A 70,994-nucleotide genomic window follows, 5' to 3' on the forward strand; every position below is an offset into this window, starting at 1 on the left:
AGCTTCTGTACAGCAAATGACACCACCAATAGAACAAAATGGCATCCTGCAGTATGGGAGAATATATTCATAAATGACAGATCTGATAAAGGGTTGACATCCAAAATATATAAAGAGCTCACGCACCTCAACAAACAGAAAACAAATAATCCAATTAAAAAGTGGTCAGAGCTGCCCTTGTACTGTTCACCATGTAACTTATTCACTATGTAAGAATTTGTCCTCCACGTAAGAACTTGTTCATTATGCTTCAGAAGATTGGAGACTGATGAGAATTAGGCTTGGGGTGTATTAATGATTATACATTGAGCATTGAGTCCCCTATACAGAATTTTATTGTTGTTAACAACCATTTGATCAATAAATAGGAGAGATGCCCTCACAAAAAAAAAAGTACACACTTCCAATTGTAAAATAAATAAGTAACTGGGATGTAATGTATAGCATAAGGAATATAGTCAAAATATTGTAACAACTTGGTATGGTGATAGCTGGTACCTAGAATTATCATGTATATAAATGTTCAATCACTGTGTTGTACACCTGAAACTAATGTAATACTGTGTGTCAACTACCCTTCAATAAAAAATAATTATCTAAAAAATAAATAAATAAATAATAAAAATAAAATAAAATAAATAAATAAAAATAAAAATAAATAAAAAATAAAAAATAAAAAAATATTAAAAAGTGGTCAGAGGAGCTGAACAGTTATCCAAAGAAGAAGTTCAGATGGCCAGCAGACACATGAAAAGATGCTCCACATCGCTACTCATCAGAGAAATGCAAATTAAAACCACAATGAGATATCTCCTCACACCAGTAACAATTGCCACCATCCAAAAGACAAACAACATATGTTGGCGAGGTTGTGGAGAAAGGGGAACCCTCCTACGCTGCTGGGGGGAATGTAAATTAGTTCAACCATTGTGGAAAGTATTATGGAGGTTCCTCAAAAAACTCAAAATAGAAATACCATTTGACCCAGGATCCACTCCTAGGAATTTACCCTAAGAATGCAGCAGCCCAGTTTGAAAAAGACAGATGCACCCCTATGTTTATCACAGCACTATTTACAATAGCCAAGAAATGGAAGCAACCTAAGTGTCTATCAGTAGATGAATGGATAAAGAAGATGTGGTACATATGCACAATGGAATATTATTCAGCCATAAGAAGAAAACAAATGCTACCATTTGCAACAGCATGGATGGAGCTAGAGGGTATTATGCTCAGTGAAATAAGCCAGGCGGAGAAAGACAAGTATCAAATGATTTCACTCATCTGTGGAGTATAAGAACAAAGAAAACACTGAAGGAACAAAACAGCAGCAGAATCACAGAACCCAAGAAGGGAAAGCGACTGAGGAGGATGGGTGGGAAGGGAGGGATAAGGGGGGGAAAAAAGAAAGGGGGCCTTACGATTAGCTTGTATAAAGGGTGTGGGCATGGGGAGGGCTGAGCAACACAGAGAAGACAAGTAGTGATTCTACAGCATCTTACTACGCTGATGGACTGTGACTTTAATGGGGTATGTGGTGGGGACTTGATGATGGGGGAAGTCTAGTAACCATAATATTCCTCATGTAATTGCAGATTAATACCAAAAAAAAAGTGGTTTGGGGACACCCAGCTCTCCAGAAACATTGCATACTTCATACCACCCCCAGATTGCAAATCTTCATGTGCTAAAAATAAGCCATTCGTAGAATAAAGCATAAAACAAAATGGTGAAATTGTAATTTGGCTTTCCTAAACAATGCACAAAATCCAGAAATGTTACAAGATTGACAATTTTAACCATGGAAGTTGAAAAGGGGAAGGGAATGGGAATGAGCAGGCTGGCAAAGGAGAACTTGGATTATTTTCTAGTCTTTGTTATTCCTTACATCTGACAATAAGAATTTACCAGGGGACCAAATTGCTTACAAGACTGAGAAAAGTGGAAAATATGCATGAGTAGTTAACTCTGAGCCATGGCCTTTCATTGGTTGATCGCCAGGGAGTGAGCTCCCCTTAGTACTTGAACAGTAAGACAGCCCTTCTCTGGGGTTTAGAGTTGCTCCATGGGAGCAAGCACCACCCAGGGCCGCCCTCTGTGCGATGGTTGTCCACAGAAACATTCACTTGGGAACAGCTTTCTGGAGGTGGTGGGATTTGAGCGGGGCCTGCAGAGTGGGGAAAATTTCTGTGAGTGGAAGACAAGGAGCTTCCAGGTGAGGTAGGCTCAGGCCGGCAGCCCCATCTGTCCCAGGACTGTGCACCCACACCCAGCTGAGCCGCCTGGCAGTGGGGGTCAGCTCTGCACAGGCCCCCATCTGGGGCACCGAAGTGAAGGGACTGAGCAGATCTGTGTCAGGTTTGGAAATTGGTATTAGGCCTGAAAAGGTCAAAGGGTCGAGAATATAGTACTGGGGCTGGGAGCAGTGATGTGACTGGCCTGAAGGCTCTGCCTGTCTAGGCTCTCTGGTGTGGACAGGGTGACAGTTTGCCCAAGAGACCAATGGGTTTATGGCTGACACCACAGGATTAAACTAAGGTGCTCAATCAGGAACATGTGGGCATGCCAGGCCCCACAGAGGTGACCACAGCCTGCGGGCAGGGCCACATCTCGGTTCTCACCACCCCCTGGACAAGAGAACACTCTCCCCCGGCCTGTGGCTCTAACCCTAGAGCACCAAGCTACTCTTACCCCAGGTCCAAGCTCAGCACAGGGGAAGACAGGGCACAAAGCACTGTGATCACCCTCCCAGCTCATCCGACAGCATTTGGGTGGTTTGCCTTCTGTGAAGGAGCACAACAGGAAAGCAATTTGGAGCGAGGCTGTGTGGAAAGAACCAGGGAGATGGTAGTAGGAGTGGTTGGAAGGGGTCAGGTGAAGGTCAGGATGAGAAGCCCCCGGGATTTCCTGATGGGCTGGAGATGGAGAGCAGAACCACAGACAACTCTGCCTTTGGCCTCAGCAGCTGGAGGTCAGTTGCCGTTAATGTGCACTCGGGTGGGTGTGCACATGCGTGTGTGTGCATGTGAATGCTTTTGTGTGTGTGCACATGTGCTTCAGAATTCACTTTATACATATTTGTGATGTTAGGCATTCAACAGAAGATGCAAAGTGGGCAGCTGGACATACAGGGCTGGAGTTTAGGGAGGTTTCTAGGTCTGGGCTGTAGATTCTAACATGGGGCTTGCTTGTGAGGCAGAGGTGGCATGGAAGGTCACCTCAGGGACGGCAGCAGGTAAGGGATGGGTCACTCTGGGCCTGGCTCTCGGCCCCCTGCTGGCCTTCCTGCTCATGGGTCCTCTTCCCAACTTCAACTGCATTTCCCACCCCTCAGCTGGGGAAAGGGGCAGGGGTAAGAGCCTTCCTCCTAAGGAGTAACCAGGGCCCCCTGATCCTTCCCGGGGCCTGGCCTATGGAGCTGTTACCCACAGACAAGGCTGGGAAAGGATCACACTGAAGCACAGCCTTGCAGACGGGAAGACCTTGTCACTGTCACTTTTGGTGTCTTGAGGGAGGGGCCTGTTGCCCCATGTCACCCCGCAGAGGTAGGCTGGGAGGAGGAAGTGAGGCTGGGCAGCAGAGAGTCCCCAGCCCAGCTGCTCCTCAGCCTGCTCACATGTGAAGACTTCCTGTGATGAGAACAGAAACACAGGTGCTGTCCCTATCGCGACAGCCCCTGGAGCCTGGGCCAGGGGGGACCATGAACAGGCCCTGGGCCCTGGGCCTGCTCTGGGTGCTGCTGATGCTCTGCATCACTGCAGGTGAGTGGAGGGCCAGAGAGAAACAAAGGCCACAGGGCAGGGTGGGGGCCCAACCCAGGCCCCTCTGACGCCTCTCTCCCACAGGGACCCCCGAGGTGTGGGTGCAAGTTCACATGGAAGCCACCAAGTCCCCATCCCTCACCATCCGCTGTGGATTCCTGGGATCTGGCTCTATCTCCCTGGTGACCGTGAGCTCCGGGGGGCGTGATGGTGCTGGAGGGACCAGGCTGGCTGTGTTGCACCCAGAATTCGGCACCCAGCAGTGGCCACCTGCCCGCCAGGCCCACTGGGAGACCAGGAGCAGCATCTCTCTCTTGCTGGAGGGAGATCCTAACAGGGGGAGCCCCAGCCCCAACACCACCTTCTGCTGCAAGTTCGCCTCCTTCCCGGAGGGCTCCCAGGAGGCCTGTGGGTGCCACGGCCTCAACACAGACCAAGGTGGGGCTAATGAGGAGAGGCCAGGGAGGGCAGGGAGGGCTCCCAGGCACTGCCGCCCTCTGGTCTGCCTCTCTCTGTGCGCAGGGCTCCCCACCCCAACTGCGACTCCCATCATGCGGGCTGACCTGGCCGGGATCTTGGGGGTCTCCGGGTTCCTCCTCCTCGGCTGTGTCTACCTCCTCCACCTCCTGCATCGGCAGAGGCACTGGTGAGAGCCAGCCCCCCCAGCCCAGTCTAAATCCCCACCGGGCCAGCCACACGCTGTGCCCCTGACCCTCCCTCCTCTCCCAGGTCTGTCATGAAGCTTCAACCACTCCTCACCATCCCCCAGACACCAGGACAAGCAAGGGTGAGAATCGGGTGTGTTTGGAGTGAATGAAATTGGCTAGGGCTGGGGGGTGCCCAGTGGTGCAGCCTCACTTGGGCTGCCTTCCCTATCCCTCTACAGGGTGCCAGCCAAACCGCCAGGGACTCTCTCCACGTCCCCCATGTATCCGGCAACACTTACTTTGGCCCCACAGCTCTGGGCCCGGCCCCCCCGCCCCAGCCTCAGGCTCAGTGGGAGCTTCTCCCTGGCTCCACGGTGCCGGTGCCGGCTCGCTTGTCCCCGCTGCCGGCCTCTGTGCGCAGCAGCTTCATCTACGTGGAGAATGGACTCTATGCTCAGGCAGGAGAGAGGCCTCCTCACACTGGCCCCAATCTTATTGCTCCCCATGACCGTCTGCAGCCCAGAGCCAGAGAGGAGCCAGCAGGACTTTGATAAGAGGGACCCCCAAGACCCCCTGGCCTTTCTCTGTGCACAAGCCTCTGGCACCCCTCCTGTTAGGGGTCTGCTTCCAGGCCACCTGCAGTCTTTGCACATCTTGTTTAACTCTTAGGCTCCACACATACCCAGGCAGGGCCCACTCACTGCGGATGTGGTGTAGGTCCACGTGGGCACATGTGTGTGGCTGTGAAGTGACAAAATCCATCCTAGGTGGTTTCCTGTTTTCAAGCCCCCAGCCCTCCCAGGTGATGTTAATGATTAAGTCAACAAAAATGGTTTCTCTGCTGGGGCCACAGCTGGGCCTTTTCTTCTTTGGGGGTTAAGAGGTTAGAGGCAGTTTCAACCCCTGGGAGGCAGGTTAGAGCTGGAGGGGGATGGGGCCTCAGCCAGATCTCCCCTCACCCTGACTCCCAACAGGGGCTCCTGGGGCAGGGTGGGCTGTCAGTCAGGCGGACCTTGCTGAGGGACATCAGTGGTTGGGAAGACAGATTGGGGGTCTGGTGTCCCCCAGGCAGGGTGGCACACATTCAAAACTCATAACATCCCAGCCTGGCAGCAAGGGCTTCAGGGGCTTCAACCTGAGAAAAGGCCTCTGAGGTCTGACCTGGCATTGCTATGACAGCAGCTTCCTGAGATGGCCTGGGAGGACGGCCCTGATGCCCTCCTTCCACAGACTGACATCAGAGGAAGGAGACCCATCTCAAATCTGTCCACAGGCTTCCTCTGGCTCCTTTCCTAGGACCACACCCCACTGGCCAGCCCGGGCAGGTAGAGGCCTGCTGGACACAGGGAGCGAATGCACCCTCTGCCCCATCTTCCCATCCAGGAGCCAGCCCTCCTTCTGTAAAGAGGCCCAGCAGCCTGGGCCTCACCATGCCTTGGCCACATAAGAATATGGTGAGACCTCTGTAAGCTGCAAGGCCGCACAGGATGGTGGCAGCTTCTGGGTGGAAGGGGGTGGTGTGGGCCTGAAGTCAGGCCCAGGCTGCACCCTCAATCAGGGCAAGTACTAGTACAGCAGAGGGGACACCTGCCACTCACCCCCTTCCTTGGTTCTGCATGTGGGAAATCCCAGTCAGTGCCACCTGCTAAGCCAGGAACCACCCCATTCTGCCTCAGGAGGGCCTGTCCAGAGGTTGTGTCCAACCACAGAATCTTCTGGAAACCCAGTTTACTATTGCAGGCATGCTCTGATGTGGCCTTCTAAGGACCCAGCCCCATCCAGCCACCAGCTGTACACTGCACTGGGGAGAGGGCACCAAGGAGGTGAGGGGTGGGTGAGAGGTCATGGGGTCTGCCTTCCTCAGCCAGCAGGATCATCATCCTCTGAGAAGCCCTGGCCAGTCAGCTCAGCAGTCCCTGCAGGGGCTCAAGGGAGGGAGGAAGGGGGTGTGGCAGAGGTCCCCAAGGAGGGTCAGGGGCACTCAGTGAGGGAGGGAATAGATCAGGACTGCAGCTTTGGTACCGTGTTCAGGACCAGGGACAGGGGTATGGGGGCAATGGCCCTGCAGGGTCTCTTGGGAGGCTCCCTGGGAAGGAATGTCCTCCAGACAAGGAAGGGAGCTGTGAGCGGTCCCCAGCCCCAGCCCCGCTCCCAGCCAGGGCTACTTGCCCATCATGGAGTCAGAGAGAGCCCCCCTGGTCTCGACTTGTCTTCCACAGTCTAAGGAGGCCCCAGCCCACCTTGGTCCCCGTGGTACCTGAAACCACAGCCTCGGGACCCAGGAAGTCTCTGCAGTGGGCCTGCCCCTTAGTCCCCCACCGCCGAGTGCCAGAACCAGCAGCGTTGTAGGGACCAGCGAGGGTGCGGGGCTGTGGAGGCGTACGGGGGGCAGTAGTGGGGGGCCCTCTTCTCCGGTCCCAATCTTAGGCATCAGGCTCTACTGTTTTTTCATTCAACACGTGTGGAAATTGGGGCTCGAAAGAGATGATTTGCCCAAGGGGACGGGACTGAATGAGCTCCAGCACCTCCACCCGGCATCTGGGACATTCCCTCAGCCATCATCCTAGGTAAGACTTGAGCTCGAACTGACCGGAGTTTGCATCCCTGGGGCGGCTTCCGACTGTGGGACAGTGAGCGGCTCACTTAACCTCTTCGAGGCTCTCTTTGTTCATCGGTTACGTAAGGTGACAAGGCCGGAGGGGAGCGTGAAGATAGGAAATCAGGACCAAGTACTAAGCAGCTTTGCACGGAGTAGCTTCTTTAGGACTCGGGACAACCCCAGGGTGTCTTCAGTAAGGCTGTTTAGCAGACAGGCAGCCCGAGCTGGAGGCGGAGGCACTCTCAGTAGGGAGGACAGGAGGCTCAGGACCACCAGCCGGGGCTTGGCCTCCTTCGCTGCTCCGCGGCTCTGGCGCGGGCTTGCTGGGCGGAGGGAGCCCGGAGCCCAGGGACCTGCGGCCGCCACCAGGTGGCGCTGCAGCGGAGGGGCCCGATGGCGCGGCCGCCCGAGAGTCTCTGGAAGTCCCTCTGAGAATATGCGAGCCCTGCCGAAGATAAGACCGTCCGCGGAGGCGCTGCGGGGGTCGCGGGGGGAACGCAGAGTTGTGACCCACCTGCACCCGCCACCCCCAGGCTGCCTTCCCCAATCCCGCAGCCCTGTCCTCTCCCACCAGCCCACCTCGGGGCTGGGACTCGTGCTCACCCCTCCCCAGGTGGCCCTCAGGCCCCTCACCCCGTGACTACCTCCACCCGCGGTCAGCTGCTCCTCCTCCTAACCCCACCCCACTGCGTCCAGCACCCACCCTGACCGTCTGCCCCTCGGCGACCCCAGAGCCCTCCTTCCACAGTCCAGCCCCCACCACCTGCAGCTCTCCCCAGACCCCACGCCGGGATTGGTCCCCGCCCCCTTCCCAGGTTCCTGCGGCTGCCCATTGAACTGCAGCTCCCCCCAGCACCTCCATACTCCCTGTGGCCCACGACCCGTCCAGGCTGCCCTGCCTCTCTCAGCTGCCACCACCTCTATTGCTCCGTGCCACGCGTGGCCAAGGCGCCAGGCATCTGCCTTCCCCTCTTGCAGGCCCTTGGGGGCTGGCCAGGAAGAGCCACGTGCCTAATGGAGCACTGTAATCTGGGCACCACGACCACCCCTGGCCAGGTGTATGACCTCGGGCTGCCCAAGGAGCCTCAGACCCTTGCAAGGTTCCCTGCATGCCGAACGATATCATGGTCTTGCCCTGAGACCCGTGTGGCATCCATCCTTCTGCGGACCTCAACAGTAAATGACAGTAAAGGACTTAGAAGAAACCGAACCCAGGGGTGTCTGATGGCTTAGCCAGCAGGACGTGGGGAAAAGGGATGAGCTGGGGATTAAGAAGGAGCCAGAATTGAGCTAGGAGAATCTGCCTCCTTCCTGTGCTTTGGGCCTCTCCTTGGGGAAGCAGCTCCCAAGAGAGAAAACCACAAGCTGTGCCCCCATCCCCAACACAAGGACACACAAATGTAAGGACACCGTGTCCGCAGGCCCAGCCCTGGTGGGGGAGGCTCTCCAACTCAGGTTCCAGTCAAGCGCAGCTGAGGGGTGGGTACAGCTGCACTTCAGCATCTGTGAAATGGGTCAGAAGCTGTGCTGTTGTAGAAAAGTAAATAAACGACACCATTACAAATGTTAAGAGAAAAAATCAGGGTGATCTGAGAAGGACTAATGGGGTCTCTCTAAGTAGATGACATTTAAAATAAAACCTGAAGTTATATGGGAATTGTCCAGGCAAAGACTGTGGGGAGACCATTCCAGGCAGGGAAAGACGTAAGCAAAGGCCCTGAGGTTAAAAAGCTTGGCACTGTTAAGGGTCCAAAGCAGGTGGATGTGCTGGAAAACAGGCGAGTGAGCAGCAGGCAAAGCCTATAGAAGGGATCTGGATTTTAATTTAAAACCCTTGGTGGGTTTTAAGCAGAGCAGTAAAATAATCAGATTGGCATTATAAAAAGCACTCTGGGCTGGGAAGGGAACCCCTGTGAGGGAGGGAGTTAGTGTAGAAGGAAGAACAATCGGGAGGCTACTGAGATAGTCCAGGTGGGAGATGGGTGTCTGAGTCAAGGATGGTGGAATGCAGATGGAAAGTGGATGGATTAAGTGTTTTGGAGGCAGAGTTGTTCCTGGCAGTGGGATTGGGATGGACTCAAAGGGAGTGATGCCTAGTTTTCCAGCCTGAGTGGTTAGGAGGAGAAATGCCATTTGCTGAGGTGGAACACTGAGAGGTGGATGTTCCAGGGAAGAGGTGACAAAGGACCAATAAAGGCAGCTTAAGATGCGGAGACACAAGTGAGGTGCAGGCATATCAGTGCCTCCTCAGAGCCCAGGCAGCATCTGGAGTGAGAACTGTATGCAGAATATTGCTGAGCAAAATCAAAGCTCTAAATATATGGTGAGATATCCCATGTTTAGAGATCAGAAGGCTCATTGCTAAGAGGTTATTTCTCCACAAATTGATCTACAGAATCAAAACAGTCTTAATCTATACTCCAGCAGGCTTCTTTGTAGAAACTGACCAGCTTTTAAATTTTACTTGGAAAAACAAAAGTGCCTGGAAAAGCCAAAACAATTTTGAAAAAGAAAAACAAAGTTGGAGGATTTACACTGTTGGATTCAAAACTATGTAAAGCTAAGGTAAGCAAAGTGGTGACGTTTAGGGGAAAGAATAGACATAGATCCATGGAGCAGAGGAAAGTCCAGAAATAGACCTCCCCTCCCCGCATATATATAATCAGCTGTTTTTTAACAAAGGTGCCAAGATAATTCAATAAGGAAGAATAGTTTTTTTAACAATTGGTGCTAAAATAATTGAATATCCATTTGCAAAAAAATAAAAATGACCTTCTGACCATACTTTCCATTTTATGTTTTAAAAACTTAAAATAGATTATAGACCAAATATTAAACCTAAAGACTATAAAACTTCTGGAAGAAAAAATAAGAGAAAAATCTTTGTGACCTTGAGTTAGGCAAAGATTTCTTAGCTCCAACACCAAAACCATGACCCATGAAAGGAAAATTTATAAACTGGACTTCATCAAAATTAACAGCTTCTGCTCTTCAAAAGATACTATTAAGAAAATAAAAGGATTAACTACAGGGGGAGAAAGTACTTGCAAAACACACACCTGATAGAAGACCTATAAGTATATGTAAAGACTTCCCAGGGCTCAGTAATAAAAATCCCAAGTTTTAAAAATTGGACAAAAGATTTGAACGGATACTTCATCAAAGAAGAATTAACAGGTGACAAATAATTACATGAAACAAAGTTCAAAATCACCAGTCATTAGAAAAATGTTGATTAGAACCAGCAGGATACAACAGCAGGTGAGGATATAGAGCAACTGAAGCTCTCATACTTAGCTGATGGGGCTTCAAAGTGCTTGTACCATTTGTTTTGGTTGTACCGAAAACATTTTGGCTGTTTTTTATAAACATAAATACATATGTACCATATGACCCAACAACCTCTCACCCTGGAGAAATTAAAACGTGTTCTCACACAAATCTGCACACTTATGTTCATAGCAGCTTTATTCATAACCACCAACAAACTGGGAAACAAACAATCGTCCATCAACTGATCAACTGATGGGTGGATAAGCTAGCTGTGGTATTGCCTACATATCGCATCCACACAGTGTAATACCACTCAGTGGTCAAAAGAACTACCAATACAGTAATAATGTGGATGAAGCTCAAAAGTATTGTGCTAAGTGAAAGAAGCAAAACCCAATAGGCTATGATGTCATTTATACAATATTCGGGAAAAGGCAAAATTAAATGGACAGAACTCAGAGCAGATATTGCTAGGGATGGCGGATGGGGTTGACAGGATTGATACAAGGGGCATGGAGGGGCTTGAGGGGTAATGGAGATTCTGTATCTTGATTGTGGTGGTGGCTACACAACCTTAAACTTTTTAAAAACATTGAACTCTAACACCTAAAAATGATAAATACTGTATATAACGTATACCTCAATAGACCAGGATTAATACTTTTTATAAATTAAAATTATCTAAAACAGCAAACAATAAGGTAATAGGAACAAAATGAATAAATCTAACAAAAGATAGGTAAGATCTTTTGGGAAAAAATATGAAACTATTGAAATTCATTCAGTTATACACCATGGCCATGGATAGAGACTCAATATCATAAATATGTCAGTTCTTCTCAAATTAGTCCATAAATGCATGGCATTCCAGTAAAAATTCCAAGATTTTTTTTCACAAAAAATGGCAAAGACATTCTAAAATACAAATGGAAGAGCAAAACACCTAGAATAGATAAGCTTTTGAAGAACTGAAATTAGATGAGGGACTCACATGCCAAGTAGTGATACTAATTATAAAGTTATTGAAATTAATATAATGTCACTTTGGCACAGAGATAGACAAATAGAGCAATGAGAATATAGGGCCTGGATATCAGTCCTTCCATCTGTGGAACCTTTATGGTAGAGAGGTTGCATTACAGTTCTGTAGGGAAAGAAGGCCAGGACAATTGGCTTTCATTTGGAAAAAATTAAATTCCAACTTCACACCTTACACAAAACCAATTCTAACTGGATGAAAAACTTAAAGATGAAAAACAAACTTTAAGTATTTAACAGAAAATATAGGAGACTATCTTTATGATCTTTGGAATAGGACAGGATTTCTTAAATAAGACATAAAAAATGGTGAATATGAAGATGAGATTTAAAATTTCTATAGTTCAAAAGTATTGTAAAGCCAAATAACAAGCCATGGACAAGAAGATGTTTACAGTACATATAATTGATGAAGTATTAGAATTCATCTATGGAATGGCAAAACAATTTAAAAATAGAAAAATATGCTAAAAGATATAAATACAAAAAGGAAATCCATAGAAGAGCAACTCAAAATGGTCCAAAGCATGATAAATGTTTTTCTCCCTATTAATAAAGGACATGCCAATAAAAACAACCATTTCACACCCAACAGATTGGTAAAAATTTAAATGTGTGACTTACCAAATGTTGGCAATAATGTGAATGATGGTGGGAGTGTGTCTTGGTACTGCTTGCAGAGTAATTAGACACAATCTCAATAAGTCCAAATGCATGCACTCTGTGATCCATAAATTGCACTTTTCAGTATATACACTAAAGAAACTAGTATATCCATACAGATCCAAAGAAATATGCAAAAATGTTTATTGCAGCATTATTGAGAATACCCTAAATGTCCATCAGTAGAAGAATAGATAAATAAATGGTGGTAAATATTCACAATTAAATACTTAACAGCATTTAAAATGAATGAACTCAAGTTCACCTATCAAGGATAGGTGGATATCCATGGATAAACATCTCAACATCACAATGTACAGTTAAAAACGGTTCTGATAGAAATTCTAATGTGTATGTGTTGGGGGGATGGTTTCTCCATGTCACCAAGCAATGCCCCGACACTAGCTGGGTGTCCTGTAGTTCAACTCAATTTGAATGCTATCTACCTGCCAGATTCCACAGCTGACGCACTCAGTCCCACGAGACTCCACACAACTTCAGATGCCAACAGCAAGTTCAGGTTGTCGCCTGGGCTTTTAACCTACCAGCTATAGACTGGAGATTCCAACAATCCCTCCTTAGATCCAGTTAATTTGCCAGAAGTTCACAGAACTCAGAGAAACACTTTGCTTACTAGATCACTAGTTTTTTATAAGGATATAACTCAGGAACATCCAGGTGGAAAAGATGTACAGAACAAGGTATAGGAAAGGGGATCCGAGCTTCCATGCCCTTGAGTGACCACTCTCCCACACCTCCATGTGTTTACCAACCCAGAAGCTCTGCAAACTGTGGGTTTTTATGAAGCCTTCATTACATAGGCATGATGGATTCCATCACTGGCCATTGGTAACTGGTTCAACTGCAATCTGCTCTGTTCTCCCCAGAAATCAGGGGATGGGTTCACAAGTGGTTCCCCCTGCAACCAACCCCATCATCAGGTGCTTTGCAGAAGTCTCATCATTAGCATAGACCCTGTTTTGGTGGAAAAAGGCTTATTACAAACAACACAACACCAATTTCACCTCCTAGAATATGCAGGGATTTCAGAAACTGAGGACAAGAGATCAAATATCATAACAAGGGCTTTGGGAGCTGTGAGCCAAGAACTGTGGACAAAGACCAAATGTCCATGAGGAAAGCCCAAATATGTGTTTCTTATCAATCACAATATCACAAAGTAAAAGGCAAGTTGCAAATGAATGCAGCCTGGGAAATACCTCCCATCAATCATCCAATCCCCAGGAACCCAACATAAAGCCTCAGATTTAACCAGCCTCAGAATCCATAGGAGAGCAAGACAAGAGACAAGAGACAATGTTTAGGCTGGAGCAGGATGAAGATCAGATGAGACTTGTGCAGGGAAGCCAGGAGCCCTCACACACCAGGCCCTCAGATGGTGAGCTAGAAGAGAAAGGACTGCTATGAGGAGGGAGGCAGTGGACACTGAGTCTTCAGCCATGGCTTTTAAAGAAAGAATGAAAAATTCACCCAGAGCTTCCATAATCACTCATCCACACTCTCAAGGGTTTAGGCCAGAATTCATGGTGCCTGTGAGCCTTGAAAAATACAAAGCCAAAAATATTATTTAAAGTGACCGCTGATGGGTAGCACCCCTGCATCTGGTAGATGTAAATGCATATCCCCTATGGAGGGAGGTATTTACTATGCCTCAAGGAATCCCTGCAGATGAAGTTCCAAAGAAGAGGAAATATCCATTTTTAAAAGTAATTAAGCACACCAAAGCAGGTGGCCATGAACAGGAGAACCGCAGGAACAGGCACCTCAAAGCCTGCTGATACTAGAACTATCAGACACAGATCATAAAACAATGTGTTTAAAGAAATAAAAGAAGATATTAGAAGCATGATAAAACAAGAGGATGTAAAAATGATCAGACAGATTTAGAGGGAGAGGGGGAAACACAAATAGAAAATCTAGAAGTGTAAAATATAAATATTGAAATAAAAAAGTAAATGAATAAATTAAACAGAAAATTTATTTAGTTACATTTGTGGGAGATAAAATTAGTGAGTAGGCTTCAGATAGGTCCAAAGATATTGCCAGAATGCAGCATAGAAACAGAGAGATGAAAAATACGAAGAAAAAAGTCAAACATGAAAGACAGAACAAGACAATCTGCTGTGTTTGATAACATACACTTCCCAGAGAGCAACGAGAGAAACTGGGAAATAAGCAGTATTTGAAGAGACCATGGCTAAGAAGTTTCCAGTATTGGAAGCCCAGTAAATTTCAAGCATTCATAAATTTAAAAAAGTTCACCACCAGAAACATTCTTGTAAACCTGTAAAACACCGAAAACAACAAAAATGTGTTACTAGCAGGCAAATGTAGAAACAGTATCTACAGAATAGTCACAGGTAGACAGCCAACGTCTCAATGAAACCCAACAGGAGGCACATTGTCATTGTTGAATTGTGAAGAAAATGTCAGCCTAGAATTAAAAACCCAGATAAATTATTTTGAAGAACACTAGTAAAATAAAGACAGTTTCAGATAAAACAAAAGTAACAGAAAGATGTAAGGTCTGAGGAGCAAGAGGAAGTGGTGAGAAAAAAGAAGTAAGCACGAGGGTAAATCAAAACAAATATCGAGCTTATAAAACAATAACAGTGATGCCTCATTTGTGGGATTTTAAAATATCACAATAAGAGTTCCAGTTCCGGTCAAGATGAACTAAATACATGCTACCCTCTCTCTCCCACTGACTGCAACTAAAATTCTGGACAGAGTACATAGGCAACTATTGGGAAGTGACACAACTGGAAAGCCAACCATAGCAGACAGATTGGAGAGAGAAATAAAACCCAAGCAAAGACATGGCGGTGAGTTTACAGTTTGGTTTCGCTCTTCGTCATCTCACCTCTCCCAGCTCAGATTCAGAGCATCCTGAATCCCAGGACTGCATAGCAGGCGGAGAAGAAAAAGCCCCAAGAAAAACCCTGTTCTTCTGGCCAGAGAACAGAGATTAGGGGGAAACCTCTGGTTTTATTTTTAATCCCACCCAACCAGCCCTGAGGCAAGTCTCATCTCAAAGCCGCGCACTCATGACAGCAGTTGCAACACAGTAGCAGCGGATGTGACTACACTGAGAGGGAAACTGGGAGAGAGAAAAAAGTCCTTCTCCTTGACCACAGAAGCTGGCAAAGGGAACTGTTGTTGCCAAGAGTGTGGAGGGAATCCCCTTGATTTTTTCTCTCCTCTTCCTCTTGCTGCTTCTCCTAAGAGGCAGATGCATGACAAGAAGTGTGTGAGAAAACAAAACCCTTGACTTTCTATCTTTCACAGAAGGAAGCCTGAGAAAGGGACCCCCATGTGTATTCCATAAGCTACATATGCAGTTCCAAGCCTACCTCCAAGATACACATACATGGAACTAATCTGTAAAAACATACCAAAGGCTTTGAGAGCTAGACTGTGGTAGAGAACCCACACCCCAGTCTCAGAACAGCCATGGGCAGTGGAGGGAAGGTGGAAGAGGGCAGGGGACAGATCCAAACACCACAGCCAAGTTTTTGAAAGTGGGAATGGCATTTTGGAACCACATGAGATGCTTGGGTCTTGGGTCTGAATGTAGCTCAACTGTCTGCCAAAACAGAGAAATCAGCGTTCACCAAAGGATTTGAACAGGACCCAGCAACACATAGAATAATACTTAAAATGACCTCTCAACCACTCACAAGTGCAAAAAAAGCTACTTCTCAGATGACACAAATGCTGGAATCATTAGACAAAGACTTCAACACAGCTAGCGTCACTGTGCTCCACAAAATAAAGGTGAACAGTCTTGAAATGAATAGAACAATAGACATTCTCAACAGAAAATAAAAGACATACAAAAGAGCCAAATGGCAATTTTAAAGCTGACAAATATGATACATAGAAACAAAAAGTTAATTGGAAACGTTCAGTAACAGAATGGATATGAGAGAGGAAAGAGTCAGGGAACTTAAAAATAGATCCAAAGAAATTATCCAACCTGAATACCAGGTAAAATAAGATTTTTAAAGAAATGATTAGGATGGAAAATGTTATGAAATATTTTACCACAATTTTTTTAAAATTAAGGTGTAATATACCAAAAACCATTGAATTGTACATTTTAAATAAGTGAATTGTATGGTATATGAATTATATAGCTCAATAAAGCTGTTTTCTTTTAATAGGATAAAAAAACTTAACAAAATGAACTTGAAAATGAAGAGACATACTCTTAAAGAACTCTTGTATCAAAAAGAAATTAAAAGGGAAATAACACAACACTTAGCAGCAATAAGGAAAATATCATATCAGCACCCTGGAACACAATGAAAGGTGTATGCAGAGAAAAGTGCTGCCTTAGAGGCATTCGCTATGAAAGAAGAAAGATGAAAAATGGAATAAATAAAGGATGAAAAATAGAGTGTGGGGATTTGGCAGAGATGGCACCATGTTCCTCAAAACCCAGGTGCTTTTCCTACCAGATGCCCAAAAGTGTGGGCCCCTATGTACATATTTGCATGTATTTTTTTGGTGGGAATTTTTTAACAGAACATTAAACAGATGAAAATATTGAAAACCTGTAAAGGAATATAAATTATAAATTGTAAATTAAAACTCACAACAATATTTTTTAAAGTTTAAACATTTCATTTATACACAAGACAGAATTTATTAGAATTTTACCTTCCTGGGTTTAAGGGAAGAAAACTCATCAATAACACTTTCAAAATCTACTCAGTTTTTTGGAGTCCCTTTAAATCTTCAGTTTTAGGCAAGTGCCTCACCCTAATCCTAGCCCCACACCTAAATATATTTCCCAGCCATTCTTACAGCTAGGTGGCAGTTTTACAACTAATTTCTGGTCAATGCAGTCTGGGAAGAAGTGATATAATTTCATGAAAATTGGTGTCATTTATTATCATGATTTTTAAAGCAGCACTTTACAAGACCTAAAGGAGCTAGAGGAGATGAAGTTGCAAGACAGAAGGAGCCTGGGCCCCGAATCACCGACTGGAGGAGAGATGCCCAGGAGAGCCTGGACCAGGCGCATCCACACTGGAATGTTACAGGATCCAGAACTGGACTGCCATTGGGTTAAACCATGGGCATTTGGGGGCTGTTTTTTACAGCAACAGAGATCTGCTTTATCCTGTGCATGTCAGGTCCAAGGCTTAAAAAATATAATACGCAATTTCTTTGGTTGGCAAGACACCCCTGTTCTCCCTACTACATTTTCCAGTCTATACTGTGGCCCTGCTCTCCTGCACCAGGGGTTTTCAGAAGCAAATAGAAAAAGAGATGCTGAACACTTCACTCCTTAAATCTACCTCACAACTGGCCACAGCAAATTCAAACTCTGTGGTGCCTTGTCTGGTCATGGAGCAGGGTGGTTCTGGGTGGACACAGATGGTTGTCTCACTGGAAGAGAGCTTAAGAAAGGGAGTATTTATAGAGGAAGTGGACAGGTATAGCAACACTGTGAGCAACAATGAGGCAGCCCAAGGCCAGTCCAGCAGGTCTGCAGTTTCCAGGTCAGAGTCCAGAGAGGAAGGAAAGGGAGCAGTGCCCTTTATGCAGAGGGTGTGACTGCACCACCCCTAAATCCAGGCAAGACGGGTCCTCCCTGACTCCAGGTTCCAGACGTCTTGAACATAAACATACAAGTGAATTTATGAAAGATGTGTGAACATCTGGGTTACCTGGACTCCAACACCCAGTGCTGGCCCAGCACAATCTGTAACCTGTGAAGAGGGACCTCAGACATAACACCATTCCAGACCTGGAGAAAAGGGGTTTTGCATAACAAGTCATTATTGCCTTGGCGTGTCAAACATCCACTTTCTCTCTTCTCTTCCTGTGCCAATTCATGGTTCCAAAAATACAAATTACTATGCTATGCATAGCAGTTGCGAATGGCAGCTGCAGAACTTTAAACAATTCTTAGTAATATCCATATGTGTATATTAGATATATATGCATATATATATGGGTTCGACATATAAAGAATGAAGCAAGCTACCGATGTTGCTTTAAAAAGTAGTTAAAAGCACAATATTAAGCGATAACAATTTAGATCACCAAATTAAGACATTTTGTAATATTTTCTACCATAATGATAACTTCTGGTAGTGACTCCCACCACAACACATGAATGTGTTGTATAAAATGCATGATATTTCCAAATCTAAGTACTGCTTTAAGACCTCAGAACTACAGTGACTCAAGAAAGGTGGTCCAGCTGGACATTACTGTCAATAGAAAATGAATTATATGAAAATCATGATTATAACAGTGTGTTTGGAGATTTTACTGGGAAAAGGTAAAAAAAATAATTTTACAACAAAAATGTGTAATCATTTAAAAGTCCTGCAATATCACCAGCCCATTAACAGACCATCCAGACTTGTGCTATAATAATTAACACAGTTGTCTTTATTTTTCTAACTTTCATTCCCATAAAAACACATATTTATCAATTTTGTATTCTGAAGGTCTCCTTCTCTGGGCAGAGAGGTATTATTTAGCAGATTATGAGCTTGACTGATAAATTTTAAATATTGTGACATGAGGAGTGTGGGCCCCTGGTTGTGATCTAACCCAGGGTCCCACGGCCGTTAGGGACAACCAGAGTGTCCACAGGAAGGTGGCCCCCGGCAGTGACCCCACCAGGTGTGGACCGGGAGATGCCCCTTGGCAACCTCCTCCCCTCCTGACCTCTGACTATGATCCTGCCTCTGCTCCACTGACTTAGGAAGGAGGCGTCAGTGTATCACCCTAGGAGAGAGCAGGGGGACCAACCCATGGGAGAAAAAATGGGCCACATTATCTCCCCAGGTCCAACAGGAGGACTTGCACCCCACTTTGCGCAAGGAAGCCCCACTCTGAGTAACTCCTGGGTGATCTGGGGTCTTCTCTGCCTTTACAAGCAAAATTCACCAATTTGTACTGAGGAACACCACTTTTTGCTTGTGCTGAGTAATTAATTTCCTACAGAGATCACCGTTTAACAAAGTCCCTGACAGATTAGGTACAGAGACAAGGATCACGGGTGTTCAGACATCACCCGGCCTCCGGAGGAGCCTCTTTCTCCTTTAGTCCCTCCCATGAGGTCTCCAGCCTCACTCACTCACTTCACACACAAACTCCCTCCCTCCCTTCTCTCAGGGGTCTCATTCAGGGTTACATGCTGGTGTTGTCTGCCTTTCAGTGTTGACTGTTCCCATCATGATTTTTATTTACCCTTCAGGGAGCTGCCCTGGAGCCATGGACCCACTCTGCGAACTGGGAATCTAATAAAGCCAGTCAAGGTAGACAGGTGAGGTAGAGACTGAGTGATGCATCCACAAGCCCCAGATGCCCAGGATGCTGGAGGCCCCAAAAGCTGCAAGAGGCAGGAAGGATCCTGCCTGGAGCCTTCACAGAGTGGGACTCTGCTTCCCAGGTCTCAGCCCTCTGCTCACCTCCTAGCAGCTCAGTCAGCATCGGTCAGATTGAGACCAGGAGCTGACATGCAGCCCCGTGGCACCACAAGGAGGCTGACAGGTGAGGACATCACAGTCACGCGACCAATGAAACTTGTCGTTATAACAGAGGCAGAAACTACAGGTGGCGGCCCTGGGCTCAGACTGCTGGGACAAATGACATCCCTCCCTCACTTTTCTCATCTGTAGAGTGGGGCCATAACACACTCACCCCCTCCACTGCAGGGTGTGAGCGAGGACAGGAGGTGACACAGACACTGCACAGGCCTGGGAAGTTGTATGGATTGTCATCTTCTGACATGACCTGTACAACCCTCCCCATCTTCCCAGAACTCTGCTCAGCACGGAAGGCCCAGCTCTCTGCCGGTGACGGGGACCCGAAGCTCCCTGAGCCAGGGCCCAGTCAGTCCCCAGGCACCTCCCTGGGAGGCTGGAGGACAACACAGAGAGGGGCCCTTGGCTACTAAGGGCCCGGAGCAGCGCCAACTGCCGCCCCTGCTGGGACGTGGTCGGGAGCCCGTTCTCTGGGCTCAGACCCAACCGCAGGTTTACCGGCAACATGACCTCGGCGAAGTTATAACTCACTCAGGACCTCAGTTTCCTCTTGCTTAAAACGGCACTGTGACACACCCTGTCTACGACGTCCTGGGGATTGGGGGAGTCAAATGCTATTTAAAAATATCTCCTGCGTTTGCTTTAATCAGGTTTGGTAAGATGCAGACCAGAAATGACAGGCATGAAGGAAGCAGTTCCTACTCTCAGATCCTGAGAAATAGCAGGCCAGGTGCTCCACGCAAGGCCACATGGGGGGCCCAGGGCGGTCAGGAGGTGGAGTGAGGAGGCAGAAACATGGGCCGGGCCTTCAGTGTAGTTTCTGTGGGGAGGCAAGGTGGGGTGAGCTGTGGAGGACTGGCTAGCTGGGGAGAGTTCAGCAGGCTCTGGAGATGAGGGGCTGTGTAGCTGTCTGGTGCCTGCCCTGGATGAACAGGGCAGAAGAATATTGGCCTCTTGGAGCAGAAGAGACAGGTAGATGGGGTGGTGTGGAGTGTGGGCTCTCACTGGTTGTTTCCAAATGAAAGGCCTGCTCCTGGGCAGGGGGACTGCCATCTCTAAGAACTGATCAGCCCTGGAGGGCAGCCTCTCCCTGGTCAGCAAGGCCCTGAATGTCAGAGCACCGAGAATGGAGCCAGTAAGAAATCATGGTCAAAACAATAGCAAAGCTCCCAACACACAGTAAGTGGGAGGTGTCACCCCACGTGTTTCAGTGAATTTGGGGGGCCTGAGTGGGCTGGGCTCCAATTCCTAGAGGGCTCACTGCATGCCTGCCCCCAGCCAGGATAGGACCAACCCTCTCAGGGGCCCTCCTGCAAATGGAAAACAAGAGGAAGTGCAGAATGCTGAGGTCAGTGGAGGCACTCAGCAGGGGGCGGGGAGGGCTGACACCAAGACCTGGTCCCTCTTCCCTCGTCCCCTCCAGAGAACCGCCTGTCACCGTCCCCTGCCCCATGTGGCCTCTGCTCACATCCCTGCTGTCTTTGCTCCCCAGACCTTGATAAGTGGCCCCCTGAATGAGGCAGGATGAACGCCAGTCCAGGAAGCGCTTTGGGGAGGAGGTGGGGGGGACTGTTGGGAGGGGGATGGGCAGTCGTTTGGGTTAACCCCAAGCTTACAAGGCACACAGGCCTGAGCAGGGTCCAAACTCCAGACCCGCCAAGTGGAGGCCAGTCAGGGTGTGTGAGGGGACCTCTCTGAGCCTCAAACTCCTCTGTTATGCAGGAATAAAATCCTGATCTCACAGGACTGATGTGCAAAGTAAAGGAAGCCCAGCAGGCAGGCCCTCACTCAAAGTGATTGTCCTGCCCCCAGGGCACTGGTTCTCAAAGGCCAGCAGGGCTGGGTGGGCCCGAGAATTCACATGTTCACAAGTTCCCAGGTGACACAGACCCTGCTGGGAGTGCTATGACCAACTGTTTACAAATATTTTCTCCATGTTTGTAGCTTACCATTTTATTTTCCTGACAGGAGCTTTTGAAGACTGTAAGTTAATTCTGATGAACTCTAGTTTATCAGTATTTTCCTTTCACAGAGCGTGCATTTGGTGTTAAATCTCAGAAGTCTTCATGCAACCTTAGGTCACAAAGATTTTCTCCATGTTCTTTTCTAGACTCATACAATCATATTCTCAAAATCTGGTCCACAACACAGCCCTCACTGTCCCGCTCTGACCACAGTGCTCAGGCCCCTCGCTGGGCTCTGGGGCTGCAGGTAGGATCTGCCCGTCTCTGAATCACACAACTACAGGTCCTCCTCCTCCCAGAAGGCCCTCTGTGAGTAGGGCCTCAGCTAGAGGCTGATTCCCAGGCCTCTCATTCCTGTTGAGGGAGGAAGGATGAATTGGCCCCTAAGCAGAAATGATTCCCTACAATTCCTGGCCGCAGGGAGAGATCCCCCTGGGCCCAGGGGCCTGATGGTGCCTTGAAAAATGCAGGTTGCCCCCAGGGAGACACCTGGGGAAGCAGTGGGGCCTGGGGCACCTGGACAGCAGGGGCTCTGCTAAAGTCCCCCGAGCCCATTTCCTGGGGCCCAGCACCCTCCTCAGGGAAACTGGCAAGGAGACAGTCAGCCAGGTGCTGGGAGGCAAGGAACCCAGGTGTCACCCCTGAGCAGAGCAGGCCCCCCTCTTGAGGCCCTGGGAGATGTCAATGGGTTCCTTGTCCTCTCTTCTGCCCCCCTCTCCAGCTGTTACCAATCCTCTCCAGCACCTTTTACAGCCCATGACAATAGAGCCAATAAGAAACTGTGAGACATCTATCTGTGCCTCAGTTTGGCTGCCAGGCTGGCCCTGGAGAAGTGTGGAAACGCTGGATTGGAGCCAAAACTGACAAGAGGAGAAAGGAAGTCCAACAGCTTGCTTCCACCTCCAGACGCAGAGGCTGCTTCCTCTGATGAAGTCGCATCTGCCGCCCACACTGTCAGCTCAGTACACCCGGGCCCACCTCCCCCTGGGAGCAGCAGCCTCCTGCAGTCACCGAGGCCACGGCCCCCAGGCTCTCACCCCAAATGCCACCAGTTACCAGCTGGCAGTGCCCTCCACCGGGGTTAGCTCCGGGGACTAGTGCCTGCTCAGAATCTTCATTTTCCCCTCTGTCCAGGGAAGGTTCTGGAATAGGCAGGGCTCTCACAGCTGTGGAGGGAATCACCAAGGAGTATTATAAACACCCAGAGAATTGGTCACCCCCAGAACTCTGCACTTGGGAGCCAAGCCCGGAGACTGTGTGGTGCATCCAGGCAGAAGCATCCAGAAGGAGCAGAAGGCTGTGTGCACTCAGTGACTCTGAAGTCCCAGTCCTGGACCTGCCACTGGAGAGTATTGTGACACTGGCTTCTCCTCTGTGAGTGGAGGACAGAGGGCCCTGCGGATCCCATCCTGCATCCTGTGGAGCAGGCCTGGCCTCCAGGGCCCACTCTGGGTGGGTGGGATGAGCTCACCCTCACCTCCTAACCTCAGGGAGGGTGTAAGACTGCACAAGGGGGCCCCCCGGGTGGAAGGGGCCTTGTGGGCCTGGTTCTGCAGGGGAAGGACTGGGGGGCAGCCCCTGATGGGAGGGGAGGGGCCAAGAGCAGGCTGTGTGCCCCTGGGGCTGGGGCTGGGGGCTTCTGACCACCCACCCCCTCCTCCTTCTCTAAGGGGTTGTAGCTGGGCAGACACTGCCGGCCGCCTTTCCTCCTGAACGATCCTGAGCAGGTCCCGCTGCCACCCCTTCCCCTGGGAGGAGAGACACAGAGGCCAGGAGATACTCAGGAACCAGAGAGAAGGAGATGGGCGGACTCTGAGGCCTTGGAGACGTGGAGGGTGCTGGAGAGCTCCAGCCGGCCAAGGTCAGGACCACAGCCCTTGGTATGAGGTGGGGGCTGGGCCCCTGCTGATGCCGGTGGGGTTCTTGTTCACAAAGCCGAAGAATGAGCTTCACAAACACCCAAGGTAGGAGAGCAAGGTACAGGCTTTTATTTAGAGATAAAGTGAGAGGACAGAGCTCCCGGCTCGCGCCAGGAGGGGACAAGAGAGTCCACAGTGGTACATTATCTAGGGGGTTTTATAGGCAGTTGAGGACTTTTCGAGAACATGAAAAAAACTTAGGGGTGTGGACTTGCATCACCTGCCCTGCCCTCAAAGTGGGCTGCGCTATTGTCTGTCTGCTAGGGCTCTTTACAGTGAAGTCACGGGTCATGCTGAGATACCCTTCTTTATTTGCTGTTATTTGCTGAACACTCAAACATTCCAGGCCAAGTTGCTCCTGGCCTTTTGACCTTTAACTGATCTCACTGAAAACTTCTATATTCTTAGTCTGGTATCTTTCCCTCGAGAATTAGTATGACCTTGACTTTGCATAATGCTTAACACAGAGTTTCAGTAGGGACTTCTTTGCCCATTGTTACATTGCTCTTGACTGTAAATATTCTGCCCTGCATTTCCCAGAGGCCCTCGCCCTACTCTGACTACACCCACTGTCCCTGTCTCACTGCCAGGGCCCTCTGGGCCCTGACCACAAGGGAGGTCCTTTTGCAATACAGGGAAAGAAGAAGCAGATTAATAAAGGAAGTGCTGGTCACCCTGGGGGTGGGCGGGTTTGGGGAAGGCCCCCACCCTCCCTCTGTCCTCTGAAGGAGCCTGATCTTCACTCCCCTGGTCCCCCAGTAGCCCCAGGTGGCCCCTCCTACGCCCCCCGCCTGACAGCACTGCACGTCCTCTCAGCCCCTGGAGGACAACCAGGCCATGGGACGGCCCCAGCTGCTGCCCCAGCTGCTGCTGCTGGCGTCTCTGCAGGCTGGTGAGTCGGGGTCCAGCCTGGATCTGCCTGGGGCCTGGGGGAGCCCCGGGAGGGCTGTGACCTGCATCTGGAGCAGGGGGACTGCTGGGGAAGCCGGCCAGGCTCCCACCCCAACACTCAAAGGGCTGGGTCACCCCAACCCCTCACCCTCCTCCCACCCCAAGCCTGGAGAGGGCGACACCCAGGCCAGAGGGCCAGTCCTGCCGTGTGTCACACTAGTGCCCGTGGTGAGGGTGCCAGACAGGTTGGGGTTGTCATCTCGTCTCTCCAAGGCCTCAAAGTCTCTCTCTCCCTCCTCTAGGCAGCTCAGCCGGATCCAATAGACAGTTCTCCTATGGGGTCGACCAACCAGCGCACCTCTCAGCCCCTGAGGGCGGCTCTGTGGACATCCCCTTCTCCTTCTACTACCCCTGGGAGTTAGCCAAGTAGCCCAGGGTGGATATAGGCTGGAGACTGACACACTTCCACGGGGAGTACTTTTACAACAGGACGCTGTCTTTGACCCATAACAACTACAAGAACCGGATCGAGCTGACCTGGACCAAGGGGTCCAAGAATGGTTCCCTCAGGATCAGAAACCTGCGGAAAGAGGACGAGACTACATACTTCTGCCGGATCCGACTGGACACACGGACAGAGGGCAGCAAGGTGTGGCAATCCATCAACGGGACCAAACTGTCCATCATCCCCGGTGAGTCCAACTGCCCGGCAGCCACCGTGCCCACCGCTGGGGCTCGGAGGCCACTGGGGCCCTCTTCCCCAGGCCTGGCCCAGGCCCCACTCTTCCTGCCTTCTCTCAGACCCTCTCCGTGCCCCCGACTCCTCCCCAGGCCTCTGCCAACTTGACCCTTTCTCCTTAATCTTCCCCAAACCTGGAGTGCCCTCCCTGCCCATCGCCCTCTGCCCCCAGATCCAGCCCCCACCCTGCCCCCAGGCCTTAGCACCTCCTGGGACCCACTTATCCCCCCTTCCTGCCCCCAGCTGGGGCTCCAGCCCTGCCCCCTGCCCTCGCCCCATGTGGTCAGGTGGACTAGACTCCAGGATGTGGCCAGCCTCCCCTTTGCCATGTGTCAGTGTGTGCAGTCCCAGCCAGCCCTAAACTAGTCCCTGTTGGCAGCCGTGCTCAGAAAATAGCGCCCCATGCAGGGCAGCCGGAAGGCCCCGAACTTCCTAATGACAAATCATCCCACACCACTAAACTACATGCTAATTGCGCCTTGGCATAAGGACCAATGAGACCCACCAAATGGTTATGCTAATAAGGCATATGGAGCCGCACCAACCAGGTCAGAGCATGAGAACTATATAAGCAAGCCTCTCCTTCCCCTCTGGGTCCTGCCCAACTCATTTGTTTCACAAAGAGCTGAAGAATAAAGCTTTCTGCAGAAGAATCCTGCTGTTGTTGCGTGCTGTTCTTGCCGGCGAGGACGGGGTGCGCGACAAGTCCCCCTGAGACTATGACCTCAGCCTGGCACACAGGAGGTCCTCAGTGATGACCCTGGAGTCCCAGTCCCATGGCACTGGCTGTCACCAGTGTCCCAGCCTCCCTAGGGCCTTCTCCTGTCTGCTGCCTCAGTGCCCTGCTCAGTCCATCTCTCCTGTCCTTTCCCATCCCCCATTGCCTGCCTCCGTGCCCTTCACCAGCCTCAGCCTTTCCCTGGCCCAGTCCCCCCCGCCCCTGTAGACCCTGTACTATTGTCCCCACTGTCACCCTGATCTTCCTTCTCTGTCCTGCTCTTTCAAAAGCTCACCTTTAATAAGCAGGAAGGGCAGCCTCCCCCCCCCCCCCCCGTGTACTGTCCTGGCTGAACAGCTTGGGCAGTGTTGCTGGAGCGCTGTGTATTTTCCTTGGTCCTTGTCCCCGCCGCGACAAAGAATTGAAGGGCAGAGACACAGTAGTGAAGCAGAGTAAAAGTTCTATTTAAAGTTACTTAAAAGAGAGAAAAAATACAGGCCACCTCAGCAAGGAGAGGCGCCCTGAAACTTTTGGAGAGAGAAAGTTTAAGATTAAAAGGTTACACACTTAGAAAGTGCGGGTGACCTCAGGGAGAGGAAAGGCTTGGGATTCCCCCTTTTAAGGATTCTTCAGGAGTGTGATTAAGGGCTGGCGGTGCATACTTGTTAAGTGGTCCCTGAATACTTAGAATTAACTTAACACAAGGAACTTCCTGCTCTGATTTCTCCCTGTGATGCTGGCTTTCTTGGTCTGGGAGCAGGTCAAACAAGGCTGCCTCCCCAGTCCGCAAGGTGGGCTGAGTTATTGTCTGTTTGCTAAAGAGTAAGTTATGAATCTTACATTTTTAACTTCCTGGGTATTAAAATACTATCTTTAAGATGGAATCCTTCCTGTCTTTCACTATGTTGTTTACGGCTGGGCCTGCATGCTAAATTAGTTGCCTGGGTTACAAACTGCTTAATTAGGGCTGGAAGGAGAAAATAAACAGCATGTAGGTAAAGGTAAAAAAAATAAGCTGGGCCTGCATGATTAACACAATAAAGACATGGGCTCTGCTGAGATACCCTCCTTTCTCTGGGGAATATTCGAACATTCCAGGCCAAGTTGCTCCTGGGTTTTGAGCTTTAATTGATTGATTTTGGGTCTTTTTGGTGGACTTTCTGGCCTTGTTCTCTTTCCACCCCGCTCATATCTATTTTCCTGCTTAACAGAGGCATCACCCTAGATCACCTTCAGCACAACACCACAAGAACAGTAGGTACTGTTCTCACCTTCCCTTTAACAGGCAGGGAAACTGAGGCTCATGGAGCCTACCCCTGCCCTTAGTCATGCTAATGGTACAGGCGGGATCCCAACTCAGTTTGTTCCCACAGCCTCTGTCTGCTCTTAACCATAAGATGCTTGGCCTCACCTACGACTTGGTCATATTGTTGTCTTGACCTGTTTTTAACCTAATAATGGCATGTGTTGCATTTATAGATCTTCCTATACTACTCACTAGGGGCTTGGAACTTTAACCTGGTTTATCTGTCTCCAGAGCAGTGGGGGAAGGGGTCTCTCCCAGGCCCAGGAAATAGGAGGTACATGGTCTGCAGAAAATTATTCAGAAAATGAAAAATCAGTAAGCTAGTTTGATTTGTACAATCCCTTGTGCTGGCAATTCTAAACCTTGTCAGCGATGCATTGCTGTCCCCCAGCCTCTCCTGCCCACTGCTAGGCACAGCCCCATCCTGCCACCGAGCTGCTGTAACAGCAGATAGGAAGTGGTTCAATCCTGAATCCAGCAGGACAGCCTTGGATTTATATTTCCTGCACCACCTCCCTATTTCTTTAAATGGCATTTTTTGAGAGATTTCAGCTCTCCTGAGATCCCTCTTCCTCCTCCTGTATTCTTGTCATGTCTCTGTTTGAGTCACATTTGTTACGTGTTTTTTTCTTTCACAAATTAATTGTCACTTAATTCTGTTACGGAAAATACTGAATAAACCTGGACTGGATCACCGACGGAAAAACCAAGTGGCACTCGGAGGTCTTGGAGTGTTGAGGCTTTATTTCACACTGGCGGGCTCATAGGGGAGTGATCTTCCACAAAGTCTGAGCCCCGAACAAAGGCAAAGGGAGCAATATATATCTTTCTGCTTCATATCTGTAACATTCCTAGGTGCAGAGCAAGTGAGCAGGCAAGGGGTGCGGGGGGAGTTTAGGGAGTGAATCTTGGAACCAGTGCTCAAGTGAGCAGGAAAGCAAGGGAGTGTTTTTTTGTTCGTTTGTGTTGAGGAGGGGTCAAGACAGAGAGGAGCCATCCAGGCTAGATTGCTGTCTTCCCAAGTCTTTTCCTATCACTCCCCTCTCTGATGCCCCCTTTAAACACTTTGTTTTAGGGGGCATCATCTCCCTGGCTTATGACAGGGTCATAGTGGCTCCACATATACATGAGCTGTATGGAGGAAACATGTTCCTTGATAAAATTAATGAGCCAGTTAAATATGCAGGGTCCCACTAATAGTCTAAGGAACAGCAGAATCACTGGCCCAGCAAGGCCAGTTAGAAGAGTTGTTAGCCATGGATCCTACTCAAACCATCCCTGGAACTAAGACTTTTTATTTTCTAACATTTTATTCCTATGCTGGATGTTTTCTTTTACTTTGGCTAGAGAGCTCCTAACTATGCTAGACTTAATTTTGCATAGAAAAACAACAATCTTTTCCAAGGGCTACATATAAGCCTCCCTGTGACATGAACAGGAGGTCCAGTCTTCTATGATTCTGTAACACTACTTCAGCCAGGGAAACAATTTGATCTTGCAGCTGAATCATGGTGGTTTCAAGCCGCTCTAAATTTGATTAACTTTCTCTGTTTATTAGAGCCGCTGTGCCTGCTGCAGCTGATCCAGATACACTGAGCTCAACTAGAGCAGGGATCAGTAAAGGGGCAGCCTGTTTCACCTAGGAAATCTCACCAGGGGGAAAGGAGGTAGCTCCCCTCAGGCCCACTATACACTTTATTACTTTTGTACAGCTAAACTTTACAGAGAGGTACTTTGGAAATGCAGGCTGAGACTTGAGTCCAGCTAGCAGACAGGTAAGCCCAGCAAAACAGCTTAATGATGACCCAATAGACAATAGAAAGGACAACTTTTTGAGGAATAGTCCAGTCCAGGGGTGCAACAGCAGAGAGTCTAATGCCCAGAATAAAAGACACCACTCCGACAAGAGGATCTGGAGGTCTGGCTGGGCCTCCCACTGATGTGCCTCCTCATCAGGATGATGCGCCCTTTTCACTCTGGAATGACAGACCCTGGGAGTGATGCCTGCAACCTTGAAGGCACTAGGAGTAGTTAGAACAACAATGTGGGGGCCAGTCCACTGAGGTTGAGGGGGTCCTTTTTCCAATCTTTAACTCAGACTGAGTCCCCAGCCTGGAAGGAATGTACTGGGGTTCCTAGAGAGATTGGGGCTCTTTCTATGGTGTATTGTTGTAGTTTATTCAGGGCAGCTCCCAAGGCTTGAAGCTGTTCTCTTACCCCCTTAACTCCTATCTGGTGTAGGTTCCCTGGAACGCTTCCTAGACATGGGGGAGGGCGTCCATACACTAATTCAAAAGGGAAAAAACCTTGAGTTTCAGGTGTGCAGTGGGCACACAGGAGAGCCAGGGGCAGTAAATCTGGCCACAGGAGGCCAGTTTCTTGGCAAAATTTAGCTAGGTTCCTCTGAGGGTGCAATTCATTCACTCTACTTTCTCTGAACTCTGTGGCCTGTATGCAGTGTGGAGTTTCCAGGTAATATTGAGGGATTTAGTTAACTGTTGGCAGCCGTGCTCAGAAAATAGCGCCCCATGCAGGGCAGCCGGAAGGCCCCGAACTTCCTAATGACAAATCATCCCACACCACTAAACTACATGCTAATTGCGCCTTGGCATAAGGACCAATGAGACCCACCAAATGGTTATGCTAATAAGGCATATGGAGCCGCACCAACCAGGTCAGAGCATGAGAACTATATAAGCAAGCCTCTCCTTCCCCTCTGTGTCCTGCCCAACTCATTTGTTTCACAAAGAGCTGAAGAATAAAGCTTTCTGCAGAAGAATCCTGTTGTTGTTGCATGCTGTTCTTGCCGGCGAGGACAGGGCACGCGACAAGTGGTGCCGAAACCCGGGAACCAGAACATCACCGGCACAGGGAGGACCCTTCAGACATCTGGAGAGGATTCAGAACTGCAGGTCAGAAGAAAGCCCGGAGGGGTAAGTTCCGAGAGGCCCCTGCTTTTTAGGATGATGGTTGATGGTTCTCTGTAAATAAGGAGGCACCATGGGGAATGCACCGTCATTAGTCACGGCGCTGCAGACAGCTCTCAAAGAGCGAAACTTGAAGGTCTCCAGCAAAGTCTTAGGATCTTTTGTGAAGGAGATAGACCGTGTGGCCCCCTGGTTCATTTGTTCAGGGTCCCTCTCAATCCCGAGCTGGGACAAACTGGGGAAAGATCTTGATAGAGAGGAGGAGGAGGGTAGCCTGAGGGGAGGCACCAGGCCCCTCTGGAAACTGATTAGAGCTTGTCTGCAAGATGAGAGATGTGAAAAGGTAATAAAAGAAGGTCAGAGAGCATTGACAGATATCCAAGAGAGCATGTCAGAAACGGAACGGGAAACAGAGAGCGCGCGCGGCCGAAAAAAGGCCAAAAAAACGAAGGTAAAGAAACCTCAGAGTGAGGGAGAAAGCCCGCCTAGGGCAAAAGCGAAAGAGCCCCGAGAAGCGAGTGACAATCGCCTCGGAGAAAATAGTAAATACCCCTGGAAAGAGTTGAGGGACCTCCAACTCTCCAATAGGGAATCTGAGGAGGAATTAACGTCCGCAGAGGAAGGGGAAGAAAATAAAACCGCAGAGTGTAGAAGTAAGGGAACCAGCAAAGTTGAAAAGCGGACCAAGGAAAAAATGAAAGCAGGGTGTCCCCCGACACCCTTTGCCCCGCCACCTTACGTGAGTGGCGCACTCTCCTTTTGCCACCCAGATACTCTTCAGGCAATTAGACAAATGTTTCCTGTATTTGAGGATAACGGTGTACGCTCTCACCAGCCCCTGAGCCATAAACAAGTTAAGGAGTTAGCAGAATCCGTTCGGGCTTATGGAGTCAGTGCTAACTATACCATAGCACAAGTTGAGAGATTAACAGAGACAGCCATGACACCCGCAGACTGGCAATATGTAACTAAGGCATGCCTTTCTAGTATGGGGCAATACATAGAATGGAAGGCATTGTGGCATGATATCAGCATGACCCAGGCACGCGCAAACGCGGCCGAAGGACAGCCTGCATGGTCATATGATATGCTGACGGGCCAAGGACAGTGGGTAGCCGACCAGACCGCCTTCCCCTTACAGGTATATGCACAAATAAACACGTGCGCCGCCAAGGCATGGAAAGCCCTCACCAACAAAGGAGAAGTATCAGGCAATTTGACAAAAATTATTCAGGGGCTGAGCGAGCCATTTTCTGACTTTGTCGCTCGTATGATAGAGGCCGCAGGCAGAATATTTGGAGATCAGGAACAAGCAATGCCCCTAGTGGAGCAATTAGTGTTTGAACAATGTACCAAGGAATGCAGACAGGCGATAACACCCTGGAAACAAAAAGGGATACATGCCTGGTTGAAAGCCTGTAGAGAAATAGGAGGGCCACTCACCAATGCGGGCCTAGCCGCGGCCATATTACAGAGCCACAAACAAGCCAGGATCACTAACAGAAGTATCAAATGCTTTCAATGCGGGAAATTAGGACATATAAAGAGAGAGTGTAGGAGCCCAGCTTCAGAACAAACAACCCAAAAGACCCCTGAGTTGTGCCCTAAGTGTAAGAAAGGCAGGCATTGGGCTAATGAGTGCCGGTCTATTAAAGATATAGAAGGGAAACCCTTAGAGTTGCCAAAAAACGCCCAGAGGGGCCCCCGTCACCAGGGCCCGCAAATATATGGGGCAACCAGCACGCAAGTGTCATTCGGGAACAACCAGGCCCCCCAAGGAGAGCCACTTCAGGTTCCGCGGGATTGGACATCCGTGCCACCACCAGAATAGTGTTGACTCCACAGATGGGAGTTCAGCCTATCCCTTCAGACTTTAAAGGCCCCCTACCACCAAATACCATTGGGTTACTCCTAGGGCGCTCTTCTGCTGCATTGAAAGGCCTGGTAGTTCATCCCGGAGTCATAGATCAAGATTATGAAGGACAGGTAAAAATCATGTGTTCGGCTCCCAGAGGAATCTATCCTATATCCCCGGGAGACCGCATAGCCCAGCTCTTAGTTTTACCTAGTCTCCACGCCAATTATCCTGCTACCAACACGGAGAGGGGAGAAAGGGGCTTCGGCTCCTCTGACTGGGATTCAGCCTTCATAGTATTAGATTTAGCAGACAGACCAAAATTAACTCTTCAAATAGAGGGAAAGAGCTTTGAGGGAATCCTAGACACTGGAGCAGATAAAAGTATTATCTCTGCAACCTGGTGGCCCTCCAAGTGGCCTGTGACCCAATCCTCACATTCATTACAAGGTTTAGGATATGAGTCAAGCCCTTCAATTAGTGCCAAACCATTGAAATGGCGAGCCCCTGAAGGACAAGAGGGTACAGTCACCCCTTATGTACTCCCTCTACCGGTCAATTTATGGGGGAGGGATGTCATGAGAGACTTAGGCCTCAAACTCATTAATGAATACTCCACCCCCGCCCAAGGCATGATGATGGACATGGGATACATCCCTGGCAAGGGGCTGGGGAAACACCAACAGGGACACATAGAGCCCATCCTGCCCAAAGTAAAGAATGACCGTCACGGCCTGGGTTTTTCATAGGGGCCATTGAAGATGCCATGCCCATACCTTGGCTCACAGAGGAGGCCGTATGGGTTCCTCAGTGGCCCCTATCCTCTGAAAAATTAGAAGCAGCTCATTGCTTAGTGCAAGAGCAGCTCCAAGTGGGACACCTAGAACCCTCTGTGTCCCCATGGAACACACCCATATTTGTAATCAGGAAAAGGTCAGGATCATGGAGGTTGCTTCATGATCTGAGAGCAGTAAATGCTCAAATGAGAATGCTTGGACCCGTACAACGGGGACTGCCACTCCTCTCTGCCTTACCCAAAGAATGGAAAGTGCTCATAATAGATATTAAAGATTGTTTCTTTTCTATACCTCTAAGCTCCAAGGACAGGGAAAGATTTGCTTTTACTTTGCCAGCTATTAACCATGAACAACCCGATGCCAGATTTCAGTGGAAGGTCCTCCCTCAAGGAATGGCAAATAGCCCCACCATATGTCAACTGTACGTTCAGCGAGCGCTAGACCCAATTCGTAAGACCTATCCCACGCTAAAGATCATCCATTACATGGATGACATCCTTCTTTGCTCCCCACAACCAGCGGAAATAGAAGAAGCATATATAGATCTCACTAGATCCCTAGAAAATTGGAGACTGAATATAGCAAGCGAGAAGGTCCAAAAATCTAGTGTTAGCAAATTCCTAGGAGCAACCATTTACACAGATGTAATTTGCCCCCAAAAGCTTGAGATAAGACATAATCAATTGCGAAATTTGAATGACTTCCAAAAACTCCTAGGGGATATTAATTGGTTGCGCCCATACTTAAAGATACCCACCACTGAATTGACTCCACTATTTAAAACCCTAGAAGGAGACCCACAACTAACGTCACCGCGCTCCCTCACACCTGAGGCATTACAAGCCATTCGCAAAGTAGAACAGGCTTTGATGACAGCACAATTAAATAGAGTGCAATCGAATGAACCCTTTGAGTTGTGTGTCCTTCCCACCCCAGAGCTGCCAACAGCAGTCTTATGGCAGCACGGCCCACTGATCTGGATTCATCCCCAAGCCTCTCAGGCTAGGACAATAGAGTACTATCCAGCAGCCGTGGCCAAACTTGCTTTGAGAGGAGTAAAAACCTCCATGACACATTTCGGAGAGGCTCCAGCTAAAATTATAACCCCTTACAGCGTAGAACAGATACAAGTATTATGTGCTATGAATGATGATTGGGCCATACTTGCTTACAGTTTCTCAGGAACCTTTGATAATCATTTCCCTAAACATCCCCTCATCAACTTCGCCAAAAATCATCTCCTAGTATTTCCTCGGGTCACTAGCCTAACCCCGCTGCCTCATGGAAAAACAGTTTACACGGACGGGTCTAAGACAGGCACAGGTGCCTATGTCCATGATGGCAAAGTTGTGACAAAAGGCTACACGCCTGACACTCCACAAATAGTGGAATGTCGCATAGTCTTAGAGGTCCTACAAATCTTTCCTGAACCTTTAAATATTGTGTCTGACTCCTGTTATGTAGTTAATGCAGTCAAATCTCTAGAAGTGGCCGGGCTAATCAAAGCGTCCAGCCCAGTAGCCACTTTGTTCAAACAGATACAATCAGCACTACTTCATAGGCAATCTCCTTTGTATATAACTCATATCAGAGCACATTCAGGCCTTCCCGGGCCTATGACCCAAGGCAACCACCTGGCAGACCTCGCAACCAGAAATATAGCTTTTCCCCTGCTAGACCCTATCACCACAGCTTCAAAATTCCATACACAATTTCATGTCACTGCCGAAACACTGCGCAAGCGGTTTAGCATAACCAGGGCCGAAGCTAGGAACATTGTCCTTAGCTGCCAACATTGCTGCAGCTTCCTTCCCACACCTCATGTTGGGATCAACCCCAGAGGTATTAGGCCTTTACAAGTTTGGCAAATGGATGTGACGCATATTTCGTCTTTTGGGAAACTGAAATATGTACATGTATCCGTGGATACTTGTTCAGGAGTCATCTTTGCCTCCCCATTGTCAGGAGAGAAAGCTTCCCATGTCATCCAGCACTGCCTTGAAGCTTGGAGCGCATGGGGATTACCACAGATTCTGAAAACAGACAATGGCCCAGCCTATACCTCTACAAAATTTGCTCAATTTTGTCATCACATGGGGATAAAACATATCACTGGCCTTCCCTACAACCCACAGGGTCAAGGGATTGTGGAACGCGCGAACCGCACGCTCAAATCCTATTTACTTAAACAAAAAGGGGGAATTGAAGATATACCCCCCACACCAAAAACTGCCATAGCCCTAGCACTTTTCACTATAAATTTTTTGAATCTGGATGCTCAAAGCCATACAGCAGCGGATCGCCATAATCAGTGGCCAAAAGACCCACAAGAACTAGTAAAATGGAAGGACGTGTTATCTAACCAATGGAAGGGCCCGGATCCAATCATAATCAGATCCAGGGGAGCTGTGTGTGTTTTCCCCCAGGGTGAAGAAAATCCCTTCTGGATCCCGGAGCGCCTAACGAGGAAAGTCCTAAACAAAGGAGATGACTTCGCTGTACCTCCTGACCCTGCTCCTGACACTGGAGACCCCGACTCAGGGAGTATTGAGATAGGGAATCCTGTCTGCCTTTCCTAAGCCTATGCCTGTCCGTTTCAATGCAGCCGTTTTTCCGCGCTTTTTCACTACCAATACTAGTATGAACTTGCCCTACTTAGTTAAAGACACCCTAGTAGCTCCCCTGGGAGAAAACCGATCCTTCGTAACTAATGGGTCATTATGCTTCACCACTCAGAATCTAGCTGGCTGTATCTCCCTGAAACGGAGGAAATACGGATGGTTCAGTGACATAATTCTAGAGGCCAGTAGCCTCCCCGTTATGTCAGCTAAATTTGAAGGGCCTAATAAGGAAGGGAGCCCGTCCTATAAGAACATGACTATCCACCAGATGGTTCTCTGGATCAATGGCACATTTGTACACTCTCCCAAGAACAATTCCACCGACAGGCCTCGTCAACCCAAATATGCCTCCCATTGTGTGGGCGACTATGAGGGAGAGCTGTGGCCCTGGACTGACTGTCAGTCAACTGTAGTAACGTGGGCAACTGAGAGGCAGGAGTTTACCATCTCCCCAGATATGGAGGGACGGCCAGCCAATGAGGCTTGGTGGCCAGTAAAGGTGCTCGAAGGCGAGTTTCGTCAGCAGCTGAGCATGAACCCCTTCCATAAATGGATGCTGTGTGGAGTCAATGGCTCGTGTACCGACCTCTCCCCCTTTTCCGCCCTCCAGGGTGGGGGAATCGGTGTAAAAAATATCACCTTTTGGTGCGAGAATAACCACATGCGCGCACACTGGAACATGATCATGACCCATAACAACGAGAACTACACGTGTTCAGCAAAATCAGGTCCAGAGTCACCTAATTCCCTTTTTCCACCTTCTCCAGTATGCGTATACCCCCCATTTCTGTTTATCTTATCCAATAGTAGCTTTGACTCCTGCTCCAATGAAACCTGCTTTCTGTCTCAGTGTTGGGATGCGCGTAACTTTACCAATGCTTTGGTAGTCCGCATCCCCCGTTGGGTCCCTGTTCCCGTAGACGCCCCTAACACCATGACTCTGTTTCGAGAAAGGCGCGATTTCGGTGTTACAGCCGCCATAGTGCTCCTGATCTCCGCGACCGCGGTCGCAGCCACCGCCGCTGGTATAGCTTTAGACACCTCCATCAAATCGGCTACAGAGCTCAATAACCTTGCAGCCTCAGTAGCTTCTGCCCTGGACCAACAGTCCACACTTGATGGCAAACTGAAAGGAGGAATAATGATCCTCAATCAACGCATAGATCTCGTGGAGGAACAAATGGAGGTGCTCTGGCAAATGGCCCAATTGGGATGTGAGCGGAAATATCGTGCCCTCTGCATCACTAGCATTCAATATAAAAATTTTACACGGGCAGCTAATCTGTCACGAGACCTGTCCCAGTATCTTTCAGGAAACTGGTCCCAAGACTTCGATGGGACACTAGAAGAGCTGCGGCGAGAAATTATCCACATCAACTCCACCCGTCTAGATATCTCCGTAGCGGAAGGACTCTCTTCCTGGTTCCTCAGAGCTCTCTCCCACGTCAAGGAGTGGGCGGGCATGGCTGGGATGGGCGTGTTCCTGCTTGGAGGTCTCATGCTCTTACTCTGGTTGTTATGTAGACTCCGCAACCAACATAAGCAGGACAAGGTGATCCTTGCTCAAGCCCTAATGGCGATAGACGTTGGCGCCTCTCCCCAAGTGTGGCTCAACATGCTTAAGAAGGAAGCTCGGCTTTAGCTTGAGGTAGCTCTTGCACCCTGAGCCCATGTGGCACTGCACCAGGCCCGAGTACCTCAATGCTTAATCACAGCTTTCTTTAAGAAGCTCATGGTGCAAGAGGGTTGAGAAAAAGGGTCCAAACCCTTTGTACCAAGCGGTCCCAACGCCAGCCAGAGGATGCGAGGCAAAGCACTGCAAGAGGTCTTGGACCCCTCTGAGAGGCATGCCTGACTGCATAGGGGTAGATGCCCAGAACCCCTCTCCAAAAAGGGGGCATCAAGAAGTATGATGGAGGTCAGGCCTCTGTCTCCGCCTCTGCTGGCAAGTTCCGCCTTGAGCTTCTGTTAGACAAAAAAGGGGGAGATGTTGGCAGCCGTGCTCAGAAAATAGCGCCCCATGCAGGGCAGCCGGAAGGCCCCGAACTTCCTAATGACAAATCATCCCACACCACTAAACTACATGCTAATTGCGCCTTGGCATAAGGACCAATGAGACCCACCAAATGGTTATGCTAATAAGGCATATGGAGCCGCACCAACCAGGTCAGAGCATGAGAACTATATAAGCAAGCCTCTCCTTCCCCTCTGTGTCCTGCCCAACTCATTTGTTTCACAAAGAGCTGAAGAATAAAGCTTTCTGCAGAAGAATCCTGCTGTTGTTGCATGCTGTTCTTGCCGGCGAGGACAGGGCACGCGACAGTTAACATTTGCACTATATCTGCTACAAAGACAGGCCCATTGTCACTGTGGATTGTGGACGGCAGGCCAAACCAGGGCACAATTTCTCTCAGGAGGACTTTGGCTACCTCCCGGCTCCGTTCTGTTCTGGTTGGGAAGGCTTCGACCTAGCTAGAGTACATACACACTGTTACTGGGAGGTATCTGAGTCCCCTGCTTGGCTGGACATCCAAGTCTATCTCAAGATCTTCAAAGGGGGCAACTCCCATTCTTTGGACACCAGGTGGGAGTCGTGGTGCAGATCGAGCATTATTTCTGGCACAAGTTACACACTGTCAACTCACTGCTCGGCATAGTGCTGGCAACTGGCTGATGCAGTATTGCTTTATGCGGAGGGCCTCCAGTGCAGTTTTTCCCAGGTGGGCGAGCTGGTGGTATTCGCTGACTAGTCGCCTCCCAGTTGCAGTTGGGACAAAGATACGTCTGTCTGGCAACATCCACCATCTGTTTTCAGTTAAAGTGGCTCCTTCAGTTATGGCCCAATCTTTCTCCTTTTCAGTGGACCTGGGTGGAGGGGCCTCTACTGGGGGTGTTAGGGCCATTGTGAGGGAAGGATCTCTCCCTGCCTCCTTACTGGCTGCTGCTTTGGCAGCTTCATCTGCCATCCGATTCTGCTGTACTATAGGGTTGTTTCCCTTTTGATGTTCTTTGCAATGCAGAATTGCTACCTGTATTATGTATGAAGAGATTGAAGGGCCTTTTCATATCTGGCAGGCCTAGGGCTGATGCCTGTTCTGAAGCAGTTTTTATTTCCAGGAAGGTGGCTCTGGCCTCTTTTGTCCAGAAAGGGGCTTTCAATCTGGCCTCCCAAGGAGGTTGCAGAGGCACCTTGCCATTGCTGAGAATCTGGGAATCCAGATTTTTGCAGAACCCAGCGACCCCTAGGATTTCTCACATGCCCCCACTCGTCCTGGGCTGGGGCAAGGAGTTAACGACCTGTTTCTTCTCTGGCCTTAGTGCCCTTTCTCCCTGGGTGAGGAGGAAGCCTAAGTACCGGACTTGCTGTTGGCAGATTTGTGCTCTTTGTTTTTTTTATGAGGCTCAGTATCCTGAGTCTGACAGGAGTTGTAGGAGGGCCTTTGTGCCTTTTGCACAATTTTCCTGGTGTCACTGGCAAAGAGGAGGTCATCTACATACCTCAGGAGGGCGCAGCATGTGGCATTTCTCAGAAAGCTGGCAAGGTCTGCAGCCAATGCCTCTCCAAAGAGAGTGGGTGAGTTCTTGAACTCTTATGGAACCACATCCATGTTAACTGCATCTGCCGCCCGGTATCCAGTTCAGTCCATTCAAAGGCAAATAAGAACTGGCTTTGCGGGGCCAGCCAGAGGCAGAGAAAGGCATCTTTAAGTCTGGGCAAGTGAACTATTTGGCAGGCTCTGGGATCTGGCTGAGGAGGGTGTACGGGTTTGGAATCACTGGGTATAAAGAAACAGTCACTCTATTAATGGCTCACAGGTCTTGAACAGGCTGGTACCCTCCTCCTGGCCTTTTGACTGGTAGAAGCGGGGTGTTCCAGGGTGACTGACACTCGATTAGAATGCCTGCCTCTCAGTCTGATCAGGTGTTTCTAGATGCCTGCTCTTGCCTATTGTGAGAGGGAGTACTGCAGCTGTCTTTGTGGCTCTGAGAATAATTGCAGTCTTTTTAACTGAAGGAGGCTACAGGGAGAGTGACCACAGAGTGTTCTGCCCCTGTGTCTACTATAAAAGTCATGTTTTGGCCCCCCACTTTCATTTTTACTGTGGGTTCATGGGGGCCGAGTGCAAGAGAGCCCAGTCCTTGTCAATCTGAGTCTGTTTCTGCCAAGCTAATGAGCCTTTCCCGTGAGGCTCTTCTCAGCAGCGACTGGGCCTTGGAGCTTTGCCTTGGTTGGGGCATTAATTCTTCCAGTGCCCTTTTTCTTTACAGTAAGCACACTGGTCTTTGGCTAAGGGGGTCCTGGGCTTCCCCCTCTTGGTGGCTGGCTTCTCTCTGCCTTCTGCCCATCTCTCTCTTTCAGGTCAGCTGCCAGGAGACTGGCCTTTTTCTTCATTCTTTTTTTTCAGCATCCCTGTCAGCTTGAACCTCCCTATTCATGTATACTTTGTTGGCAATTTCAATCAGCTGAGTGATATTCATCCCAGCAAAGCCCTCAAGCTTTTGGAGCTTTGATCTGACGTCTGGGGCAGCTTGGGCTATGAATGATGTGTTAACCATCTGCTGGCTCCCTGGTGACTCAGGGTCGAAAGGGGTGTAGATGTGATAAGTTCCACACAGTCTCTCATAATAGTCCCCAGGAGATTCTTCTGGTTGTTGAGTAACTGAAGAAACTTCAGTCATGTTCATAGGCTTATTGGACCCAGCTTTGATCCTCTGGAGGAGGGCATCCTGATATTGGTGGATCTCGTGCTGTCCCTCAGGGGTGGTGAAGTCTGTCTTGGGGTGCTCCTGAGGGACAGCAATTTCAGCCTATGCAGCCCAACCAAGGACCCCAGCTGCCTCCTCTCTTCCATTGTGAACATGGTGCGTAGAGGCTGTTGATAGTTTTTCTTTAGGTTGGCTGATGAATTTGGAAGAGGGATTACATAAGATCAACCAGGGCTTGTGGCTTTTCTGACGAGGTGTCAGTTGTGGAGAAGGATTGATAGTAAAACATGGACTGGCTGAGCTGGATGGTCCCATACTTACTATGTCTTTCAGGCCCTGCATCTCTTGCACTGGCATCTGAAGGGCGCCTGCTCCCAGCTGAGGGTGCAGTCTGGCTGCTGGTCTGGGGGAGAGTGGGTTCACTGGTTCTGGAGTTGGCAGTGAGGCTGATGGCGGCAGGGCATTAGGGACTGAGGGGCTGGGTGCTGACGGCCTTGGAGGCACATAAGGCGGGGGCAATTATTAGCTCTTCCTCCAGGTCACCAGTAAAAATTTGCGGAGGCTCAGGCTTCTGTTGATTCTTTGCAGGCTTTTTTGTTGAGGCAACTAAGACCCTACTCTGTCCTTGGGTGTTGCAAGCGAATCGCACCCAAGGGGGAAGGGTCTGGGCAATTTCTAACCAGGAGTCTGGGAACTGATTAGGATGACCTGGATCTCTAGGGATGACCAGGCTCAGCGGATTGTTGGGACATCTAGGGTTCCTTCTGGAGGCCACCCTACACTAAAGGTGGGCAATACAGATTCACACAGGGTTTTCAACCTGCCAGGAGTTAATTTTACTCTGTAGATTTCTGAAAATACCTTCCTGAAATTCTTGATCATAGTGTCAAGGACTGTGGGTTTACTATGCCCTGACCCCATGACGTGTCCGTGGACGGTGCCACGACAACAGACAAGGGAGGGGTGCCTCGTCTAGAGAGGAGGCCAATCAGACACCCATCTGTTCACGCTCCTTGTGGAGACTTTGGCCAGCCTTGGCTAAGGTGCACCCGTATAAGTCCCGGGCCAGGTCAGCCGAAGCTGAATCACCGATGTGCCCTGACGGCTGACCACGAAAGCGGACGAGGGCCCACACAGATTCCATTGCTCAGGCCATGGAATCACAGATTCAGGGCAGACTGAATGACTTTAGCCGCCCTGCATACTCACTCACACACACAGACCAGAGTTTAAACATTCCCCCTGGGAATGTCTACCTGTGAGACTTCTAATAAGCCTCCGGGAGGTGATCAGGTTCTCCTTCCACCCCAACGGGTGGGACTGGCTGGGTCAGGTGCCCCGGCACCTTACTGGATTCGACGTTGGAACCAGGTCCTCACCTGCCAAGCCTCCTTGTGAATAAATGATACAAAAATTTGGAGAAATTAAAATATTTTCAACCCCTAATGGGATATGGGAGTTTGGCTTAGAAATTCAAGAAAAAATTCACAAAGGAGAATACAATTTGATTTGGTCACAAAACTAGAACATCTGTATGTAAGAAAAAAAAGCCAATCACAAACTTATCAGTTATATTTACTTCCAGTATTCCTTTAGTGTGATGTCTTTGCATGGTGGCACTGAGACAGGGACCATGGGGGTAGTCAGAGTAGGGTGTGAGGTAAGGAACTACATGGATCTTAATTCCAAGAACTAGCCAAATGTCCCCACCCCAGCTATGGAATATTTTCTCTTCTCTGCTGATTCATAGGCCTGGTCTCTGTGCACAGTGTCCATTCTGGTCTATCTGTCCTGTTCCAATGGCTCTTTCTTCCATCACTACCTCACTGTTTCAGTTATTGCAACTTTATCATCTTTCAGTGGCTCACAAGACTATTTCTATCTGCACCACATCACTTCCTCAAAAAACCTCATTATTGTATCCACCTTTTCTTTCATATAAATATTAGAACAAGTCTGCCAAGTTCTGAGAAAAACACCTATGGGGATTTTTTAAATCAGAACTGCATAAACCTATAAAGCAATTGACAGAAGTGGAAGTCAGTGTAACACGCGATCTTCCCTGCCAAGGAGGGGCTCTGTTTTATATCCCTCAGGAAACCTTGGGAGTGTTCTTCTAAAGATCATGTTACTGTTTCACAAGATGTTTTCCTCTATATCCTTTATTTTTATTATGAATAGGCAACATTATTATTTGAAGGTTCAATTCTTATAATTTTCACTGTGAAAATAATGTGTGAATTCAGGCCAAGATGGCAGGTTCTATGCACATATTTACATCTGATCCTCCCAAAATCTTCTAAATTGACAGCAAAGGGTTTTTGGTTTTTTTTTTTTGCTTCACCAAACATTTTTATAATAGCTACTGTAAAGTCCTTGTCAGATAATTCCAACATAGGTATCATCTCATCATTGGAGTCTGTTGATTGTGATTCCCCATGTGAGTTGAGAGTTTCATGGTTCTTTGTATGTCAAGGGATTTTATTTTATATCTTGGACATTTTAAGTATTATCTTATAAGACCCTATGTCTTCTTTACATTCATTCTTTCAGTGGTGCTTGGAATTCTAACATTCTTCTTCAACCACCTGCTAGTATTTATGATTCAGATTTTTCAAATAGGTGTCTACACATTCTGTCCGAGTCTCATAGTTGAGTTAGTGGGAGATAAAAGGAGGCTGGTCTTTACTCCATCTCATCATCATCATTACTCTTGTTTTTTTTTTTTTTTTTAGATAATTATTTTTTATTGAAGGGTAGTTGACACACAGTATTACATTAGTTTCAGGTGTACAACACAGTGATTCAACATTTATATGCATGATAATTCTAGGTACCAGCTATCACCATACCAAGTTGTTACAAATATTTTGACTACATTCCTTATGCTATACATTACATCCCGGTTACTTATTTATTTTACAATTGGAAGTGTGTACTTTTTTTGTGTGTCTGTGAGGGCATCTCTCCTATTTATTGATCAAATAGTTGTTAACAACAATAAAATTCTATATAGGGGACTCAATGCTCAATGTATAATCATTAATCCACCCCAAGCCTAATTTTCGTCAGTCTCCAATCTTCTGAAGCATAATGAACAAGTTCTTACATACAGAACAAATTCTTACATAGTGAATAAGTTACATGGTGAACAGTACAAGGGCAGTCATCACAGAAAGTTTCGGTTTTGATCATGCATTATGAACTTTAAACAGTCAGTTCAAATATGAATATTCATTTGATTTTTATACTTGATTTATATGTGGATCCCACATTTCTCTCTTTATTATTATTATTTTTAATAAAATGCTGAAGTGGTAGGTAGATGCGAGATAAAGGTAGAAAACATAGTTAAGTGTTGTAAGAGAGCAGATGAAGATGATCAGGTGTGTGCCTGTAGACTATGTGTTAATCCAAGCTAGACAAGGGCGATAAAACATCCACGGATGCAGCAGATTTCTCTCAGAACAGGGGGGGAGAGGTTTTAAGCCTCACCTCTGTTGATCCCCAATTTCTCACCTGATGGCCCCCCTGTGACTGTGCCTGTCTTAGGTTGTTCCTCCCTTGAGGAATCTTACCCGTCTCTGGCTAACCAGTCATCTTCCGGGGCCATACAGGGAAATGTAAAGTTGGTAAGTGAGAGAGAAGCCTTATTGTTTGAAAAGGTTAGTTTTTTACTTCTTTGGATATTTATGCCCTGTGGCTTCTATGCCCAGCATTTGTCTTGAGGTATCTTTACCACTTGGAAGAATTGTGATACACAGTAAATTCGATATGAGGCATGAATTCTATTTAGGGGTTGTAATTAGGAAGGAAGAAGAAAAGCTATAGAAGTAGCAGGCGGAAAAAAACATGGGAAGATTGATTATTTCTTTGACATATCTTCTTGTAGAGTAACTTCAGCATGTATAGGTTTTAAACTACTAATTAAATTGTGCACACACATTAACATAATAGGAGTACAGTTACATAACCAAAGCATACCTATACTTACCAGCCATCTCCAGTGAAACCAAGAAAACCAGTTAGGCACCTTAGTTATTTGTGAAAACTTATCTATGATACGGTGGATATTGTCCAACTGAACTTGAACAGTCTGAGAGAAATCAGACAAATTAAGACAGTCCATTCCTGGGGACTGTTCACATCCCATATGTTCTTTTAACAGTAAATAGTCTGTAGTTGTAAGATTTTGGAGCACTACAATTTGCACTTCTCCTAATTCTTGGTTGAGTTCCAACAGTATAGATCCAGTCAAATTTGTTGTTTTACTGTATGCACAGGCCAGTTTAGATATCTCCTTCTTCATTCCCATGGCAAGTCCAGGAACCGGTGGGATGAGTGCATCTAAACCTGTAGCAGCACATGGATCTTTGTTGGGGTTTTTTGATGATCATCTTCTGGCATGAGTCTTCCAGAGAGTGCTGATGTTGGAAGTTCTTTTTCATATGGTATCTTAGTTCATTTTCAGGGTAGCCAAATTAGGCTTTGATCCTCTGTATAAACACAAACAAACCACAAAGGGTATTTTTTAATACAAATATCCCCAGAACAAAAAATATGTGAGCTAGGTGGTGAAAAACAAAGTTGGGCGGCTGGACACAGACAGAGGAATGTGACTGGCTGTGCAGAGCAGAGGAGCTGAGCCCCAAGCCCAGCGTGGGGGAGGCCCAGGGACAGCGACTGACACCACAGTCCCCACTAAGGCTCAGCAGCAGCACCCCAGGCACCCCTGACAGTGGGAATGAGAGGGCGTCCCAACTAGAGGGTGAGCTGGAAATCTATTGAAGAAGCAGGGAAACCCCTGTGCCCACCATCCACCCAGCAGAAGGCTGCAGATTTGCTTCCGAGAAGTAGGAACCAGAGGGGCTCTGGGGGGAGGACCCCAGGCATTTCTGGGGCCATGGTTCACCCTTAGAACTTGGCAAACTGGTGAACTGATGAGACCCTAAACGCCTGGACCTCTTTATGCCTCCCAGGACTCAGACAGGCAAGCTGGTGGCCCACAGTCCATCTAGGGCAAGAGATGAGGAGATGGTTCTCTGGAAATCTATCCGATGCCCCAAAAGATCGTGAAATCCTGACAGATGCCCCTACAGCCCAGTAGCCGACAAGCACTTGCCTGCAGCCACCCACAGCTTCCAGTCAGCTTGGCTTTGTGCATGCTGAGAGCCAGGGGGCAGGGCGGGGGTGTTGGCCTGCACAGAATTCCCCAGCCCTGAGGATGGCGCCCTCCCCTCAGCTGTGCCTGGGATGCCAGGGGCTAGAAACACTATTTACAAATTCTGTGAAACTAAAAATTTGAGTAAGCCTTTCCCAAGACCGCAGAGAGCAAACCAAAGCTGGGGGCAGGGAGAGGGAGATGCAGAACCACCAGAAACCAGGGGGGTTGAAGGACACCTTCAAATAGTTAGAGATGGTCCACCTGTACCAGACAGGGGTTACCAAGGAGCTTTCCAAACAGAAAGGAGCTCTTAGAAATTAAAGATATAAGAGCAAAAGTGAAAAACTGTAAAAAGATAGAATGAAATATAAAGTTTGTAGGAGTCTCTTACAATGCAGAACAAAGGTCAAAGATTTGGAAGTTGGCAGGGGTTGCAGAGAGGCCCCCCGCAAAGGCATGTCCACATCCCAGTCTCCAGAACCTGTATTACCTTATATGGTGACACATGTGATTCAGTTCAGAATTTTGAGATGAGGAGGTCATCTTGGGGTTAGCTGGGCCCTAAATGCAGAACCAAGGTCCTTATAAGGAGGAGAGAAGACTTGACAGGTGATGTCAGGGTTCTTGTTTGCAAAGTCAAAGAATGAGTTTCACAAACACCCAAGGTAGGAGAGCCAGGGAGAGGCTTTTATTTAGAAATAAAGTGAGGGAAAGAGCTCCTGGCTCACTCTGGGATTGGGGACAAGAAAGCCCAGGGTGGTGTGTTGTCTAGGGGATTTATAGGCAGCTGAGGATTTTTGAGAATTGAGGGCTTACGGTGTGGACTTGTAACACTTGCCCTGCCCTCAAGATGGGCTGGGTTGTTGTCTGTTTGCTAGGGCTGTTTACAGTGAAGTCCAGGTTATGCTGAGATACCCTTGCGGAACACTCAAACATTCCAGGCCAAGTTGCCCCTGGCCTTTTGACCTTTAACTGATCTCACTGAAGATGTCTATATTCCTAGTCTAGTATCTTTACCCTAGAGAATTAGTGTGATCTTGACTTTGCATAATGCTGAACACAGACTTTCGATAGGGACTTTACATTGTTACATTGCTTTGACTGTAAATATCCTGCCTTGTTTTTTCTGGAGGCCCTCACCCTACTCTGTCTAAGCCCATGGTTCCTGTCTCACAGGGACCAAAGGCCATGTGACCATGGTGGCAGAGACTGGAGTGACACAGCCACCAGAAGCTGGAGGAAGCAGGGACAGACCCTCCCCTGAGGCTCTCTGGAGAGTGCTGCCCTGGTTAACTCCTTGATCAGTGGGATAGAATATGCAATGGAACCACTTCATGTCAATGGAGCGGGGAGGCCCCTGCACTCCCGTCAAGGTCCTGGCAGGAGCAGCGTTCAGATGATAACTGAGGGAGTGTGGGCAGGACACAGGACAGGGACTGTCAGGAAGGGTGGATCCTAAGGAGAAGGGCTGGGCCCCACAGAGGCCTGGAGAGCAGTAGCAGCCTGTGGGGAGATGGAGTCCCCAAACCCGAAATGGGCAGCTCATGTGCCAGCAGGCCTGGGCTGAGGAGCACCTGGGGACTGGTAAGACAATATGTCTGGGTGTCTTGTGGGTGTTTCTGGAGAGATTAGCAGTTGGTGGGCATCCTGCACCTCGCCCCACCACCCCAGAGTGCCCCAATAAGAGACAAAAGTTGAGGAAGGGCACGCACACTGATGCATCCCCCAAGTGGAGACATCTTCTCCTGCCTGTCTTGACTCCCCTCTGTCCCTTGTCTCCTGCTGTGGACTCCTGTGGCCACTGAACCAGTGGGAGAGCAAGCCCAGGAATGGGTTCCCAGGGCACAGAGCAGGTGCAGATGATGTCCAGGTTCTTGTTCACGAGGCTGAGGAATGAGCTTCACAAACACTCAAGATAGGAGAGCAAGGTAAGGCTTTTATTTAGAGATAAAGTGAAGGGGACGAGAGAGTCCAGGTGGTGCATTGTCTAGGGGTTTTATAGGCAGTTGAGGATTTTTAAGAACATGAAAAAAGGCTTAGGAGTGTGGACTTGTTAAGTGGTGCCTGAATATTTCGAATTAACTTAACACAAGCAACTTCCTGCTCTGATGATTTTTCCATGAGATACTACTGTCTTGGTCTGGGGGCATATTAAATAAGGCTGCCTGCCCAGCCCCCAAGGTGGGCTGAGGTATTGTTTGCTAAAGAGTTAGTTAAGAATTTCTAACTTCTTAACTTCTTGGGTATTAAAATGCAATCTTATCTTTAAGGTGGAATTCTTCTTGCCTTTTACTGTGTTGCTTGTGGCTGGGTTTGCATGCTAAATTAGTTGCCCAGTTTGCAAATCATCTCATCAGATCTGAAGGAGGAAAGAAAGCACACAGGCCTGGGCCTCTTAGCATGTTAAAGTGAATCTTACACATGATTATAAATGATTAGCATAATAAAAACATGTGCTACTCTTCTTTATCTGGGGAATATTAACGGATCTCACTGAAGAATGACTCTAGAACTGAATGTCTAATACAGAGTTTTGGTAGGGGGTTTCTTTGCATGTAGTTACATTGCTCTGACTGTAAATTTCTTGCTTGCTTTTTCCAGAGGCCCTCACCCTACTCTGACTACGCCCACGGTCTCTGTCTCAGAGAGGCAGGGAGCAGATCTAGAGGTGCTGCAGGAAGACCCAGCTGAGGCCAAACCTATAATTAGTGAGGGAGAGGTCTGGAGAAGGCTCCAGTCAGGAGGGGACAGCAGGATTGGAGGCTGGTGAGGGGATGGGTGTAGCTGGAGCAGAAGAACAGGTTGAGGGTGGCAGGAGGTGGGCCAGAACAGGCAGGGGCAGGACCTGTGTGGCTCTGAAGACCCTGAAAGAACCTGTACTCTGAGTGCTCAGGAGCTTGTGAGGGTTCCTGCAGGGCAGTGTCTTCCTAAATCATGTGGTATGAGTGTCCCTCCAGTTGTTGTAGGAGAATAACACGACACAGACTAGCAAGGTCACAAGCAGGGAGCCCAGGGAGAGATGATGTGGCTTTAACAGGCCGACAGCGATGACAAATGAGAAGTGGCCAGATGTCGGTTATATCTTGACCACAGAACAGACAGGACTAGGGAATGGAGGGATGATGGCATGAGAAAAAGAATCAGGGATGACTCTACAGCTCTTGGCCTGAGCACCTCAAATGAGGATTGCCATTTACGGGGAGGGGACGTGGCAGGGGGTCAGGCACAGGAGGAAATGCAGTAGTACTTTGGACATCTTAAATCTGCGATGTTCTGAGACAAACGGAGGTATGAGTAGGTGGTGAGACACAGGGAGTGCAGGGGAGAGAGGGCGGGATTGCAAATTTGGCCAGTGGTTAAGGCTGTGGGCTAGATGAGACGACTGGGAGTGAGCGGTGACTGGGAGGAGGGCCCAGGGCTGAGCTGGGGTGTTACAGGAGGGAGGAGGAAGGGGAACCAATGAGGAAACTGAGAGGATCTGCTAGGGAAGCAGGGAAGGAACCAGGAGAGATGGGGTCCCAGCAGCCATGTAGGAGCCTGGGGTTCATGGAGAAGTTCAAATGCTGAAGGCTGAGTAAAAGGGAGAAAATGGGGGAGTAAGAGATCTGAAGCCTCAAGTGAATAGCAGGAGTAAAGAGATGCTCCCTAAGACAGCAAACTCAAGCAGCAGCAGTACATGCATGAGTTAGATATGAGGTCAATGCCAAAGGATTCAACATGTTGAAAATAGCTGCCTCTGGGGTGGGAAGGGAGTGCTGAGGCTTCAGCAGGGTGGCTGTTCTTGTAAGCCACCTGGGCTTTGTGGACTCTAAATTATGTGCCTATGCAACTTTGATAAAAATAAAGATTACACTTTAAAAATAATAAAGGGTGGGAGGGAAGGGAGGGATAAGGGCGGGGAAGAAGAAAGGGGGTATTAATGTACAATGTGTCGGGGCAGGGGGAATGGGGGAGGGCTGTGTAACAGAGAGAAGACAAGTAGTGATTCTACAACATCTTACTACGCTGATGAACAGTGACTGTAAGGGGTTTGTGGGGAGGACTTGGTGAAGGGGGTACCCTAGTAAACATAATGTTCTTCATGTAATTGTAAATTAATGATAACAACAACAAAATTTTTTCAAAAAAAAAATAATAAAGGTACTGGTGGTAATACTTGCATATAATTTTTAAAAATGGTCAGACAACATAGAAGGGAGCCAAATGAAAAGTAAGGTACTCCCTTTGCACTTCACCTCCCCAGCCACTACCCATCTCTGCGGAAATGTTCTCTGGTGCAGATACCGGTGTGGACATGTACACAATAGAATCACCCTGCACAGCTGTTCTGAGCTACGACCTGCTGTTTCTACTCCACGTACCGGATGTATCTTCCACCTCAGTAGAGAACAGTCTATGTGGCTGCACTGTATCCCATTGCAGCAATGTATCATAATTTACTCAGTGTCCTATTTAAAGACATTGAGGTTTTTGCCGCATCACAAACAATGCTGCGAAGAGTACCCTTAAACGCAGGCCTTCCAATACTTACACCAACATTTCCACAGAAGAAATTCTTAGCCCTGAAATCACTGGGTCAAAGGGCATGCCTAGGGATTTTACATTTTGATAGATATTCCCAAGCACATTCCCAAAGGAGGTGCCAATTTATACTCCCATGGTGCCAATACTAGGTATTTTCTTCCACCCAGATCAGTTAAACAACAAAACCAAACCAAATCCCAGCCTCTTGTAGTTTAAGCTTCAGTTTTATATGGAGATTAGCACTGGGGTTATGATTTTATGAACTGAATTAGAGCTGCAAAGTTTTCCATATTTCTCTACATTCTAGAATCTTCTATCCGGTAATTATCTGTTCCTTAAATTTTTACAAGAATTTACCCATAAAACCTCCTGATCTTAGAATCTTTATGAAAAGATAATTCTCAAATAGCGTTCTTACTTCATCTACCTATCGGTTAAAGTTTACTAGTTCTTACATATGTTTTAAAAAATTGTTTCAGAAATTCATCCACTTCAGAGAGGTTTTTAAAATTTATTGACTTAAAATTGAGCACACATTCATTTATAATTCCAATGACTCATTTGCTGCTGTCCAAATTGAGAGTGTTGTCTGTTTTCTTGTTTTTGTCCTGCATTTATACTGTCTCCTGTTTCCTAGTAAGTTTATTCCTACTTAGGTTTTTGTTACTTTCAAACTATGAGTTTCCTCAGGGCTAGCTCACCTCTATTTTTTATATGTTTTCTTTAGAAATTGACTATGTCTATCATTTTTAAACTTTTCTTCCCATTTTTAATAATGAAAGCATTTAATACTACAAATTTAGCTTAGAATGTGGCTTTCATCATATTCTAGGTTTTTATAAAATATGTACTGGCCTGATTTTTATTATCTAAATAGCATGGTATTCTATTTTGACTAAGAATTAAAAATTTTTTACCTTAATTGGAAGATGGTGTTTACTTTTATTATTAATTTCTAATAAGAGGAGACAGAATTTGGTCCATACTAAACTGAAATTTTATTGGATTTGGATTTTTTTTCTGTTTTTTGTATTGTGTCTATTTTTTAATGGTACATTAAACATCTTCGAAGGTAAAATCTACTTATAGGAACTGAAGTTCAATATATATTAATTTAACCTTAAAAACATATTTCTGATGGACAGCTAAATGCTTTGCAGATGTTTTCTCACTTACTAAACCCTGTAAAAGAACAAATATTGTTTCATTCCACTCAGATGAGGTTCCTAGAGTAGCCAAATGCATAAAGACAGAAAATAGAATAGTGGCTGCCAGGGCCTGGGAGGAAGAGAGAATTGGGAATTCATTTTTAATGGGGACAGAGTTTCAGTTTAGAGGAAGATGAAAAGGTCTGGTGTGATGGATGGTGGGGGCGGTTGCACAAAAATGTGAATATACTTAAAATCACTGAACTGTACCCTTAAATATGACTAAAATGGTAAATTTTATGGTATGTGTATTTTAGCACAATTAAATCAATTTAACCCTGTGTTCTCTATTTGTGGTGATGCACTGGGGCTGAGACCACACCCCTGACAGGCAGTAGCTTCGTGGTTCACACTGAGTGATGTGGAGTCTGAGCCTTCAGCATCCCACCTTGCTCCTCCCCTCCCCATGTGAGAGCTTCAGACAGCTTTTCCCACCCCTTAGAGCCCCCAAACTGGGGAAACAAGGGGTGACGGTTTCACCCAGAGACCTCCTGTCCTCCAGGTGACTTTGCTGATTTCTCCTGTCTTCTCAGCATCCAGGACAACAAGTCAAGGCCCCACCTATACCCCCACAGCCACCACTGCTGACCTCAAGGACCAGGGGGCCAAAAAGAGCTCAGAGTCTTCACCCCTGAGTGTGAGAGCTGCAATCGGGGTGGCACTGGCCGGTGTTGTGCTCCTAACTGCATTTTTGGGACTAATTTTCTACATCTGGAGGAAAAGAAGCAAAGGTAAGTGTCCAGGACCCCCACCCTCTCTTCCAAACACATTCCCAGGGAGGTGCCAATTTATACTCCCATGGTGCCATGGGAATGTGTTTGGGAATATCTATCAAAATGTAAAATCCCAGGAGCCCCACAGAGCTCCAAGTTTCCCGACTGGGTGTTTGTCAGAACCCACCTGCACAAGAATATCTGGAGCGGCCCTTTAAAAATGCAGATCCCCGCAGGGTTTAAGGGCCCAGCCTGGGAATCAGCATTTTTTAAGTCTCCTCAAGTGGTGTTTGTGAGTGATCAAGTTTGAGAACCACTGCTCCAGCCCAGCCCCTCTCACTAGTCTGTTCACTTACGCATTTCTCACCAATCCTCACCTTTTGGTTGACGGGGAGGGGAGGAGACTCCCCAGGAAAACAAGGAGAGAGCAGAGGGACAAGAAGTTGGCTAATCTCAGTGATCGTGGTGAATGCCTGGGCCTGGCTTGTAATGGGAGATAAAAAAGTAAGTAAGGCAGGGGCCCTACTTCCAGAAACTTAATGGGAGAGGGAAGAAGAGAGGGTGCCTCCAGGGCTAACTGCTTCATTTGGAAAGAGCTGTGGTGGTTGGAAGTGGGGAATCAGGGAGGACTTCTCAGAGGAAGGGATACCTGCAAAAAGTCTCAAAGAATAAACAAGCCGTGAGTCAGGCTGGTGCAGAGGTCACTCTCCATGCTGGTGGAGGAAAGCACTCGGAACTGTAAAAATCTCAGTGCTGAGGAGGAGGCGGGGACAGAACAGGGCCTTGGAAGTCACACCCAAGGGCCTCTGATCCCAGAGGCAAAGAGAAGCAGCCAACAGCCTCAGCTTCCCCCTGCAGACCCATCAGGGGGCAGGGGAGCTGGAGGTGGGCCAGGCTGGGGCAGTCTAACGAAATGGGGCACGGAGGGAGGGAGAGAGCCAGGCCCTGGGAAGGTTTAAGAAGGAAAACCCGTAAGACTTGGTGTAGGGTGAGGAGCGAGCAGAAGTCCCATGTTTCAGTTTGGGTGAATGAGCGTGTGGTGACACTGCCCAGTAAGTCAGGGAGCACACAGCTCCCAGGCCTGGCCTGGGAGAGAACCACGCCCCTCAGGATTGGGATATGTTACACTGGAGACTTCCGTGTGGCATCTGAGTAGAGATGTCCATCTAAGTATGAATGTATTCGTTACAGCTCAAAAGAGAGGACAGGGCTGGAGGCATTCATTGTACCCTAACACCCACCAGAAAGGGTGTGCAATTACTTTAAAGGAAACGTCAACAGAGATTAGTCCTACCAGATATTAAAGCAGAGGAGACCATAGAATCTGGACTGCCTGCAGTCAAATCCTGCCCCACAGCCTGGCTAGGTGAACTCTGACACATGGTTCCATTACTCTGTGCCTCAACTTACTCATCAGCGAAATGGATTGATAACAGCGGAACTATTATTGTAATAGCCATAACACATCTAGGATAGACCCTGGCACAGAGCAAGCACTATATGAGCATGAGCACTTATAATTATTAAGCTACTATAATTAAAACGATGCGACAGTGGCATATAATAAACAGATTATAGGTAAAGCAACGGAAGAAAGAAAAACCCAAAGAGGCTGCATGAAAATAGACCAGGATGGTGCTGGTGGGGACGGCGCTGTGACCTGGGGGTGAATCGGGGGAGCGCCGCGCAGACATGGGGGGATCCGCAGGGCGGCAGCGGGGACACGGGGCGTCAGGAGGAGGCCGAGGGGCACTGACGGGAAAGGAGCGGCCGCCGGGAGAGAGGAGCGCGGGGCGGGCGAGCGGCCGGGCCAGGAGCGGGGCAAGCGGCCCCAGCAGCGCGGCGTCCGCCCCCGCTGCGGACGGCGGTGGACCGGGCACTGCAGGGCGCTCGGAGCCCGGCCCTCCCAGGGCAGAACCGGCGCGGTCCAGGCCGGTGTCCGCGGCGGAGCCGGGAGGCGGGTGGGAGACGCCCGAGGGCAGCGCCTGACGACCTGTTGGTCCCTTCGCAGGACGGAGCGCGGAGGCCGGGAGCCCAGCCAGGTGAGCGCGGCCGCGGGCAGGAGCTTCTTACTCCACCGCGCTCCGCCCACCGTCCCGTCCGCTGGTCCCTTTTCCGCGTCTGCCCCGCGGCCCGTTTCCCCTCCCTCTGGATCCCCTCTGGGTCCCTTCCCTCCCTGGGCTCCTCCTACAGTCCCCTCCCTGTCCTCCGCCTCCCCTCCCAGCGCTTCGTCTAACAGCCGCTTCTCTGCAACAACCCGCCTTCAGCGGGCGCTCGAACCTCAGCTGGGTTTCCCCGCAAACTGCCTTCCGATCCTCTCCCAGCAGCCTCCTCCTGGGAGCCTCAACCTCTGAGTCACCTGAGGTGGTGGGGGGGTGGCAGAACCCCTCGCAGAGAACTCGCCCCAGGCAGGTTTGAACTCTTCAGCTAAGCCCGGAACACGGGTCCCGCCCTCTCCTTCCCACACAGGGACTCGCTGCACAGAGCCGAGGAGAAATACGAGAACGTTGGGAGTACAGGCAAGTCTGCACCACCACCGCCCCACTCCCCACCGCGGCCTGCCTTCCCGCCCCTTCCAGGGCCCTCAGCGAGCCTTCTTTCCCAGGCCTCCCATCTGTCCCTACTATCCCTGGGCCTGCCCTAGCCCGAGGACCTCACTGCTGGTGCCCTGCCCATTCCTCCACCCTGGCTGCTATGCCACCTGACCCCCGCACACCTTTATTTTTTTTCCTAGGACAACTTACAGACCCCAAGCTGAACCCCAAGGTAAGCTGCTCAGAGGAGGACCTGAATTAGGGGCAGTTTTGGAGAAGGTGGGGCTGGAAGGACTAGAGAGCCTGTGGTGTCAGCAAGTCCCTCAGGTGTGGGCTCCCTGCTCTAGGATGGGACAGCTCCCCCGACTATCTAACCCCTTCTCTCTGGTTGCTGCCCAGGAGGATGGCATCCTCTATGCCTCGCTTGCCCTCTCCAGCTTGATCTCTCCAGCAGCCCCTGCCCGAGAGAGCCCCCAGGAAGAGACCCTATACTCTATGGTAAAGGCCTAGCGAGAGGGACCAAATGATAACCTCCTCGGAGTAAGCTGTGCAGAGGGGTCACAGCTTCCTACAGACACCACGGCCAGTCACAGACGTCTCAAAAGCCAGCAGGTGTTGAAGCCACCAGGGACCAGAAGGAACCAGCCATCTGCTCTAATTCCCTCTTCAACTCCTAACCTTTGCCCACACAAATAAAAGTTCCCATAGAATTTGCCTGAATGCATCTAAGAAGGAAACCGATGTCACCTTCAACTTCTGTCCTTCTCACTAAAAATGGACTCTAATATAGAATAGCTCAGGCCCAAGATTCTTCCTCTAGTATTCTTCTCCAGTGAGTGCCTCAGGCAAGAGATTAACAACCTCAGAGCCACAGGGCTCTTCCCCTTACAGAGCCCTTCCGTGCCCTCATTCATTTCATCTTCCTGACAACCCCTGTTTCACAGGTGGGGATGGAGGACGCCAGGTCATCTGCAGAAGTGAGTGTGCACCTGTGCATCCTGTATCCCCATCAGCTCAGGATCTCCCGGGCAGATCTCATCTCTCCCTCCTGGCCCAGTGCATGAGCTCCAGGGTCTCTGACCCACAGAGTGGCCACCAGAGAGAATGCCCATAGGCCCTCAGGCCCCTGCTCCCCTGGAGTTTGGGCCCAGCCCTGGGTCCCTGACCTCAGTCCTGCATTGTTTCCTTACTCACAATTCTGGGCCACTTCTCCTGGCTCCTTGTTCCTTGCTCCTTGAGACTCCACTGGGGCCAGGAAGTACAGGTAGAGGGACAGCCCAGCCATTCCCAACAAGGTAACCCCTTTCTGAACGTTGGAGCAAGCCCAGAGGGAGCCTGGGGCTGGGGTGTCCCGGATGTGACCACAAGAACCAAAGTGAACCCAGTGCCCTTATCTTGCAGGTAGGCAGCCTGGGGTACCAAGGGGAGCAGGACTGACCCACAGCTGCCCAGCGGGGAGTGGCAGGGGTGGACCCCAGGTCTCCCCATCCCCTCCACCCCACCCCAGTGCCACTCCTTTTTGTTAGTCTCTGGGGCTTTCCTTGGATTTTCAGGAAATGATTTGATCTGATAATTAGTATTTATCCTTTAAAAATGAGACTTGAGTGGCTTCTGGAACCAACCAACAACATATCTCCTGCCTCATCGTGGAAGTCAAAGGGAAAATAGGATTTGATATATGGAAATAAGCTTTCAAGGCAGCAAGCAAGGACCCATAAAACAAGGGCAGACAAGGTGCGCATAGAATCTGTAGCTGCGATGTTAAATGTTGCCCCTACCAGCCAGGATCCGCAGGTGAGATGGGGGCTACAAAGGGGCAAAGGGTAGGTGATGGGCTTGCCTGGGGGCCCCCTGAGTTTGACCCAAATCTCCACCCCACCCCCACCCCCAGAAGGGCCATCCTTCAGGCCTCCAGCGTCTCCTTCATTCCCTATCTGGGCCCTGTCCTCCTGCGTCTTTGTCGCCATGGCTTGTCCAGGCTGCTAAGGACCCCCCAACATAAAGCGGTGGTTCTGGGATTTCAGGCACCTTAACAAGCTGGGGCAGGGACAACCTGGAAGCAAGAAGGTCTTCCATTAGGACCGGGGCAATGCAGCCCAGCCTCCCAGGGCCGGGGTTGGGCCCTGGTGAGTAGTTAAGGGCAGCATGGCCAACAGGGATAGGATGCGAGCCACAAATGCAGAGCACAGAGGAAATTTTTAGTTTCCTAGGAGCCATGTTAAAAAAGTGAAGCAGGTGAAATCAATTTTAATAACATTTTATTTAACCCAGCATACCCAAATTGTATTCATTCCAACATGTAGTATTTTTTTTTAATTGAGATATATCTTACATTATGTTTCTTGCACTGTCTTGAAAGTCCAGTGTCTATTTTACAGTTACAACACATCTCAGTTTGGACAAAATAATCTTTAATATGTGACTAGTGGCCATACATTGGATAATGCAGTTTCAAGGGGTAATTTTTCAACCCTTTTTAAGCCATAGACCCTTTTTCCCAGTAAACTTTTGCATAGATATTCAGTTCATACAGGAGATAAGCATGGCGCTGCTCCGGATAGGTGCAGGGTTGGGGGTCCTAGGGCTGCATTCTCCAGTCCCTTCATCCCTTTGTTCCTCTGAGAGGCCTCTATATCCCCACTTCCCACCCCTCTATTGCCTGCTCCAGAGAGCAACCATTGAAAATACCACCAGTGCTAATTAACATTTATTGGATGCTTACTGCAAGCCAGGCATGGTACTAAACATCTTACATTGTGCCCATTCTTTAGAAGACAGAGGCTCAGAGAGATGCCTGGGGGTACACAGTCAACTTCAGAAGCCCAGCACCCCACCCAAAAGTGGAGCAAAGTCACTGGCCCTTGCGTCATCCCCCAGGAGGGGCCCCTGCTCCTCTCACCTGGGCCCAACACCCCCAACCCCAGCAGGACCCAGCAGGTTCGGTTGTCCAGCAGGCAGCAGGCAGCTGTTCTGCAAAGCAAATCTAGTTGTAAACTGGTGAATGTTTAGAACAACTTCAGGGCCAGAAAAGGAAATATGAAGGGAAAGCCCTTCAAAGCAACTTCCCCAGATGCCATTAGAAAAAGCCAAGTTCAGTTAGAAAGATTGGGGAGGACATGGTCTCTGAACGTCTCAGTGGAGGGTTGGGGGCAGAGGGGTTGCCGAGCAGGCAGACACCCCCTCTCTGCCAGAAGCCCACTGAGCACAGCAAGAAACAGGGACTCAGCTGCATCGCCCTGGGGCGGTTTCTTCTTTCCCAGCCTCAGTTTCCTTATCTGTGGTGGGGTTTCTCGCATAGACCAAGGCCTATGGTGAGTACAGCCCCAGCCCTGCACTTGGCATGGGGCAGGGACCAGATGTGACAGGGCCAGACCTGGGGCATCATGTGGGAGCATCTTCCATCTCAGCTACTGACTTTGGGGGTCCTGGGCCTCTGTTTCCTCATCTGTGTGCTTGTTAAAAATGTAGGTCCACCCCCCCAGGAGATGTGTTGGCTCAGACACTGGGGGCAGAGGACAGGCGGAGAAGCCCAGGACTTTTTTTTTCTTTTTTGAGAGCACAGTTCCCAGGTCTTTCTAATACCCATTCAAGCCTGGGAGCTGTTCAGGCTCTGGCCTCTTGGCTCAACCTCACTCGGCCGTGCTGTCCCTGCCCACAGCCACATCCCTTGTGCCACGGGGTACTCAGTGCTGCTCCTCTGCCACAGGCCTGGCATGTGTCTGCATCAGACTAGCCCTGAGATGGAAGGACCCCAGTTCCAAACCAAAGTGCCCTCTCTCTGTGGTGTCACGGAGACGCAGACCCCGGCCCTGGCAGCTCTGGGGCCCCGGGCACTGGAGCCAGAGAGGCATCCGACCCAGCCTGAGGCCCTGCCCCTCTGGGCCCCTGGGGAATGGTGAACCAACTCCTCTCCCGTCCCCGGATTGTCTGGCAATCCACGGCCCTGCTGTACCCTCCTCACCCCCAGGAGAAGACTTATCACCCAGGGTCTCCCTTTCTCCCTCACCAGCCTTCCCTACCCACCTCCCCAAGGAGGGGTCTGGCCCAGGCCTTGGAACCAAGGTTTTGCTTTTGCATCAAGTGGAAAGCAGGCCTTCGCATGGTGTCTTTGCACCCATAGTCCTAAGCCCATTGCCCCGCCTACCGCTGCCAGGTCAGCTCCTCCTCCAGATCTTAGCCCTCCTGTCCACACTGCCTGCACCACCACCTGACCATGGCTCCCAGAGCCGCTCAGGGCTCCAAGCACTCTGCCTGGTCCAAATATTACATGGGGTGAGTGAATGATTCCCATCTGACTAAGCTCACAGGAGGGCAGAGGCTGGGCGGAGTTCCTCACACGCCTCAGCGGCACCAGCCTGCAACACAGTAGGGCTCTGCACACATCTGCAGAATGAATGAGTGAATGAATGAATGAAAAATAGGCCTCATCTGTTTGCTGTCTGCTCACTTGTTGATCTCTTATTTTCTGTCTCTTTAGGTTGCTCTCGCCAGCAAGATGTGCGTGTGGGTCTGTTCCTGTGTCCTTGTTTGTGCGCTGGCCTCTGACCCCCTTCTTGCGGATTTAATCCGTGTCTGGCTCCAGCCGCCTCTCTGATTCCCTGTCTGTCTCAGTCGGCTGTCTTTCCTGGGATGCTCTGCCGTGGCGCCCTCTCTGAGCCTTTCTCCCGGCTACCGTGGGTCATCTCTCTCTGTCTCTGGGGGGTCTTCGTCTCCCGTGCTCTCTGCGTCTCTCCCCACGCCTGTCTTGGTCATCCTCACTCAGCCTCCTCCTCCCCTGGAATCTGTCAGAACAGAGGCGTGTGATTGAGTTGGGGCCGTCTCCGTGGCTGCAGCTGTGGAGTAACTGAAAGATCAATTTGGAACGACTGCCTCTGTAATAATTGCGCCTTAATAGTGTCTGTGAGGCAGAATGAGGCTTGGTGTGAGGTGGCCAGGACAGCCCTGGGACCCTGGCGGGAAAAGGGCCACCTGGAGCTATCACCTCCGTGGGCCAGGCTCTGGAAGGGACACGTGGACAGAAACAGGAGGGGAGTGGGAGTGAACGAGTGGGAAGGGAAGCCAGTCTCACCCCCATGCCCTCCCAGAGGTGGCCCTGCCCCCCCCCTCCTACCCACTGTGCCCCACTTGTTTATAATTTATGCTTATGATCGGAATTATCAGCAATAATGATAATGTGATTATAATTGCGGATCTGCCTGACTCAATTGCAGTGCTGTTGGTAAATATTATGATAGGGAGTAGCACGAGGTCACTGCCTCCCAGAGCTTGATGGATGGGGTGGGGTATGGGAGTGCCCCAGGGGTTACCTGGTCCCTCCCCCACTTCCAGGCAAACCCATTCACCCCTCTCCAGAGAACTTGCCACCCCACCATTTCCTCACCCATCTTAACACCCAACAGTCCTCCCCGTGTCCAACGTGAATCATTCCTGCCTTAGGCTCAGCAGTAAGCATTGAGAAGCCTGTGGGGTGTGGGGGCATGCTGTCTGTCTGTCACCCCACCAGCAGAGGGCACTCTAGAGCTGTAGGGTAACTTCCACTGGGGAGATGAGGTAAGGCAAGCCAGAAAGGATGGTCCTTCCATACCCAAGTTGGGTTTGACTGGTGAGTGAGTCCCACAGGAACTCAGAGGTGGCCTGAGGGCTCTTGGCAAGGGGCTAAAGGGCAGGACAGGGCCACTGCCCCAGGCATGGTCCTTGGGGAACAGGGGACATTGCTAGCATCCTGAGGCCTCCCTTTCTATAGGAGAAGCAAGGAACAAGGACTGTAACAATTAGTGTTGGCTGTACAATTAGCCCCTAAGAGAGCACACAGACAATCCGAGGTTGGGAAAGAGGTGCTCCTGCGGCCACCCCAAGGCCCCACTCTGAGCTGAGCAGGCTCCATCGCAGAGGAACCGGGCCCCCGGTCAGCCCGCATCCTCCAGCAGCCTGGTGTTAGCTCAGCCTCAGCTCTCTTCACCTGTTGGTGCCAGTAAGTAAGCCCATGTGTAGCAAAGGCTGGTGGACTCTGGGCGTCAGAGTGGACGCCCGAGCAAGGACAGCGATGCCCAAGGAGAGGGCCGAGGCAGCAAGGATGGGGCCAGCTCTCCACGGGCCGCCCATGGCTAGGAGAGGTGCAGTTGACCCCATTTGACTGGGGGGCTGAGGTGCAGAAAGACCCCAAACTCGCAGAGCAGCAAGTGGCAAGGCAGGATTTGCCCTGGGCCCATATGGTGACTGGGAGCCTTGTGGGGCAAGACGGAGCCTTGTGCCCCTGTCCCCGTGTGCTGCCTTGTTCATAAGCCCCACATTCCCCCAGGGGCAAACAAGCAGAAGGAGCATTTCAGATCCACTTTCCTGCTCTGAAAATAAATCAGTGAGCAGAAAATGCGGTGCACTCGGAGGCGGTGCGCCCAGGCTCCTCTGAGCCCCAGGTGGCCTACTTCTGTCCCCTCACTCGGGGCCCCTGGATGGCGGGGCCTGAGACCATGAGCTTGGCGAGCTGAGTGTGGGCTGGTTTCACCCCCCACGTGTCCCCTCAGCACAAGCTGCCTAAACACTAAGGCCTCGCCTGGCAGGCTCCCCAGGGTGAGTGCCGGGACCCACTGAGATCTCAGACGGGAAGTGTCCGAGTGACAGAACATTACTGTTCACTTTGGGGCAGGGAGCTTGGAGTTGCTGTACTGCTGCAGGCAAGTTGCTTCCCCTCTCTGAGCCTCAGTTTTTTCATTTGTAAAACAAGAGCAGTTATCTAAACTAATGAATTTCCCTCAGCTTCATTCTAAATAGTGTCTAAAGGGGGCCATCTAAGCCAGAACCAAAGGGAACCAAGAGATAAGGAGGAAGAGGTTATTCAGTCCTGTGGTTAAGAGGGGGAACCCCATCTCTGCCCCTTGCCAGCTGTGTGGCTTTGGGCAAATAACCTCACCTCTCTGTGCATTGATGACATCACTGATCAAATGGAGCTTGCCCACCTCGAGGAGGTGCCATGGGAACTCAATGGGTCCTTGTGCACCAAATGGTCAGAACTGGGCTGGCACATGTAAGGCTCCATGGCCTTTGCTGTGTGTGTCCCCACTACCTGGCCTCAGCCCCAGTCCTCGGCAGCCCAAGGGCCCTGGTGGGGAGGCAGGCTGGGCAACTGAGAGGACAGACACACCAGGCATCAAGACTTGCTGCTCCTGGCCTCTGGGTGGGTAGGCGAGCCGGGGCTGAAGGCCAGGCCGTGCTGAGCTCACCAGCTTGCAGTGTTTCAGGGCTGCATCCAGGTCAGCTCATCATGCTTAGCACCCCAGCACGGCATCTGCCCAGAGCAGAGCCACTTTCTAATTTGCTCGGAGGCTGCCAGCTCTAGGCCACCAGGCTCCTGCCTGCTGGGACCTCCTTAGAGGTCTGTGTCCTCTGCCCTATGTCCTGAAGAAGCTCAGAGGTGTGTGTTCATTGAATGAGGGGTGAGTGGGCCTATCTGGGGCCTGGCCTGGGGGCACTGGGACCCCATCCCTGAGGCATGGCTACCCTCATCTTGTGGTGTCTACTCTGGGTCTGGTGCTGAAGTTCTCCTGCAGCTGCTGCTCAGGGGACACACGTGCCGGGGCCAGCCAGGCACTCAGAGAACCCTGAGGCTCTGAGACGGATGGCCACTGGGTGTCCTCGAAGCCCCCTTGTCTGCCTGCCCATCTTCCACTCACCTCTCTAGGCCCGGCTCTTTTTTATTTTTTTACTTTTTTATTTTGGTATGATTAATCTACAATTACATGGAGAACTTTACGTTTACTAGGCTCCCCCCTTCACCAAGTCCCCCCTACATACCCCTTCACAGTCACTGTCCATCAGCGTAGTAAGATGCTGTAAAATCACTACTTGTCTTCTCTATGTTGCACAGCCCTCCCCATGCCCCCCCACATTATACATGCTAATAGTAATGCCCCCTTTCTGCCCCCCCTTATCCTTCCCTTCCCACCCATCCTCCCCAGTCCCTTTCCCTTTGGTAACTGTTAGTCCATTGTTGGATTCTGTGATTCTGCTGCTATTTTGTTCCTTCAGTTTTTCTTTATTCTTATACTCCACATATGAGTGAAATCATTTGATACTTGTCTTTCTCCGCCTGGCTTATTTCACTGAGCATAATACCCTCTAGCTCCATCCATGTTGTTGCGAATGGTAGGATTTGTTGTCTTCTTATGGCTGAATAATATTCCATTGTGTATATGTACCACATCTTCTTTATCCATTCATCTACTGATGGACACTTAGGTTACTTCCATTTCTTGGCTATTATAGTGCTGTGATAAACATAGGGGTGCATCTGTCTTTTTCAAACTGGGCTGCTGTATTCTTAGGGTAAATTCCTAGAAGTGGAATTCCTGGTTCAAATGGTATTTCTATTTTGAGCATTTTGAGGAACCTCCATACTGCTTTCCACAATGGTTGAACTAATTTACATTCCCACCAGCAGTGTAGGAGGGTTCCCCTTTTTCCACAACTTCGCCAACATTTGTTGTTGTTTGTCTTTTGGATGGTCGTGATCCTTACTGGTGTGAGGAGATATCACATTGTGGTTTTAATTTGCATTTCTCTGATGACCAGTGATGTGGAGCATCTTTTGACGTGTCTGTTGGCCATCTAAATTTCTTCTTTGGAGAAGTGTCTGTTCAGGTCCTCTGCCCATTTTTTAATTTGATTGTTTGCTTTTAGTTTGTTGAGGTGTGTGAGCTCTTTATATATTTTGGATGTCAACCCCTTATGGGATCTGTGATTTATGAATATATTCTCCCATACTGTAGGATGCCTTTTTGTTCCATTGATGGTGTCCTTTGCTGTACAGAAGCTTTTCAGCTTGATATAGTCCCACTTGTTCATTTTTGCTTTTGTTTCCCTTGCCTGGGGAAATATGCTCATGAAGAAGTTGCTCATGTTTATGTCCAAGAGATTTTTGCCTATGTTTTTTTTCTAAGAGTTTTATGGTTTCATGACTCACATTCAGGTCTTTGATCCATTTTGAAATTACTTTTGTGTATGAGGTTAGACAGTGATCCAGTTTCGTTCTCTTACATGTAGCTGTCCAGTTTTGCCAGCACCATCTGTTGAAGAGATTGTCATTTCCCCATTGTATGTCCATGGCTCCTTTATTGTATATTAATTGACCATATATATTTGGGTTAATGTCTGGAGTCTCTATTCTGTTCCACTGGTCTGTGGCTCTGTTCTTGTGCCAGTACCAAACTGTCTTGATTACTGTGGCTTTGTAGTAGAGCTTGAAGTTGGGGAGCAAGATTCCCCCCACTTTATTCTTCCTTCTCAGGGTTGCTTTGGCTATTCGGGGTCTTTGGTGTTTCCTTATGAATTTTTGAACTATTTGTTCCAGTTCGTTGAAGAATGCTGTTAGTAATTTGATAGGTATTGCATCGAATCTGTATATTGCTTTGGGCAGGATTAGGCCAGCTCTTTTTTATGTCACTGCCTCCAGGAAGGAATCTCTGATTTCAGGCTGGTCAGATGCCTGTCTGGGCCCCCACAGGCCCACAGCACACTGCCCTTGCTCATTTGGGTCTGTAAAGAATTGGATAAAGAAGAAAATGAAAACAACACAAGACACACTTCTCTTCCTGCCCAATCCGTGAATGGTTCAGACCCAGGACGGGGGCCTGCTGTGGAATTGCAGAATGAAAATAGGGGGCTTTTTGTTCAAAAACCAGAAAAAATGTGTCCTTAAAGGTGCTAACATACAAAACATGATGTCTTCTCCCACAGTCTATCTTTCAACTTACATGGTGTTCTTAAAAATGTGCTATTTAATGTCCTTCCAAGTAAATAAAAATTAAAATGTGAAGTTACTAGCATGTTGTCATCTTGTTCTTTACCATTTGTTCCTCTTTATGTTGTCCAACTGCACATATAAGAGCATTAATTCCAGTATGGAATCACCATATTTCCACAATTAATACCATGCCTTGTATGTGCACATAAATTTCATTCTTACACCAACAGTAGAAACATTGCCCAAACTCACCTGTGTTTATTTCATTTTGGATACGCATGCATTAAACCAGCCCCCTCTGCCTTTGGCTTATGATGTAGAAGGAAGGACTGAAGGGAAAAGAGGCTGTGAGTTGCCCTGTCTCTGTCTTTCCTTCTATGGCATCATTTTGGCTAATGGAGGGAAGTACCGGGTGAGAAAGGGTGTGTCAGGGTTCCCTGGTCCCTCGTGACTCTGCCACTGCCCATCTTGTCTTCTTTTTGCATTCCCCCCAAGTTCTGGTTTGAACAGAGGCAAGGTTGTCGGCAGCCCTTGATGCACCATGCTTGCCTTACGCTTGCTTTGAGCCTTGCTGAGCCTCTGCCCCCCATGAGGCCCCCGGGATTCCGTGCCCATGGGGCACTGCCAACGCTGTATGCTAACCGGGCAGCATGGAGATGGACCCACATTCCAAGTAGCCCCTCAGTATTTTTTCTCGTGCTCATTGTTCTGTGGATTTCACTTACAACACACATGCAAAGCAAAATCATTAAGACCTTCAGGATGGCCACAGGGGAGGAGCATTTACCCAAGTGGGGAGCCTTTCTGAGCACAGGGCCCTGTGTGGCCCAGAAAATGGGCCCTGCCAGGCCGACACGGTTTGCTCCTCTGCCTGTTGGCACACCTTTAGTGCCCATGTTCAGGGCTGGTTCCTTTTAGTGACCAAAGGAGCCTGCCAGAGCCCTAGAAGCCCCACCCAGGCCCATCTGGACACCCCAGGGCCAGTCAAAGCCATTATCCTTGCATGGCCTTCCTGGGGAACAGGCAAACTTCTGCTTCAGACAACCCCCACTTTTCCTCACACCCAGAAACCAGAGGCCCGCCCCCCAACCCTGCTGCTCCTGGGCTACGCAGCCTTGGGCAGGGCCTGCCCCTCACAAAGTCTCGGTTTCCCTGGGGTGACAGAGGCGAGGCTGTGGGCTGCCTGACCTGCTCCGAGAGCTTGCCATCAGCCAGGCCAGGGGAGCAGTTGTCCTCCCTTGTTACACTCCGGGACATCTTAGGAAACGGTCGGTGTCCGCGGTCATGCAGCCTGGCCACCTTCCTGGAGTGGGGAGTGTTCATCCCAAAGTACGCCGGTTTCCCACCCAGCTGGAGTTTCCGCTGACACAGCAGTATTTTCAGCACTAGCATTGTGCTTTCCTTTAGGTCAGGCCTATTTTAATTCTGCTGGGATTGTGCTGGGCTGAGACCGCCTTCCAGGGCTGACACAGAGAAGTACTAGGCTTGTTCAGCCCAGCTGGGCTGCTGAAGGGAGGTGGCAGAGGGAGGTGTGGGGAGGCAGGAAGGGGCAGGCGGCCCTGGTCCCCAAACCCCAGCACATCTAAGGCCCCTTCACCTTGTCCCTTCCTGGCAGGGACCCCAACACTCACACTTAGCTGGTGAGGCAGGGAAAGAATCCAGGACTGAGCATCAGAGAACATGGTTTATGTCCCACAAATGTGGAGTATGATTTTGGTAAGTGATGCTGTCTCCTGCCTCAGTTTCCATACCTGTGCCATGACAGGCTGCTTTGGTCAGGCTAGACAGCACTTCCAGGTCCTTGTGTCCCTGTGGTTCAGAGCGCAGCTGGTGCTCCAGGGCAGCCCCCTGTAGCTGTGTGACCCTGTCAAGTCACAAAACTTCTCTGTGTCTGGGTGTCCCCAGCTGCAACATGGGGATAAAAATGGGGCCCATGTCAGGCTGCTGGGAATGAGATGACAGAGGCGCATACAGGCAGTCACACGGCCCTGCCTGGAACTCGGTGACAGCTCAGCAGGAGGTAACAGTAGATTATTTCCAGCCCCAGCCATCCACCCAAGGTGCCCCTCACCTCACCAGCCCACATCAACCCAGGCCCAGCCGGGGATGCCCGGTGCTCACTGACATTCTGACCACCAGGATCCGTACCCAGCCAGAGTGAACCTAACCTGCATCTCTCACCAGATCTGGTGATTAATACCCTTGATGGTTTTTATTGGAATGAAGCAGGACCTGCACGTGACTTGCTTTTTCATTAATAACCAGCCTCCCTCCTCGCGCCCCTCCCCTCCTGCCACTGGACCTTGAGGACAGGCTCGGGTGGGGCACTGGGAGTCCCCCAGGCCAGTTCAGCCAGCTCCAGGGGGAGAGGCGCACAAGGGGCCAGAGAGGCAGCCCCGTGGTGCTTACCCTGCAGGCAGATACCCCCAGCAGTCTCTGTGCTGGACGGCTCAGGGGATGCCCCAGGGGGCCCCAACCTCAGGAGCTTGTAGCCCCACAGACACATTAGCCCCAAGGGCAGGTGCAACAGGAGAAGTCTCTGGAAGAGCAGAGCCAGACACAACCAGCTTGGACTGGAGGTGCCGGGAAGGTGCCTTTGAGCTGATGCTTGAATGATGACGTAGCTCTCCTGCTGGAAAGGAGGCGCTGGCTGTTCCAGGCACCAGGAGTGGCCCTTGCAAGGCTCAGAGTCTGGGAGAGGCCCAGCCAATCAGAATGGAGCTTCCCTTGGCTGGAGCACTGGACAGTGCTGGGCATGTGGCAGGAGATGAGGCCAAGAAGGGACCAGGCAGGACCGAGGCCCAACTTTATCCTGAGGGCAACGGGCAGCCTCAGCAGGTTATATACAGAAGAGTGACATGGTCAGATCTGATTTTTAGATCATCACATGGGTCCGGTGCATGAAAGGGGCTAATGGGGGTCAGGAGGACAGGGGCAGGGTTGCAACTGGGGTCCTGGAGCTGTTAGAGTGGTGGTGGGGGGCACCAGGAGCCCAGAAGCCATGACCTTCTCAATGCACAGGGCTTGGCAGCCTCCCCCCAGTCCCAAACTTACCTCCTTCCTCTGCTGCTTTTCAAGTAGCAATCTTGTTGAGATTCAAATGAGCATCTCCAATCTAGGCTTCTTTGCATAATTTCCCTCAATTTACATTTCCAAGGTGCCAAAGACTGCACACATCCCTCCCCTAGTGGCCACCCGCTCACTCTGGGAAAGACCGTGTTTCAGCTCCATTCCTAATGTGCTGAGCGGAGTCCCTGTCAGGGACGTACTGAGCCTGCCTGAATGTGCTCAGGCAGGTCCTTGGCCTCTGTGGGTCTGTTTCCCCATTTGTGAGATGAGGGGCTGGGTGGCATGATTCCTAAGGAGCATTGCCCACTCCAGGCTCAAAACCACACAGTTGTCTTTCCTCCTGGCAAACTTGGGAGGGTGATAGGATGATGCACCCCTTTAACAGATGAGGAAGCAGACCTACAGAAGGGAAGGGATTTGCTGTGGTCACTCAGCTTCAGTGGCGGCATGAGACCCAGTGCTTCCCTCTCCACCCATAGGGCCACCTGAGCTCTATGGGCTCTGGGGCAGGTGGGGAGAGCAGAGCCTCACAGGACAATGATGGAGGAGAAAGTGAGGCGAGCCAGGGTCACAGGCCCTGAGGGCCGAGGCAGCTAGGAAACCCTTTTTGCTCCCCAGGTCTCAGCCCCACTTGCCTCCTTTAAGAAGTCTTCTGAGTTTTCTTGCTTCTCTGAGTTACGTTATCCTTTCCTGTCCACACTGCCTGTTGTCGCCCAATCCTCTCATGACCCTTCTCCCAGGATGCTCTGGTGTCCTGGCTAGACTGTGGCTTCACTGAGGGCGGGGATGGAATCTCTTTCCTTCCAGGCCTTCCTGCTTCCTAGTTCCACATACGGCTTAGCATGGGCCTGGGCACATGGGACTGACTGCCCCCAAATGCCTCCATTTCCAGCATGTGGCAGGAGACACCATGCTAGGTAGACATGTGATTGAGGTCCTGGCCACTCTCTCCTTGGCTAGATCGTGTTAGGGTCCGGAGTTGACCGTCTCTCAAACAGATAGAAGACACTCACGATAATGCAAGTCACACAGCGAGGTTTATTTTCAGCTAGCTGGGGTCCAAGTGTCTGCCCAACGCAGCGGGTTTCAACAAGGACCCAGGGCACTCAAAGCCAGGGGTTTATATGGCATTTTCAAAAAGCACTTACTCACAGTAATTTTCCATAATTTTTGGCTTGTGCCACATCCTGGGGGTTAAGCAAGAGCAAGATAAGACCACTCCTCAAATATTAGGGTGGTTCAGCAAGATAAGCTGACCAGTGTCGCAACCGCCCACAACCCGGTGTGCATGATTAGCTGACCAAAGGTCGCAGCTGCCCACAACCCGGTGTCATGATTAACTTGTTCTCCAAAACCTGTTTATCAAGCCTTACCCAGTTCCTCCTTTCCTGAGTCACGCACTCAGAAAATGGCTTCTCGGCCCTTAAGATGGCCGTTCTCATGCTAACCCATTCTTACATTCCCCCCTTTTTGTTGTTACAATGAGGAATCTTGCTCATTGGTAGGGCAGTCCTAGGGGCTCTCAGGAGTGGGCAGCTTTTCATATTGTTGTCTCAAGAACAGGAGTTGGATGGTATTAACACGGTCTTTTACAAAATTAATAAGTTTGTTTAGAATGCAGGGGCCAAAAGTTAAAATGAATACAAGTAAAATTAATGGGCCAACTAGGGTAGAAACTAGGGTGGTGAACTAGGAAGACTTATTAAACTAAGCTTCAAACCAGTTTGGTTGTGCTTCTCTTTCTTTCTCTTGGCTAATCTTTCTCTTACTTTAGCCATGGATTCTTTTACTACTCTTGTATGATCAGCGTAAAAACAGCACTCTTCTCCTAGCGCAGCACATATTTCCCCTTGTTGGAGGAAGAATAAAATCAAGTCTTCTTCTATTTTGGAGTACGACTTTGGACAGGGAGGTGAGGGATTTTTCTAAATAACTAATGGAGGTCTCTATTGTTTCTGTATCTTCATCTATGGCTGCTCTCAGGGATGTCATACCTGCTTGTTAAGTGACCAGAGAGGCTATGCCGGTTCCGGCCCCAGCTAGTCCTAAACTGAATAGGGTGGCAATGGTTAAAGCAGTGTTGGGCTCTCTCTTATTTCTTAGGCCTGTGTCTTTACTCTAGTGTGAACACATGCTTTCTTCGGGGTGGTAGAGGATGCAGGGTATCGCAGTTACTAGGATACAGAATTCTTTAGAAGCATTAAAGACTGAGGTTGAGAGGCATGGGGTGAGGCCAGTCATGGAACATATCTACCATCCATCACTTCCTGGGGTTAGCTACTTTATGTTATTCTAACTAGGGGCGGCATTTATGGAAGTGCATAAATTTTGTTTATCCTGTGGCACTTTCCCTAGGCAGGTCTCTTTACAGCTTATATGCTGTAGAGTTAAGCTTATTTTATGTCCTCCCCATGAACACTGAGAGGGATTTTCACTAGTTAATACATTGTAAGTGGCAGTTAGGCCTATGGCTTCATAAAATGGAGGCTTTATATCATAACATAGCCAGCAGGAGGCCGTGAAGTCAGGGCTGGTAGCGTTAAAGGTCTCATACATAGCGTGCGTCAGTTTCTATAGAGGGTCCTTGGCGGCCTGTGCCGCAGGTGCCGCGGGGGTCACAGAGGCATGAGTCTGGGGTTTTGTTATCTTTTTCAGGGTGCTCTTGTTATCTGGGCTTTTAGTAGGGGCGGGAGGAGCTAATACCTGATTCGGACTCACAATCCCTGGCTTAGACTGAGGGACTAACACCTGATTTGGACTCATGGCTGCTGTAACTATCAGCTCTGTTCTCAATTTGATCTGGAGAAGAGTTCCAAAAATAGGTTTCTGATAGAGAAGTAGGCCCCAAGTTAACCCTGATAGCTATTGCTTATCTTTTTTTCCTTCTTCTGTAAACTGGAGCTTTACTAGATTGCAGTTAGAATTGTACCAAGTTCGGGTACATGGCTTAATAAATGAGAGAATGATGAGGTGGGAGGTTACTTGCCATTTTTGCTCTCCATCATTGGTGGTAACACAACTCTATTGTGCACAGTAAAGGGACTCAACTCCTCCACACTGAAGCCTCTCTTGCCCTTTTCAAAACCCAGGGCATGCATAAAACCCATTTCAACTTATGGAGATCCAGCGCTGTACTTTATGCCAGTTTCCCCCTTTCATTCTTTCGATGTCTGCTACCTTGTCTAGGTTAAAGTACAAGTCAGGAAACCATGTGTTTAGTGGAGCCGTGCTGGAGGTTTCGTTGAGGATTTTATCAGTTTTTCCATCCATCAGGATCTATGTCTGCTTATAAGGTCGATGAGGGTTGGTCTCTGCGTGGTTTTCTTTTCAGTTGTTAAGCAGGGTCAGGACCAGTAGCCATTTCATCATCAGGCCAGGCAGGAAGTTTGGGGTGTTCTTGAGGCCTCAAGATCTGTAGTTTCAGGGGGTTATCAGGGTGCTGCCACACGGTCTACTCTCTGGCTTGTCTTTGCTCTGGCTGGGTGGCTCGGCGCACGTGGGAGTGGTGGACTCAAGGTCTAATGCCATCAACCTTTAAGGCAGTTGGGGTAACCAGAACAACTATGTAAGGACCTTTCCATCTTTTTTCTAAGGTTCGGGTCCTGTGCCTCTTTACCCATACCCAATCCCCTGGGGCGATGCCATGTTCCGGGTTCAGTGTGTCTCTTGTCTCATATAAAGAGCACACCAAAGGCCAAATCTCATGTTGGACTTCTTGCAGGGTCTTCAAACTGGTTAGATAATTTGGGGTCACATTAGGGTCTTGGTCCAGCAAGGCACGGACAATAATGGAGGGTGATCTCCCACATAGAATTTCGAAGGGAGTCAATCTGTGCGCATAAGGGGAATTCCGAACCCGGAAGATAGCATAGGGTAGGAGGGTCACCTAGTTCCCGCCAGTCTTGATGGCCAATTTAGATAAGGTCTCTTTCAGGGTCCAATTCATTCTTTCTACTTGCCCTGAGCTCTGGGGAATATATGTACAATGTAACTTCCAATTGGTCCCCACTGCTTGGGCCAGTCCCTGTAGGACTTTACTGATGAAAGCCTGACCGTTATCAGACCCTAAAACCTCAGGGACTC

General features: G+C 49.3%; 2 protein-coding genes across 6 annotated transcripts; both read left to right on the forward strand.

The window, feature by feature from the left end:
* Window positions 1-3,575: 3,575 nt before the first annotated feature.
* On the forward strand, window positions 3,576-16,573 carry PVRIG (PVR related immunoglobulin domain containing). 5 transcript variants are annotated; one of them, XR_005059551.2, is made up of 7 exons: window positions 3,576-3,761; window positions 3,846-4,199; window positions 4,284-4,407; window positions 4,491-4,548; window positions 4,648-6,975; window positions 9,432-9,572; window positions 16,169-16,573. XR_005059551.2 is itself a non-coding variant. In XM_017642892.3 (5 exons), exons 1-5 carry the CDS (start codon window positions 3,635-3,637, stop codon window positions 4,957-4,959), a joined length of 975 nt encoding a protein of 324 aa, XP_017498381.2. In that variant the 5' UTR covers window positions 3,576-3,634; the 3' UTR covers window positions 4,960-9,425. The 5 variants fall into 5 exon arrangements, 1 of the variants encoding a protein (XP_017498381.2); XR_001850300.3 differs by lacking the exon at window positions 16,169-16,573 and having other exon boundaries at window positions 9,432-11,236; XR_001850301.3 differs by lacking the exon at window positions 16,169-16,573 and having other exon boundaries at window positions 9,435-11,236.
* Window positions 16,574-22,263: 5,690 nt separating this feature from the next.
* PILRA (paired immunoglobin like type 2 receptor alpha) lies at window positions 22,264-54,820 on the forward strand. The gene is given in 9 exon segments (XM_073215115.1): window positions 22,264-22,857; window positions 23,154-23,344; window positions 24,162-24,294; window positions 24,596-24,985; window positions 51,393-51,590; window positions 53,584-53,614; window positions 54,042-54,091; window positions 54,307-54,338; window positions 54,506-54,820. Coding segments are annotated over 7 exon segments (867 nt in total). The 5' UTR covers window positions 22,264-22,857; window positions 23,154-23,344; window positions 24,162-24,239; the 3' UTR covers window positions 54,617-54,820.
* The last annotated feature ends 16,174 nt before the right edge of the window (window positions 54,821-70,994 follow it).

This window comes from Manis javanica, chromosome 10, assembly GCF_040802235.1.
Source record: "Manis javanica isolate MJ-LG chromosome 10, MJ_LKY, whole genome shotgun sequence".
NCBI lineage: Eukaryota > Metazoa > Chordata > Mammalia > Pholidota > Manidae > Manis > Manis javanica.

Coding starts and splice junctions, on each gene's coding strand:
- PVRIG (XM_017642892.3), top strand. CDS start 3,635: ATGAGAACAGAAACACAGGTGCTGTCCCTATCGCGACAGCCCCTGGAG. Junction 3,762..3,845: donor GATGCTCTGCATCACTGCAG/GTGAGTGGAGGG, acceptor TCTCTCCCACAG/GGACCCCCGAGGTGTGGGTG. Junction 4,549..4,647: donor AGACACCAGGACAAGCAAGG/GTGAGAATCGGG, acceptor ATCCCTCTACAG/GGTGCCAGCCAAACCGCCAG.